The 72,089-nt window shown below is 44.0% G+C and overlaps 1 protein-coding gene across 1 annotated transcript; it reads right to left on the bottom strand.

The window, feature by feature from the left end:
- Nucleotides 1-11,442: 11,442 nt before the first annotated feature.
- oclnb (occludin b) lies at nucleotides 11,443-71,374 on the bottom strand. Its single transcript, XM_070885883.1, has 9 exons — nucleotides 71,317-71,374; nucleotides 70,983-71,112; nucleotides 63,669-64,356; nucleotides 60,820-60,981; nucleotides 20,991-21,127; nucleotides 17,112-17,324; nucleotides 16,833-17,001; nucleotides 13,990-14,031; nucleotides 11,443-12,757 (listed from the first exon to the last, which is right to left on the bottom strand). The coding sequence occupies exons 2-9, from the start codon at nucleotides 71,036-71,038 to the stop codon at nucleotides 12,656-12,658; spliced, it is 1,569 nt and encodes a 522-aa protein (XP_070741984.1). The 5' UTR covers nucleotides 71,039-71,112; nucleotides 71,317-71,374; the 3' UTR covers nucleotides 11,443-12,655.
- Nucleotides 71,375-72,089: the final 715 nt, after the last annotated feature.

Below are 72,089 nucleotides of genomic sequence, written 5' to 3'. Positions count from 1 at the left end.
TGCTTTTTCAAAATGGATTGAATGCGAACTAATGTCGGGAAGCACCGCCACCGCCACCATTGAAAGCTTGAGGGCCATGTTTGCCACCCACGGCCTGCTGACATACTGGTCAGTGACAACGGGCCATGTTTCACCAGGGCCGAATTTAAAGAATTCATGACCCGCAATGGGATCAAACATGTCACCTCGGCCCCGTTTAAACCAGCCTCCAATGGACAGGCAGAGCGGGCAGTACAAACAATCAAACAGAGCCTTAAACAAGTCACAGAAGGCTCACTCCAAACCCGCCTGTCCCTACCGCACGAGACCCCACTCGCTCACAGGGGTGCCCCCGGCTGAGCTACTTATGAAAAGGACACTTAAAACCAGACTCTCGCTGGTTCACCCCAAACTGCATGATCAGGTAGAGAACAGGCGGCAGCAACAAAATGTAAACGATGGTCACGCCACTATGTCACGGGAAATTGATCTGAATGACCCTGTGTGTGTACTAAACTATGGACATGGTCCCAAGTGGATCGCGGGCACGGTGATAGCTAAAGAAGGGAATAGGGTGTTTGCAGTCAAACTGGACAATGGACAAATTTGCAGAAAGCACCTGAACCAAATAAACTGCCCTGAACAACCCACAGCAGACACCAACTTTTTCGAGCCCACAACACACACCCAAAGGATCAACAACACCACGCCGGACCAGGAAATCGAACCCATCACGCCCAACAGCCCAGCAAAGCCAGGCTCACCTAGCAGCCCTGCAGGGCCAACAACACGTCAGCCCAGCGAGGGCACAGCCAACACACCAGAACAGACATTTGTATCGAGACGGTCCACCAGGGAAAGAAAGGCTCCCGACCGCCTCACCTTGTAAATAGTTTTCACTTTGACTTTGACGGGATCCAAGGGATCCCAGCATCCCTTGGGAGCACTGTATATAAGCCGGCCCCTAAGGCCTGTTCCTCACTCTAGAGTGTCTTATTAAAGACTGAGGTCACTGTTCTTTAACCTCCCTGTGTGCAGCCTCATCTGTGTTAGGGACACAATAGTAGCGTTACTGGTTAAAGAGGAGATTAACGCAATAGTAAGGAAGGACATTAGCGTGAATGATATGGAATCTATATGGGTAGAGCTGCGAAACACCAAAGGGCAGAAAACGTTCGTGGGAGTTGTGTTCAGACCACCAAACAGTAGTAGGGAGGTTGGGGATGGCATCAAACAGGAAATTAGGGACACGTGCTAAAAGGGTACAGCAGTTATCATGGGTGACTTTAATCTATGTATTGATTGGGCTAACCAAACTGGTAGCAATACTGTGGAGGAGGAGTTCCTGGAGTGTATAAGGGATGGTTTTCTAGACCAATATGTCGAGGAACCAACTAGAGAGCAGGCCATCCTAGACTGGGTCTCGTGTCACGAGAAAAGATTAATTAGCAATCTGGTCGTGCGAGGCTCCTTGGGGAAGAGTGACCATAATATGGTAGAATTCCTCATTAAGATTGGAGAGTGACACAGTTAATTCAGAGACTAGGGTCCTGAACTTAAAGAAAGGCAACTTCGATGGTATGAGACGTGAATTGGCTAGGATAGACTGGCGAATGATACTTAAAGGGTTGACGGTGGATAGGCAATGGCAGACATTTAAAGATCACATGGATGAACTACAACAATTGTACGTCCCTGTGTGGCGTAAAAATAAAAAAGGAAAGGTGGCTCAACCGTGGCTAACAAGGGAAATCAAGGAAAGTGTTAAATCCAAGGAAGAGGCATATAAATTGGCCAGAAAAAGCAGCAAACTGAGGACTGGGAGACATTTAGAATTCAACAGAGGAGGACTAAGGGTTTAATTAGGAGGGGGAAAATAGAGTATGAGAGTAAGCTTGCAGGGAACATAAAAACTGCAAAAGCTTCTATCGATATGTGAAGAGAAAAAGATTAGTGAAGGGTAATGTAGGTCCCTTGCAGTCAGAATCAGGTGAATTCATAATGGGGAACAAGGAAATGGCAGACCAATTGAACAAATACTTTGGTTCTGTCTTCACTAAGGAAGATACGATTAACCTCCCGAAAATACAAGGGGACCAAGGGTCTAGCGAGAAGGGGGAACTGAGGGAAATCCTTATTAGTCAGGAAATGATGTTAGTGAAATTGAAGGGACTGAAGGCTGATAAATCCCCAGGGCTTGATAGATATTGTGCTTCCCAGAGTACTTAAGCAAGTGGCCCTAGAAATAATAGATGCATTGGTGGTCATTTTCCAACGTTCTACGGATTCTGGATCAGTTCCTATGGATTGGAGGGTAGCTAATGTAACCCCACTTTTTAAAAAAGGAGAGAGAAAATAGGGAATTATAGACCGGTTAGCCTGACATCAGTGATGGGGAAAATACTGGAGTCAATTATTAAAGATGTAGTGGCAGCGCCTTTGGAAAGCAGTCACAGGATCGGTCTAAGTCAGCATGGATTTATGAAACATAGAAACATAGAAAATAGGTGCAGGAGTAGGCCATTCGGCCCTTTGAGCCTGTACCGCCATTCAATGAGTTCATGGCTGAACATGCAACTTCAGTACCCGATTCCTGCTTTCTCGCCATACCCCTTGATCCCCCTAGTAGTAAGGACTACATATAACTCCTTTTTGAATATATTTAGCGAATTGGCCTCAACAACTTTCTGTGGTAGAGAATTCCACAGGTTCACCACTCTCTGGGTGAAGAAGTTTCTCCTCATCTCGGTCCTAAATGACTTACCCCTTATCCTTAGACTGTGACCCTGGTTCTGGACTTCCCCAACATTGGGAACATTCTTCCTGCGCCTAACCTGTCTAAACCCGTCAGAATTTTAAACGTTTCTATGAGATCCCCTCTCATTCTTCTGAACTCCAGTGAATACAAGCCCAGTTGATCCAGTCTTTCTTGATATGTCAGTCCCGCCATCCCGGGAATCAGTCTGGTGAACCTTCGCTGCACTCCCTCAATAGCAAGAATGTCCTTCCTCAAGTTAGGAGATCAAAACTGTACACAATACTCCAGGTGTGGCCTCACCAAGGCCCTGTACAACTGTAGTAACACCTCCCTGTCCCTGTACTCAAATCCCCTCACTATGAAGGCTAACATGCCATTTGCTTTCTTAACCACCTGCTGTACCTGCATGCCAACCTTCAATGACTGATGTACCATGACACCCAGGTCTCGTTGCACCTCCCCTTTTCCTAATCTGTCACCATTCAGATAATAGTCTGTTTCTCTGTTTTTACCACCAAAGTGGATAACCTCACATTTATCCACATTATACTTCATCTGCCATGCATTTGCCCACTCACCTAACCTATCCAAGTCACTCTGCAGCCTCATAGCATCCTCCTCGCAGCTCACACTGCCACCCAACTTAGTGTCATCCGCAAATTTGGAGATACTACTTTTAATCCCCTCGTCTAAATCATTAATGTACAATGTAAACAGCTGGGGCCCCAGCACAGAACCTTGCGGTACCCCACTAGTCACTGCCTGCCATTCTGAAAAGTACCCATTTACTCCTACTCTTTGCTTCCTGTCTGCCAACCAGTTCTCAATCCACGTCAGCACACTACCCCCAATCCCATGTGCTTTAACTTTGCACATTAATCTCTTGTGTGCGACCTTGTCGAAAGCCTTCTGAAAGTCCAAATACACCACATCAATTGCTTCTCCCTTGTCCACTCTACTGGAAACATCCTCAAAAAATTCCAGAAAATTTGTCAAGCATGATTTCCCTTTCACAATTCCATGCTGACTTGGACCTATCATGTCACCTCTTTCCAAATGCGCTGCTATGACATCCTTAATAATTGATTCCATCATTTTACCCACTACCGATGTCAGGCTGACCGGTCTATAATTCCCTGTTTTCTCTCTCCCTCCTTTTTTAAAAAGTGGGGTTACATTGGCAACCCTCCACTCGATAGGAACTGATCCAGAGTCTATGGAATGTTGGAAAATGACTGTCAATGCATCCACTATTTCCAAGGCCACCTCCTTAAGTACTCTGGGATGCAGTCCATCAGGCCCTGGGGATTTATCGACCTTCAATCCCATCAATTTCCCCAACACAATTTCCCGACTAATAAGGATTTCCCTCAGTTCCTCCTTCTTACTAGACCCTCTGGCCCCTTTTATATCCGGAAGGTTGTTTGTGTCCTCCTTAGTGAATACCGAACCAAAGTACTTGTTCAATTGGTCTGCCATTTCTTTGTTCCCTGTTATGACTTCCCCTGATTCTGACTGCAGGGGACCTACGTTTGTCTTTACTAACCTTTTTCTCTTTACATATCTGTAGAAGCTTTTGCAGTCCATCTTAATGTTCCCTGCAAGCTTCCTCTCGTACTCTATTTCCCCTGTCCTAATCAAACCCTTTGTCCTCCTCTGCTGAGTTCTAAATTTCTCCCAGTCCCCGGGTTCGCTGCTATTTCTGGCCAATTTGTATGCCACTTCCTTGGCTTTAATACTATCCCTGATTTCCCTTGATAGCCACGGTTGAGCCACCTTCCCTTTTTTATTTTTACGCCAGACAGGGATGTGCAATTGTAGTTCATCCATGCGGTCTCTAAATGTCTGCCATTGCCCATCCACAGTCAACCCCTTAAGTATCATTCGCCAATCTATCCTAGCCAATTCACGCCTCATACCTTCAAAGTTACCCTTCTTTAAGTTCTGGACCATGGTCTTTGAATTAACTGTTTCATTCTCCATCCTAATGTAGAATTCCACCATATTATGGGCACTCTTCCCTAAGGGGCCTCACACAACGAGATTGCTAATTAATCCTCTCTCATTACACAACACCCAGTCTAAGATGGCCTCCCCCCTAGTTGGTTCCTGAAAGGGAAATCATGCTTGACAAATCTTCGAGAATTTTTTGAGGATATAACTAGTAGAGTGGACAAGGGAGAACCAGTGGATGTGGTGTATTTGGACTTTCAAAAGGCTTTTGACAAGGTCCCACACAAGAGATTAGTGTGCAAAATTAAGGCATATGGTATTGGGGGTAATGTATTGACGTGGATAGAGAAATGGTTGGCAGACAGGAAGCAAAGACTGGGAATAAACGGGTCCTTTTCAGAATGGCAGGCAGTGACTAGTGGAATGCCACAGTGTTCAGTGCTGGGTCCCCAGCTATTTACAATATACATTAATGATTTAGATGAAGGAATTGAATGTAATATCTTCAAGTTTGCAGATGACACTAAACTGGGTGGCAGTGCGAGCTGCGAGGAGGATGCTAAGAGGCTGCAAGGTGACTTGGACAGGTAAGGTGAATGGGCAAATGCAGGGCAGATGCAGTATAATGTGGATAAATGTGAGGTTATCCACTTTGGTGGCAAAACAGGAAGGCAGATTATTATCTGAATGGTGACAGATTAGTAAAAGGGGAGGTGCAACGAGACCTGGGTGTCATGGTACATCAGTCATTGAAAGTATGCATGCAGATACAGCAGGCAGTAAAGAAAGCAAATGGCATGCTGGCCTTCATAGCGAGGGGATTGGAGTATAGGAGCAGGGAGGTCTTGCTGCAGTTGTACAGGGCCTTGGTGAGACCACACCTTGAGTATTGTGTGCAGTTTTGGTCTCCTAATCTGAGGAAGGATGTGCTTGCTATTGAGGGAGTGCAGCAAAGGTTTACCAGACTGATTCCCGGGATGGCAGGACTGACATATGAGGAAAGACTGGATCGGCTAGGCTTATACTCACTGGAATTTAGAAGACTAAGAGGGAATTTCGTAGAAACGTATAAAATTCTGACGGGACTGGACAGGTTAGATGCAGGAAGAATGTTCCCAATGTTGGGGAAGTCCAGAACCAGGGGTCACAGTCTAAGGATAAGGGGTAAGCCATATAGGACCGAGATGAGGAGAAACCTTTTTACTCAGAGAGTGGTGAATCTGTGGAATTCTCTGCCACAGAAAGTTGTTGAGTCCAGTTCTTTGGACATATTCAAAAGGGAGTTAGATGTGGCCCTTACGGCTAAAGGGATCAGGGGGTATGGAGAGAAGGCTGGGGTGTGGTACTGAAGTTGAATGATCAGCCATGATCATATTGAATGGCAGTGCAGGCTAGAAGGGCCGAATGGCCTGCTCCTGCACCTATTTTCTATGTTTCTATAAGGGAGTCTTATGACTTATGTACAGCCATCCTTTCCAGTACCTCATCTTTATCAATTATTATCCCATCCAGTATCTCTACCTCCTCCTTTACTATGTCTATGGCAGCATTTTCTTCCTTGGTGAAGACAGATGCAAAGTATTCATTTAGTATCTTAACCAAAACCTCTGCCTCCATGCATAGGTCTACTTTTTGGTCCCTAATTGGCCCCACCCCTCCTATTACTAACCATTTACTATTTATATGCTTATAGAATACTTTTGGATTACCTTTTATGTTAGCTGCCATTCTATTCTCATACCCTCTTTGCCCCACTTATTTTCTTTTTCACTTCTCTGAACTTTCTATATTTAGCCTGATTCTCAGATGTATAGCTTGATGTATAGATGGTTTAAGTGATGAGGCTGTAATATTTTTTTTAAAATGTAATGTGAGTTACTCAATGGATTACTGAGATTAACCTTTAACACTTCATTGGCTGTAAAGCGCTTTGAGATGTCCGATGGTCATGAAAGGCACTATATAAATCTAAGTCTTTCGTTCTTTAACATGAACTAATACAGCAGCCGTATAACAAACAGAGTACGAAATGGCACCAGGAGGATGTGAGCAACCTCAATAAAGACCAGAAAAAGAACCAGTCAGCAGGTGATACTTAGTAGATACAAATGGATAAAAATAGCAGACCACTTCACTTAAATTACTTCAACTTACTGCAGATCGATCAAGGAGATTAATATTTTAAGTTTAGTCTTTTGATTTTTGTCTACATTCAAGTGCCACAGAAATGGTGTGATTTTTTTGGGGGGGAGGTGGGGAGGAGGGGTGGTTGAGGATGATATCCATTGCATTTGGGCAGTTGAACTTTTATTAGTTTTAACTTTTGCACTGCAGTCCCGGAGATCTTCACCATCTCATAACTTACAATCATAATCAACCGTTGCCACAGCTTGATTGCTCCAAAGAGGCTTCAGATACTGCTTTAACAGTCTTATGTTTTCACTTAACAGATTTTCTCCTTCCTTTTGCTGTTAATTTAACATGGAACTGCATCATTGATCGGCATCAAGCTTCAATTTGCTTATGACTTCAGTTGCAAAAGCAAGGTAATCAGTGGTCATGCTATTTGTTGTGAGTCCACCCTATCACCAGTCAGACCCAGTTAGAGTCTGTAGTTGGCAATATCCTTCTTGTAGCTTACTACCTTGGTCTCATTGGTGGTAAAACAGAGACTCAAGAGTCACTCCAACTTGAGAGTAACCCAGTATCAAGGTCAGCATCTTGTTGGTGACAGCTAAATAAAGTAACTGGCCAATGGTCCACGGTTTCCTAGCAACATTGAACAATGCAATTGGAAAGCAAAGGATGCAGCAAGCTCACAACTATTTGATCAATTGCTGTGCCACTCTGGACCCCAATGCCAATGAAATATGATGAACCTCAGCATCATGCAGCTTGTGAGGAATATACACAAACCCCACAAGCCAAAGCCTCGGCTCCTTAAAATGTATCTTTAATTAGAAAATGTTAGCCAACTACATCCTTATTTCCATTGCAGTTAGCTCCAGTCAGTGGTCATAGCCACATCCCATACCCCACCTGTATCTGGCTCCATTGGCTCTTCAATGACTTGGTAACTATGGAACTTAAGGCGACGGTCCCTATATGAAAAACATGTTCAGAAAAGTCAGTTGTCAGACTTCTAATCACTTATGAAGTTGTCAAAAGAGGTCAGAAATTTGAGGAGAATCCTTATGCTTCTGTGACGGAGTGATTCGTGAGGCAAGCCGAGGGTGTTAGCCAGACTGTTGCAAAAATAAATAAGCGGAACGAGCAAGCGGTTCCATCCTTGATTTCAAATGGAATCTTTCACGGTCCTTGTGCTACATGATGTTCATGCCTCTCGAGAATACTACTCTACCTCTGGAACTTCCTATATATAAATAAGGTCCTTCACCTTGGGTCCAGTCTCACCCACATCGGTACTGATGAGAAAACCTACCATTGCTCTCCAGGCCATTTTCCCAAGAGCTCACCCAATCAAACAATTTTTGCAGTCCACCTGCTCTCCACTCTATCTAGGCCCCTCATCATTTTATACACCTTAATTAGGTCTTCCATCAGCCTCCTCTGTTCCATCGGATGATAACTATTGAAAGCTTTCCATTACTTCATTCACAGACTGATTCATTTGTCGGTTAGACCATTTTCCTTAAGGCGAGGGAGTACCATGGTTCGGAGGTGCTGCCTCTGATTCATGTATATAGAACATAATATTCATCCAAGATGCAAGGTTTGGTTCCCAAGGAGCTCCATCTTATAGAATCATAGAAATGTACAGCACAGGAGGCCGCCATTCAGCCCATCGTGTCCGTGCCGGCCGACAAAGAGCTATCCAGCCAAATCCCACTTTCCACCTCTTGGTCCGTAGCCTTGTAGGTTACAGCACTTCAGGTGCACATCCAAAGAAGTTTTAAATGCTATGAGGGTTTCTGCCTCTACCACCCTTTCAGGCAGTGAGTTCCAGACCCCCACCATTCTCTGGGTGAAAAACTTCTCCTCAAATCCCCTCTAAACCTCCTACCACTTACTTTAAAGCTTTGCCCCCAAATTATTGACCCCCCTGCTAAGGGAAATAAGTCCTTCCTATCCACTCTATCCAGGCCCCTCATCATTTTATACACCTTAATTTGGTCTTCCCTCAGCCTCCTCTGTTCCAAAGAAAACAACCCCAGCCTATTCAATCTTTCCTTATAGCTAACATTCTCCAGTCCAGGCAACATCCTCGTCAATCTCCTCTGTACACCCTCTAGTGCAATCACATCTTTTGTATAATGTGGTGATCAGAACTGCATGCAGTACTCTAGCTGTGGCCTAACTAGTCTTTTATACAGTTCAAGCATAACCTCCCTGCTCTTATATTCTGTGCTTCAGTTAATAAAGGCAAGTATCCCATATGCCTTCTTAACCATTTTATCTACCTGTCCTACCTTCAGAGATCTGTGAACATGCACTCCAAGGTCCCTCAGTTCCTCCACACCCCTGTGTCCTTCCATTTATTGTGTATTCTCTTGCCTTGTTAGCCCTCCTCAAATGCTCACACTTCTCCAGATTGAATTCCATTTGCCGCTCTTCTGCCCACATGACCAGTTCATTGATATCTTCCTGCAGTCTACAGCTTTCTTCTTTATCAACTACAAGGCCAAATTGTGTATCATCTGCAAACTTCTTCATCATACCCCTTACATTCAAGTCCAAATCATTGATTTATATACCACAAAAAGCAAGGGACCTAGTACTGAGCCCTGCAGAACTGCACTGTAAACAGCCTTCCAGTCACAAACACACCCATCGACCATTACCCTTTGCTTCCTGCCTCAGCCAAATTTGGATCCAACTTGCCACTTTGCCTTGGATCCCATGGGCTTTTACTTTTGTGACCAGTCTGCCATACGGGACCTCATCAAAAGCCTTGCTAAAATCCATATACACTACATCAAATGCACTATCCTCATCGACCCTCCTGGTTATCTCCTCAAAAAATGCAATCAAATTCATCAGACATACCCTTCCCTTAATAAATCCATGCTGACTGTCCTTGATTAATCCATGTCTTTCTAAATGAAGATTTAATCTGTGTCTCAGAATTTTCTCCAATAATTTTCCCATCCCGAGGTTAGGTTGACTGGTAATTATTTGGTCAATCCAATTCTCCCTTTTTAAACAATGGTACGTTAGCAGTCCTCCAGTACCACACCTGTAGCCAGAGAGGTTTGGAAAATGATGGTCAGAGCATCTGCTATTTCCTCTGTTGCTTCTCTTAACAGCCTGGGTTACATTTCATCTGGGCCTGGGGAGCTATCCACTTTCAAAAATGTTAAACCCCTTAATACTTCCTCTCTCACTATGTTTATTTAATCTAATATTTCACACTCCTCCTCCCTGATTGCAATGTCTGCATCATCCCTCTCTTTTGTGAAAGCAGACACAAAGTATTCATTAAGAACCATACTCACATCTTCTGCCTCCAGACACAGGTTACCTTTATGGTCCTTAATAGGCCCTACTTGTTCTTTAGTTATCCTCTCATTCTTGATGTATTTATAAAACATGGGTTTTCCTTGATTTTACTTACCAATATTTTTTCATGCCCTCTTGTTGTTTTCCTAATTTCCTTTTTAATTTCACCCTTGCACTCTCTATACTCCTCTAGGGTTTCTGCAGTATTGATTCCTCGGTATCTGTCATAAGCTTACAGGGTAGGATAAAGAAAAAAGAAATATGTCTCTTGACATCCAGGAGGCTCTAGATTGGTTAGTCCCACCCTTTTTCTTTAAGGGAATATACTTGCTCTGACCCTCACTATCTCCTCCTTGAATGCCTCCCACTGCTCGGACACTGATTTACCTTTTAGTAGTTGTTTCCAGTCCACTTTGGCTAAATCACATCTCCGCTAAATTAGCTTTTCCCCAATTGAGAACTTTCATATCTGGTCTATCTTTGTCCTTTTCCATAACTACCCTACATCTAACTGAATTATCATCACAACCACCAAAATGCTCTTCCACCTATACCTCTTTCATCTGCCCAGCTTATTTCCCTAAAACTAAGTCCAGAATTGCCCCCTCTCTTGTTGGGCTTGCTACGCACTGGCTAAAAAAGTTCTCCTGAAAGCATTTTAAGAATTCTGCTCCCTCCATACCTTTCACACTAATTCTATCCCAGTTAATATTAGGTGGTTGAAATCCCCTATTACTGCCCTATTGTTTTTGCACTTCTCAGAAATTTGCCTACATATTTGCTCTTCTATCTCCCTCTGACTGTTTGTGGGTCTACAGTACACTGACAGCCATGATCGTCCGTTTTTTGTTCTTCAGTTCAACCCATATGACCTCATTTGATGATCCTTCTAACATATCATCCCTCCTCACAGCTGTAATTATTACTTTAATCAATCTCTTTATAGAAACTGCTGTTTACTTGTAATGTTGGGAGATACCCAAACCATAACTGCAGTTTTAGTCAAATGGTGGGAACTTTTTCCAATCAAATCAAAATTGGATTTGAATATCAAGAGGATTATCATATCACAAACTGCCCTGTGCAGGCCCTTCCATCTCTCTAAAGGTGAAAGTTCATCACATATATGGAAACTCAGACTTTGAACAACAGCTGTGAATTATCTTGGACATTTACTAAATTAAAAAGATACTATATAAATGCAAACTGTTGTGTAATAAAGATATTTCATTAAGCAATTGCACAAGTGTTTAAAAAAACAGAAAGCATTAATGAGTTAGTATAAATCTTTGGAGCATTTATTTAATGGTTACACAATTTTAAAAATACAGATTAAAAATTGCATTCTGACACCAAGTTTTATCAACAGCTAAAACATTCTTGATTTCAGAATTCATACTGGCATATGTAAACAGAGTAGGTAGCTAAACAAGTAATTTAAATGCTTTTTATAGTCAGAGATTTCACTTTAAGACATTCTGTAAGTTTATCTAAGAGTATCTTGAAAATATAGCAAAACACCCATGTAATGGGAACATTAAAAACATGAAAGATATGAAATTATAGAAACAAAATATTGCATTTGTCCAATAAAAAAAATTAGTGCCCAAGTTTCAGCTATATTTGCTTATCCTGGAGGTGGTAGGTAGGCTGTTTCCCAAAAAACTACCAGTGCTGATAAATCAGTACCCCTCCTATTTATGTGGCAAAAAATATATCATCCCTGATTAGTTATCCAGTATTAATTACAACATATTTGAAGCATTTTTACATAACTGAACATCTACATTACCTTGAACTTTAAAAATGTATACTACACCATTATTGTACTTCAACTTTCATTGACTCATATCAACAGCTTGGTTGTCTGAATTGATTATGTTTATCTGATACGTCATCAGTAACAGTATGGTACAGTCATTTTTTCCTATTTCAATATTTGCAGAATAAGATTTTTAAAAACAGTATTAAATCTATTCAATGGGACTGAATAGTATCACAAGCTTGGTTAGGGAATAAGTCCAAAATAATTTGGGCAAATCCCTCATAATTTGAGAAATAATCATTGTACATTACAAAATGAATAATATATATCTACATATAACTTGTTCTATTTAAGCTGATGTACAGAGCTTTAGTAAAACTAAGTACCAATATCTATTTCAAGTACCTTAAAACACAAGGCCCTTGTATGCAAAAGTAGATCTTTAGTTCCTATTTACAAATGTAGAACACATTAAAAATGTTTTCCATCCAAAACAAATCAAATTACAGCAAAAGCTTATCAAATTCTAACTGTTTTTAAAAATGATCACACCATGCCTCACTCATAAGAGGCGAAAAATATTTGAAACTTTTTTTTTGTCAGAATACTGTATAGGAAAGCATCTGACACCATGCAATTATGTTTCTTTTTGGCCTATAAAAACTCCTGGTATTACATTAAATGGCCACTGCAGCTTGAATTTTCCGTGAAAATCTGACAGCAGACAGCAGTTTTGGCATTCAGGATCTCTGGTTGTCATAGTTACCGACCATCTGCTTGATGTGAGACAATTTCATCTTAAGCTGTTTGCAATACTTCTTCTTCTCCCGATAATCAGCAGACTAAAAATAGAAAAGAAAATTGAGAGTCCATGAAAATGTAGTGTGATTTAACTGAAGATGACCAATATTTACCAAAAATTCCTATGAAAAAGATACCAGAGACCATTCAAATAATCAAGTGACAAATTGTGAGTGAACTGGATGCTTGAAAGCTTAGTGAATCATTGGTTAGAAAACTGCCTAGCACAGTTTCAACTGATTTAAACTGACTCTTCATTGGTTGTAAAGATCTCCAGGAAATGAGTTTGGTCACTCAATTCAGTTGCTATGTGAGTATATAACTCCAAATTGCCTATGCTACCACTAAATTGATAATCTCACTTTAAAAGACTAGAGGATAGCTTTCGATTAAGGTAATTTGTTAGGGGAAAGAGGAACACCATCGTATATCTAACCTATACTTTAAGTACTTTTTGTTCACAGGTAAAATATAGAGGAATTAAACTTATTAAAAGCACCGACATACTTCACTTCAAGAAGCAAGAATATTCATAGGTTTCCTATGGGTGTCATCAGAATTAAATTTTCAACATATAACAATATTTCTACTAGAAAAGTTCCTGCTTTTTCTTGGAAAGCTCATCAATGTTTGGCTATTGCTCACTTTTCCAATCCTATGTGAAAATCACTACAGTAACACACAAATACTGCTTTTGGAAGGTCTGAAGTAAGGGACCTCAGCTTCAGTTGGTGGCAGAAAGGTGTATTTTTACCCACGTTGATCTGCTAATCTTAGCTGCAGGAAAACATTTACCACAGGAGAGGCACACATACAAATAGCAGCTCTCCAGTCAACTTGAATGGATACATATCTATTGCATCCCACAGTATTTTGCACATTGGATAAATGCTAGGTGTAAAGGAAGTGCTGAAGAAATTATTCCTAAGTGGAGCAAAAGGATTCCGAAAGCTCCAGAAGAGCAACTTGAAAATTCCTTGCCACGAGTATTTCCCAAAGTGTTTTACAAATTCTGAGACAAATGCTCGACAGAGTTGGAGTGGGGGAGGTGGTAAGCTCCGAAAGCATTATCTGTTGACTAGCTGTTTGATGAAAGAATTACAAGGAAAGTAGCTGATTACATGGATACTGCTTCATGATATAAAACAAAAAGAAAAATGCAGACATTTCTTGCTAGGAATATGTGAATAGCCCACGTCAATAGTAAAAGTTGACCCAATATGATTTAAGTATTTATCAAGTGATTACTAAATTTAAATTTTAGACTACTCACATTCTTCATGTCTTTTAGTCTATTATATTCAGCGGCAACAACCTGGAGATAGAGGTAGAAAAGAAACATTAAAACAAAGTAATGTTTTCTGGGCTTCATGAACATTTTCATGTTGTTGTTTGGCTAATTGAATTATATTAAGATTCACAAACTACCATGCAAATATACCATACCATAAAAACTCTCCCACCAAAAGGCTATGGATGCTGAGTCAACTGAAATTTTCAAGACCGAGATAGATAGAGCTTTGTCAGATAAGGGTATCAAGGGATATGAATCAAAGGTAGGTAAATGGAATTGAAGTACAGATCAGTCATGATCTGACTGAATGGCGGAATGGTCTGTGGGGTTAAATGGCATACTCCTGTTCCTATGCTACTCTAAGGAGGGGATAATGAATTTATTACATTATTGTGCTGTGCCATTGAGTGACAAAATGTGAGCTTACACCCATGATTTCCACATGCTGAGCTCCTGATCATAACTGAGCTCAGGGGAAATTGTTCCATTTATAAGAATGCTTGGGGTCCCCTAATGGCTTAGTTGACAAGGACAGTACTTAACAGAGCAAGAAGGTCCCAGGTTTGATCCACAATTTTTGGTGAGATAGCGGATCTCAGTTGGTGCAGCAATAGGGGTGGTATAATTGGCTCCAGCACCTCAGGTTTGCAAAGGAGTGAGGAGAAAATCAGTCAGGCTCGCACCAATGTTCCCCATAATTTGTTGTGACCTAGTGCAGTCCCTATAAGGGGCTGCGTGGGCCATTCAAAATACCCCACCTGCACGATTTTTACATTCCCACTCCCGATTGCTATCCAACAACCTCGCCAGGAAAGTGCGCACGGAAGTCAGGTGAGGACTAGATTTGGCTTGACTGTGATGCTTCCCCTCCCATATCTATCAACAGTTGCCATCAAACTTTACAGATGGCCACGTGAACACCCAGTCTTCATGGAACTCTACTCCAAGCAAATAGAAATTTACAAAATTGGTGGTCACTGGAAGATCTATATTTGTACTTCAATTTCCTTAATGCTGTTCCTCCTGTCAGTATTTTGAGATAAATCACAAGAACAGCAAATAGAGTTATATTTTCCTCTGGCCTCAAATTTGATTGAATAAGTCAACGCAAGTATAAAACACATAACCCCATTTTCATACTCGCACCAGCGTTTTTGCCCACATTATATATATGATGATGATATACCCCAGAGAGTTTCCCTCTTGCAAGGACCGGAATATTTGAATAGGAGGAGGAAAAGCAAGCAGTCTCCTGCCAGTGTAAATCATCACATCTCCAACACTTAACTCCAAAAGTAAAAAAAAACTAAAACCACGCAAGCAGCGCTTGTTTTTCTTGAGAGTTGTGTAAAGCATGTGGTTTTCCATAAAGTGATGCTTCTAGAGTGAGCCCAATAAGCCTTTTCCTCAAGTGTCTTGATTTAAAAGTTGCTCATGCAGTTTTCAGATTGTGGTACACAGCACAAACCTGTTCTCAAGCACAACTGGAATTAACAAGAACATATATGATACGAGAAGAGGTATTATAACAGCAGATATTCTTCTGTGGTTATAAAGACTGAGACACAAAGTCACAACCTAGGTCATCGTAGAATTTTGTAATGACTGAATAGGTTGGACACCAGTTCCTCAACCAGGTAATGGAGTGTGGTCAGAGGAAATGTCAAGTTGGATCCAAAATTGGCTCAGTGGCAGAAAGTAAAGGGTAATGGACTATGGTTGTTTTTGTGACTAGAAGGCTGTTTCCAGTACGGTTCCGCAGGGCTTAGTACTAGATCCTTTGCTTTTTGTGGTATACATCAATGATTTAGACTTCAGTGTGGGGGGGGGTGGGGGACAGGATTAAGAAGTTTGCAAATGATACAAAAATTGGCCTTGTGGTTGATAGTGAGGAAGAAAGCTGTAGACTGCAGGAAGCTATCAATGGACTGGTCAGGTGGGGAGAAAAGTGGCAAATGGAATTCAATCCAGGGAAGAGTGAGGTAATGCATTTGGGGAGAGCTAACAAGGCAAGGGAATATACAATAGATGGTAGGATACTGAGAAGTTTAGAGGAACAGAGGGACCTTGGAGTGCATGTCCACAGATCCCTGAAGGTAGCAGGACAGGTAAACAAGGTGGTTAGGGAGGCATACGAGATACATTCCTTTATTAGCCGAGGCATAGAATATAAAAGGAGGGAGGTTATGCTGGAACTGTACAAAAGACTAGTTAGGCCACTGCTGGAGTACTGCATGCAGTTCTGGTCACCACATTACAGAAAAGATGTGATTGCACTAGAGAGGGTACAGAGGAGATTTACAATGATGCTGCCAGGACTGGAGAATTTTAGTTACGAGGAAAGATTGGATAGGCTGGATTTGTTTTGTATGGAACAGAGGAGGCTGAGGGGAGATTTAATTGAGGTATATAAAATTGAGGGCCTAGATAGAGTGAATAGTAAAGACCTATTTCCCTTAGCAGAGGGGCAGAGTAATTGGTAGAAGGATTAGAGGGGTGTTGGAAGAGAAAAATGTTCACCCAGAGGGTGGTGGAGCTCTAGAACACACTGCCTGAAAGTGTGATAGAGGCAGAAACCTCATCGCATTTAAAAAACACTTGGATATGCACTTGAAGGATACGGACCAAGAACTGTAAAGTGGGATTAGGCTGAATAGCTCTTTTTCAGCTGGCACAGACATGGCCTCCTTCTGTGCCATAAATGTATATGATTTTATGACACGGACAATTCTGGCAGTACCACACAAGCTTTTGAAAGAGAATTTCTTGTAAGCATTCCTTTGGATTCTTTTGCAATGCCCTATCACAGATTCAGGACATACCTGGTACTGCTCATTGTCCTCAGTCTCGTCAATCTGCTTGTCCAACTGGGAAAACTGTTTATTGATTTCATCCAGTTCAGCCTGTAGACGCTTGTATTGCTGCAGATCATTGTCAAACTCCCTCTTGTAATCTTGTCTCTGTTGGTCTGAAGCGATTGGTGGGTATTGACTGCAAATGAAGTTCAATTCTGATTAACACAACAATGTCACAAAAAGCTGGAAGAAAGTTACATGCTTTATTAGTTGGCAAAATTAACTTGAGAACAAGTTTCTCAGTACCTTTCCAGGTCTTCATCATCCAGTTCATCACAGGATTCTGCACCAGTTGTATAATCTGTTTCATAGTTCTCATTCTCTGGTCTTTTTGTTCTACCAGGTCTCCTCTTCCTAGGTGGCCTCCTCTGTGTGGCTGGTTTGCTTTCATCAGACTCTCTGCTGGATGAATGTTGAGGTGGCTGCTCGCGCATTAGTGGAACTGAAACTTCAGGAACGCTACAACGAAAAATTTTACACAGAAAAATTAAATACTTTATACCAGCCAATGTATTCGCCCTTTAACAGATTAGATTGATATTTGGGATCTGTGGAGATTAATGCCAAAGTAACCTCAGTGTACAACTTTCCTGATTTGCCTTCAGGAAAATAATTGACTCACAATGGGGTATAATTCTATACACATAAGCAGGTTTGCAGCACCTCATTAGTTAAGGAGTGGAAGATGCCTATGCGCGAGTTCTTTTACCGTGGGGTGGTCATTGCACACCGGCTACCACAAAGGCTTAGCCGAGAAAGGTCTTGGTCTAGTGGCAAGAGGGTCCAAGACGACTGGAGACCAGGCACTACTGTGCCTCATTAGTACTATAGTACTCCAATATGGGTCACTATGTTCAGGAGAGCATGAGAGAGAAAAAACAAATGCTCGAATGACGGCTTTTATGCAACTCAAAGGGCCCAAGTTTCCACATGATTTGCACCTGATTTTTAGGAGTAACTGGTGGAGAACGGACTATCTTAGAAATCGCAATTCTCCACATTTTTTTTTCTGCAGTTCTAGTCAGGTAGAACAGTTCTACTTTGGAACAGAATTTTTTCTGCAAAAGGGGGCGTGTCCAGCCACTGACGCCTGATTTCAAAGTTTCCACAGTGAAAAAGTACTCCAAACTAAAGTAGAATGGAGCAAGTGAAGATTTTTGTAGAACTGAAAAAACCTGTTCTACACATTAAAAAATCAGGCGCAGGTTACAAATTAGGCGTCCAGAACGAGGTGGGGGGGGGGGAAGTCATTAAATTCTACAATAAATCCTTATTTATACTTATACAAGTATTATACAAATAAATCCAACCTGAATAAACATTTATAAGCAAAGAAAAGATTAAATAAACCATCTTCCTACCTGTGTGAAAGTGCTTTAGCCAGGAAGAATGCTGCAGCAAGCCTCACAAAACGAGACAGCCGTTCCCGAAGGCAGGCGGGCGGGAGGGAGGGAGGGAACCGACCCGACTGAACGCGGGGGGAGGAAGCCGTTCCGAGCGGGGGGAGGGGGGAGTGCGGGCCCGACCGACCGAACACAGCAGGGGGGGGGAGTGCGGGCCCGACCGACCGAACGCAGCAGGGGGGGGGGGGGGCAGGGGGGGGGGAGTGCGGGCCCGACTGACCAAACGCAGCGGAGGGAGGGCAGGGGGGGGAGGAAGCCGTTCCGAGCGGGGGGAGGGGGGAGTGCGGGCCCGACCGACCGAACGCAGGGGGGGGCAGGAAGCCGTTCTGAGCAGGGGGGGGGGGGGGGGGGGTAGTGCGGGCCCGACCGACCGAACACAGCAGCGGGGGGGGGGGGGGGGGAGGAAGCCGTTCCAGACTGTGGGAGGGAGGGAGGGAGGGAAGGACAGAAAGCTGCAGGAAGCCTCAGAAATTGAGGAGCCATTTCCCGACAGCAAAAGGGGGAGGTCGTCAGGAAACGGCTGCCTCAACTTTGAGGCTTCCTGCACTCTTCTCACTGCTACAAGAAGCCTCAGTGCTGATGGCAATGTGCTTTTATTAAAAAATGTTCAAAAACTAAACACCTACAAAGAACTACAAAAATGGCTGAGTGCCAATGTTTTTTTCGCACTGCGCGTGCGCGAACGCTCCAACGCACACGCGCAGCATTGCTGGCAGGAAAAAAACTAATTTAAATAGTACCCGCCCCCTCCCACTTACAAAATCGGCACGAGTGTAGGCTCTGCCTCCCTGGGCGCCGTGCCAAACAGACAAGGAGCTGCAGAACGCTCCAGAATTGTGATTTTTTTTTCTGGCGCCGTTTTACGCGCGAAAAACGGGCGCCCAGCTCGGAGGGGCGCCCGTTTTTTATCGTGTGGAAACTTGGGCCCAAAGGAACGGTTTATATAAGAATATAAGAATTAGGAACAGGAGTAGGCCATCTAGCCCCTCGAGCCTGCTCCGCCATTCAACAAGATCATGGCTGATCTGGCCGTGGACTCAGCTCCACTTACCCGCCTGCTCCCCGTAACCCTTAATTCCCTTATTGTTTAAAAATCTATCTATCTGTGACTTGAATACATTCAATGAGCTAGCCTCAACTGCTTCCTTGGGCAGAGAATTCCACAGATTCACAACCCTCTGGGAGAAGAAATTCCTTCTCAACTCGGTTTTAAATTGGCTCCCCCGTATTTTGAGGCTGTGCCCCCTAGTTCTAGTCTCCCCGACCAGTGGAAACAACCTCTCTGCCTCTATCTTGTCTATCCCTTTCATTATTTTAAATGTTTCTGTAAGATCACCCCTCATCCTTCTGAACTCCAACGAGTAAAGACCCAGTCTACTCAATCTATCATCATAATGTAACCCCCCTCATCTCTGGAATCAGCCTAGTGAATCATCTCTGTACCCCCTCCAAAGCTAGTATATCCTTCCTTAAGTAAGGTGACCAAAACTGCATGCAGTACTCCAGGTGCGGCCTCACCAATACCTTATACAGTTGCAGCAGGACCTCCCTGCTTTTGTACTCCATCCCTCTCGCAATGAAGGCCAACATTCCATTCGCCTTCCTGATTACCTGCTGCACCTGCAAACTAACCTTTTGGGATTCATGCACAAGGACCCCCAGGTCCCTCTGCACCTCAGCATGTTGTAATTTCTCCCCATTCAAATAATATTCCCTTTTACTGTTTTTTTTCCCCCCAAGGTGGATGACCTCACAATTTCCGACATTGTATTCCATCTGCCAAACCTTAGCCCATTCGCTTAACCTATCTAAATCCCTTTGCAGCCTCTCTGTGTCCTCTACACAACCCACTTTCCCACTAATTTTTGTGTCATCTGCAAATTTTGTTACACTACACTCTGTCCCCCTTTTCCAGGTCATCTATGTATATTGTAAACAGTTATGGTCCCAGCACCGATCCCTGTGAGATGTGTTGCCAGAGTATGTAAATAATTAGCAACCCTAGACCTCAAGAGAGCAGAAGTGGATGAGATCATCTTGTCTATATTTGTGAGCAAGTGAGCACTTAAAGTTACAAAACAAGCCAGTAAGAATTATGGGCAGTCCCTCGAACGAGGATGACTTGCTTCCACGAGTTCACAGATGTTTCGATGAAGGACCCGATGTTCCAGTCCTGAACTCCAATTGAGGGGCTGGAAGATGCCTGTGCATGAATTTTTTTAACGTGTGGTGACCGTTGCACACCAACTACCACACGGGCTTGACAGAGCTAGGTCTTGGTCTAGTGGCAAGGCTGCACAGACCTAGCGCTCACATATCACAGTGTGGGCTGGCCCGTGCTGCCCCTGGGCCCTCGGCTCTTCTGGGCCCTGTACCCTCATCTGTCGCACCTCCGCCACAATCTCTTGCCGCTCGTCCGCCATAAACATTCACCGCATCTCACCACAAACACTCGCCGCTCATCCGACCCGGCTTTCCCACTCCTCTATACCTGGGGTCTGCCGATGTTCCTGCCCACACTCCAAAACGGCGACCAGAGTTTTGATGACGTCAATGGCGCTTGATGGCGCTGAAGGTTGAAGTGGTATGCCGCTCCAGCTCTTTTGTAGCCCGACCTGCGGAGCTGTTCTCTCGCCAGTAAGAATAACACATAAAAGAATGGACTGAAACTACAGGAAGAAGAAATTATACTAATCAAGAAGTTGAAACAACGTATACTTACCGAGTTGGTTGGACATCATAAGACCGCATTCTGTCTTCTCTATTGGGCTCGTAGTCAGAGTCATTCAGGGAACCATTAGGTTTGTAAGGATAGCCATCTGCTACTAGTTCATCAGGAACCCCGGACACATTATTCACCTTGAACGGGCAAGAAAATATTGTAAAAGTACTAGATTATTTAAATAGTAATACTTTTGACAGTATTTATAGAACATTTTGTGCTCATTCTTAACTATTTAATATTTCCTTTTTGACAAGTTTGGTCAACTTCACCTTGGCACCTCTGCTTGTGAGCAGCTGGGCAGAAATCCTGACCCCAGTAGCCAGCCATTAGCAACTGCCTAGAAGTGACCAACACTACAGTTTCCACAGTCAGCAACTCCCCAGATGACTCAGCAAAGATTGAGAAATAAGCAGAATGGGGATTGCACATCGTCACGCGTTTACTCCAACATAGCATTATCCAGTATGTAGATATATATTCTCCACTTTTGCAAACTAGTTTTACAGCTCACTGGATCACTACCAAAATAAGATAAATTTTACAATTTATCATCTCAAAAATGTCTCCTGGCACTTTATATAGATTAATACCTTGCAGTTAAGAAAAGGTTCACTAGGTTGATTCTGGGGATGAAGGGGTTGACTTATGAGGAAAGGTTGAGTAGGTTGGGCCTCTACTCATTGGAATTCAGAGGAATGAGAGGTGATCTTATCGAAACGTTTAAGATTATGAGGGGGCTTGACAAGGTGGATGCAGAGAGGATGTTTCCGCTGATGAGGGAGACTAGAACTAGAGGGCATGATCTTAGAATAAGGGGCCGCCCATTTAAAACAAGAGATGAGGAGAAATTCTCTCAGAGGGTTGTAAATCTGTGGAATTCGCTGCCTCAGAGAGCTGTGGAAGCTGGGACATTGAATAAATTTAAGGGAGAAATAGACAGTTTCTTAAACAATAAGGGGTTAAGGGAAGCGGGCATGGGGATGGAGCTGAATCCATGATCAGATCAACTATGATCTTATTGAATGGCGGAGCAGGCTCGAGGGGCCGTATGGCCTATTCCTATTTCTTATGTTCTTATGTATATAGTGCCTTTAACATAGTAAAATGTTCCAAGACGCTGCACAGGAGCATTACCAAACAAAATTTGACTCCAAGCCACGAGATATTAGGACAAATGAGCGATACGATTTAAGGAATGTCTTAAAGGAGGAGAAGTAGAGGGGTTGAGGGAGGGAATTAGAGATTAGGGACTTGGCAGCTGAAGGCACGGCGACTGCAGCCAGGCACATCTGCCAATGGTGGAACAACAACTTTTATTTATATAGCGCCTTTAACGTAGTAAAACGTCCCAAGGCATTTCACAGCAGTGTTATAAGGCAAAACAGATAAATTTGACACAGAGCCACATAATAAATGACGGCAGATGACCAAAAGCTTGGATAAAGAGGTAGGTTTTAAGGAGCGTCTTAAAGGAGGATAGAGAGGCAGAGAGGTTTAGGGAGAGAGTTCCAGAGCTTAGGGCCCAAGCAGCAATTAAAATTGGGGATGCACAAGAGGTCAGAATTGGAGACACGCAGAGATCTCGGAGGCTGAAGAAGGATACAGAGATCATCATCATAGGCAGTCCCTCAGAGTCGAGGATGACTTGCTTCCACTCTAAAAGTGAGTTGTCAGGTGACTGAGGAGTTCAATGTGGGACCTACAGTATGTGGGGAAGACAGTGGTTGAAGGAAAGGGTGGGTGGGAAGCCTGGGTTGACGCACGCTCCTTCCACTGTCAACGCTTGGTTTCTGCTTGTTCTCGGCGATGGGACTCGAGGTGCTCAACGCCCTCCCGGATGCTCTTCCTCCATTTTGGGCAGTCTTGGGCCAGGGATTCCCAGGAGTCGGTGAGGATGTTGCACTTTATCAAGGAGGCTTTGGGGGTGCCCTTGAAGCATTTCCTCTGCCCACCTGGCGCTCGCTTGCCGTGTCGAAGCTCCGCGTAGAGCACTTGCTTTGGGTGCCTCGTGTCGGGCATGTGGACGATCGAGCATGGTCAGTGCTTCGATGCTGGGGATATTGGCCTGAGTGAGAACACTGACGTTGGTGCGTCTATCCTGCCAATAGATTTGCAGGATCTTGCGGAGGCAGCGCTGGTGCTCCTTCTCCAGCATTTTGAGATATCTGCTGTATATAATCCACATCTCTGAGCCATATAGGAGGGCGGTTATCACTACTGCTCTGTCGTCATGAGCTTGGTGCCGGATTTGAGGTCCTGGTCTTCAAAAACTCTCTTCCTCAGGCGACCGAAGTCTGCGCTGGCGCACTGAAGGCAGTGTTGGACCTTGTCATCAACGTCTGCTCTTGCTAATAGTAGGCTTCCAGTATGATATTTTTCATACAGAGATAGGGAGGGGTGAAGCCATGGAGAGATTTGAAAATAAGGATGAGAATTTCTAAATTGAGGAGTTGCCAGACCGGGTCAGCGAGAACAGGGGCGATGTGTGAATGGGACTTGGTGAGAGTTAGGGTATGGGCAGCAGAGTTTTGGATGAGCTCAAGTTTATGGAGGGTGGAAGATTGGAGGCCAACTAAGAGTGTGTTGGAATAGTCAAGAGGTAACTAAAGGCATGGATGAAGGTTTCAGCAGCAGATGAGTTGAGGCAGGGGTAGAGTCAGGCAATGTTATGAAGGTAGAAGTAGGTTATCTTGGTGATGGGGCAGATATGTGGTCGGAAGCTCATCTCGGGGTCAAATACGACACCAAGGTTGTGAATAGTCTGGTTCAGCTTCAGACAGCTGCCAGAAAGAGGGATGTAGTCGGTGACTAGGGAATGGAGTTTGTGGCGGGGACCAAAGACAATAGCTTAAATTTCCCAATATTTAGTTGGAGGAAATTTCTGCTCATCCAGTACTGGCTGTCAGGTCAAGCAGTGTGACAAATTAGGCAGTGGAGGGGTCGAGAGAGGTGAAGGCGAGGTAGAGCTGGGTGTAGTCAGCGTACAAGTTCAATCTGATGTTGTGTTTTCAGGTGATGTCGCCGAGGGGCAGCATGTAGATCAGAAATAGGAGATGGCAAGAATAGATCCTTGGGGAACTCTAGAGGTAACGATGTAGGAGCGGGAAGAGAAGCCGTTGCAAGGGATTCTCTGGCTACGATTAGATAGATAAGAATGGAACCATGTGAGTGCAGTGCCACCCAGCTGGATGATAGAGGAAAGTGTGGACTCTCCTAGGATACCATTCTACAGGTCTCACTCAAGTAACTGTTGTTTTGAGCAATCGCGGAGAGTAGACTAGCTATTTGACTGTGAGGGTATCAACAACAAATCCTGTCCAGTGGGAATCACTGGATTGAAATTAGGAGCAAGAACTCTGGGTGTCTTTTCTTCTCCCTAGCCTGAAACACTGATGACAGAGAAAATTTGTTGGATGCAACACGCTGAAGCTGCTCCCTACTTCATAGTCACAAATAAATCCAATAAAGAACTCAGGAGAAACATCTTAACCCAGAGAGTGGTTAGAATGTGGAAATCACTACCACAGGGAGTAGTTGAGGCAAATAGCACAGATGCATCAAGAGGAAGCGGGATAAGTACATGAGGGAGAAAGAAATAGGATATGCTGAAATAGGATGGGAGGAGAATTAACGGCGACTCAGATCGGTTGGGCCAAATGACAGGTTTCTGTGCTGTAAATTCTCGAATTCATGCAATTCAAAAATATTTCCCAATTTTTTCAACTTTAAAAAAATATATATATATTTTAGTTTTATTATCCTTAGTCAATAATATAAGTAGTTGATCTGCTCTGAAGCTTTTGCCAATGCTAATTTATAGCCAGCCAAGAGAGTTGGGAATCACTTGTTGTGAAACCAAGCTAAAGGGCCAGAGTCCATTGTACAGGACACCAAGAAGGTTCAAAGTAGAAGAGGTAATTGAGAACTAGTGATTAGGTGACACCAAGCTGTTTCTCCATAGCAACATGTCAGAGGTTAGTATTTCAGTATGTGAACTGCTGGTATAAATCCTTATGGTACAACATGTTGGATCACCACATTGTTCTAATCTTTGGGTAGAGGCGTAGAAGGTGAGAGTAGTTAGTGTAACAGTCGGTGAGATTATAGTCACTTAAAAAATGTAATTATAATACTTTTAAGGTTACATGATATATTCTGGCTTTCGATTCATGCTCTAGGAGCCAGGTCTCCAGGATCTTATTGCTTTTAATTTTTAATCACAGTTTTTTTTAGCATCTATCCTTATTTCAGGTTTCATTTTGTCTGTATTTTTTCTTAAATGTAATATGCACATTATAGTACTGAAACATCTATCATGAAATGCATACATAAGAACATAAGAAATAGAAGCAGGAGTAGGCCATTTGGTCCTTCGAGCCTGTTCCACCATTCAATAAGATCATGGCTGATCTGATCCTGATCTCAACTCCACTTCTTTGAGAATGTAATGAGCAGGGTGGTTAAGGGGGAACCAGTGGATGTGGTGTATTTGGATTTCCAGAAGGCATTCAATAAGGTGCCACATAAAAGGTTACAGCACAAACGTTCACGAGGTTGGGGGTAATTTATTAGCATGGATAGAGGATTGGCTAACAGAAAACAGAGTGTCAGGATAAATAGGTAATTTTCTGGTTGGCAAACAGTAACTAGTGGGGTGCCGCAGGGATTGGTGCTGGGGCCTCAACTATTTACAATCTGTATTAATGACTTGGATGAAGGGACTGAGTGTAACGTAGCCTAGTTTGCTGATGATACAAAAATGGGTGGGAAAGCAAGTTGTGAGGAGGACACAAAAAATCTGCAAAGGGATATAGACAAGCTGAGTGGGCAAAAATTTGGCAGATGGACTATAATGTGGGAAAATGTGAGGTTATCCACTTTGGCTGAAAAAAATAGAAAAGCAAATTATAATTTAAATGGAGAAAAATTGCAATGTGCTTCAGTACAGAGGGACCTGGGGGTCCTTGTAGAAACACAAAAGTGAGTATGCAGGTACAGCAAGTAATCAGGAAGGCAAATGGAATGTTGGCCTTTATTGCAAGGGGGATAGAGTATAAAAGCAGAGAAGTCCTGCTACAACAGTACAGGGTATTGGTGGTGAGGCCACACCGAGAGTACTGCGTACAGTTTTGGTCTCCGTATTTAAGGAAGGATATACTTGCATTGGAGGCTGTTCAGAGAAGGTTCACTAGATTGATTCCGGAAATGAGGGGGTTGACTTATGAAGATAGATTGAGTAGATTGGGCCTACACTTATTGGAGTTCAGAATGATTAGAGGTGATCTTATCGAAACATAAGATAATGAGGGGGCTCGACAAAGTGGATGCAGAGAGGATATTTCCATTCATAGGGGAAACTAAAACTAGGGGACATAGTCTCAAAATAAGGGGTCACCCATTTAAAACTGAGATGAGGAGGAATTTCTTCTCTGAGAGTTGTAAATCTATGGAATTCTCTGCCCCAGAGAGCTGTGGAGACTGGGTCATTGAATATATTTAATGCGGAGAGAGATTTTTGAGCGATAAGGGAATAAAGGGTTATGCGGAACAGACAGGGAAGTGGAGCTGAGTCCATGATTAGATCAGCCATGATTTTATTAAATGGTGGAGCAGGCTCGAGGCTCAAATGGCCTACGCCTGCTCCTATTTCTTATGTTCTTATGTTCCCCGGCCACTCCCCATAATTCTTATCGTTGATTCCCTTATCTCCCTTATCGTTCAAAAATCTGTCTATCTCCACCTTAAATATCTTCAATGACGAGAGCTCTAATAGTGGGAGATTTCAACTATCCTAATATTAACTGGGAAAAAGATAGTGTGAATGATACAAAAGGTGCGGAATTCCTAAAATGCATTCAGGATAACTTCTTTCGCCAGCGTTAACAAGCCCAACAAGGGACGGGGCAGTTCTGGACTTGGTTTTGGGAAATGAAGCGGGGCGGGTGGAAGAGGTATCAGTGAGAGAGAATTTTGCTGCTAGTGATCATAATTCAGTAAGATTTAGGGTAGTTATGGAAAAGGACAAAGGGGGACCAGGAATAAAAATTCTCAATTGGGGTAACGGCAATTTTGCTGAGCTGAGATGGGATTTGGCCAAGGTGGACTGGAAACAGCTACTTGGTGGTAAATCACTGTCAGAGCAGTGGGAGGCATTCAAACGGGAGATCCTGAGGGTACAGAGCAAGTATGTTCCCTTAAAAAAAAAAGGGAGGAGCTAACAAATCTAGAGCCCCCAAGGGACATACAGGGTAAGATAAAGAAAAAAAGGGAAGCTTATTACAGAAACCAGGAACTCAACACTGCAGAAACTTTAGAGGAGTACAACAAGTGCAGGGGTGCAATTAAAAAAGATATCAGGAAAGCAAAGAGAGAGCATGAAAGAATGTTTGCAAGTAAAATCAGGGAAAACCCCAAAAAATTATGTATTTTATAAATACATTAAGAGCAAGAATATAATTAGAGAAAGAGTGGGATCTATTAGAGACCATAAACGAAGTCTGTGTGTGGAGGCGGAAGACGTGGGTAGGATTCTGAATGAATACTTTGCATCCGTTTTCACAAAAGAGAGGGGCGATGCAGACATTGCAATGAGGGAGGAGGAGTGTGAAATATTAGATGAGATAAACATAGTGAGAGAGAAGGGGCTTAGCAGCTTTGAAAGTGGATAAATCCCCAGGCCCGGATGAAATATATCCCAGGCTGTTAAAGAGAAGCAAAAAAGAGGAAATAGCAGAGGCTCCAACCATCATTTATCAATCCTCTCTGGCTACGGGTGCGGTGCCAGAGGACTGGAGGATTGCTAATGTTGTACCTTTGTTTACGGGAGAAAGGGGTAGACCGATTAATTACAGGCTAATCAGCCTAACCCCGGTGGTGGGAAAATGATTGGAAAAAAATCCTGAGGGATAGGATAAATCTTCATTTGGAAAGACATGGAGTAATCAAGGACAGTCAGCATGGATTTGTCAAGGGAAGGTTGTGTCTGACTAACTTGATTTAATTTTTTGAGGAGGTAGCCAGGAGGATCGATGAGGGCAGTGCACATGATGTAGTGTACATGGATTTTAGCAAAGCTTTTGATAAGGTCCCACATGGCAGACTGGTCACGAAAGTAAAAGCCCATGGGATCCAGGGCAAAGTGGCAAGTTGGATACAAAATTGGCTCAGAGGCAGGAAGCAAAGGGTAATGGTTAATGGGTGTTTTTGTGACTGGAAGGCTGTATCCAGTGGGGTTCTTCAGGGCTCAGTGCTGGGTCCCTTGCTTTTTGTGGTATATATCAATGACTTGGACTTAAATGCTGAGGGTATGATTAAGAAGTTTGCAGATGACACTAAAATAGGCTGTGTGGTTGATAATGAAGAAGAAAGTTGCAGACAGCAGGAAGATATCAATGTACTGGTCAGGTGGACAGAACAGTAGCAAATGGAATTCAATCCGGATAAGTGTGAGGTAATGCATTTGGAGAGGTTTAAAAGGCAAGGGAATACACATTAAGTGGTACGACACTGAAACATGTAGAGGAACAAAGGGACCTTGGAATGCAGGTCCACAGATCTCTGAAGGTAGCAGGCCAGGTAGATAAGTTGGTTAAGAAAGCATATGGAATACTTGCCTTTATTAGTCGAGGCATAGAATACAAGAGTAAGGAGGTTATGCTTGAACTGTATAAAACACTGGTTAGGCTGCAGCTGGAGTACTGTGTGCAGTTCTGGGCACCAGATTACAGGAAGGATGTGATTGCACTGGAAAAGGTGCAGAGGAGTTTTATAAGAATGTTGCCTGGACTGAAGAATTTTGGCTATGAGGAAAGATTGGAGATGCTGGGTCTGTTTTCTTTGGAACAGAGGAGGCTGAGGGGAGACATGATTGAGGTGTATAAAATTATGAGGGTCCTGGATAGAGTGGATAGGAAGGACCTGTATTCCTTGGCAGAGGGGTCAACAACCAGGGGGCATAGATTGAAAGTAATTGGGGGGAGGTTTAGAGGAAATATGGGGGGAAATTTCTTCACCCAGGGGGTAGTGGGGGTCTGGAACTCACTACCTAAAAGGGTGGTAGAGACAGAAAGCCTCACCACATTTAAAAGATACTTGGATGTGCACTTTAAGGGCTCAATTTTCCCCTGTGATTTGTGCCTTTTTTTGGAGCAGGCTGCTTTTTCTGGCCTAACTTAAAAATCCTTAGTTTCCCCAATCAATTTGCACCAACGTAACTCAGTTAGTTAAGTTTTTTTTAAGGTAAGTTTTTTCCTCAAAAGGGGCCGTAATCAGCCACCTACGCCAATTCTGGCCATTTAGGGAACTTTGGCCAGCTGATAGTTACTCCATTTCTGCTTAGGCCAGTGTATGTGGCCTCTCGAGAAAACCCTTGCGCAGAGTTAAAGAAATCGGCGCAGGTAAGGAAATCGGAGGCCATTCGGCCTGGGCTAGAGCGGGAAGTGGAGCGGACCTGGACCGACACTCGGGACCGGAGAGGCTCGGCGGGGAGGGAACAAACTGACCAGCACTCACATGTAGGCCACAGCGGAGCGGACCGGCACTCCTTCTGGCGCACACACACACACAACTTGCTTTTTAAAAATGGCCGAATGCCAATTCGGAGCTCTACGTCACACGTGTGGCCATTTCAGCGACGGAAGGCCCGGCTGCTTTTTCCGACGCAGACCGCAGGCTCCACCCCCCGAGGTGAATGGCCACGCTGCGCTGCTCCAGATTACAGTACAAACATCGGGGAAAGTTCAGGCATATTTTTCTGCTGCATTTCTGGACCTAAATAAGCGGCACAACTCTGGCAATATGTCAGAAAACGAGCTTGGGGAAAATTGAGCCCAAAGTGCTGTAACCTACAGGGTTACAGACCAAGAGCTGGAAAGTGGCATTAGGCTGGATAGCTCTTGGTCGGCCAGCGTGGACACGATGGGCTGAAATGGCCTTCAACCGTGCTGTAAATTTCTATGATTCTATGACCCAGCCGCTACAGCTCTCTGGAGTAAAGAATTCCAAAGATTCACAACCCTCAGAGAAGAAATTCCTCCTCATTTCCATTTTAAATGGGTGACCCCTTATTCTGAAATTATGCCCCTAGTTCTAGATTCCCCCACGAGGGGAAGCATCCTCTCTGCATCTACCCTGTCAAGCCCCCTCAGAATCTTATATGTTTCAATAAGATCACCTCTCAGTCTTCTAAACTCCAATGAGTATAGGCCCAACCTGTCTTCATATGACAACCCCTTCATCTCAGATGATTTTGTAATCTGGAGCAGATACTTACTATAATTCACTGTATTTTTCTCTTTCAGGACTGGTGGGTTGCATCAGTAGAGTTGATTTTTTTCTACATCTCCCCCATTTTCTTACCTTATTCTTTATGTTGGCCTCTCACACTCCTTTGTTCTGTTAATGACTTTCCATTGCCTCATTGAGATGACAGTTTGCTGGTCTCTCAATCAGTTAACTTCTTCGGTTATTGGATTATCAGTAGTTTCTTTACCCACTCCCCTGCTAAAGTATTTACTTATCTTTCACTGACAAAGAGTTATACCCAAAAGAATAACCTGTCTTTTTACAGATGTGAAGGGACCAAATGTGCATTGAGTTTTTTTAAAAAAAAGAAAACTAGAAATTATTTTTCCGCTTTGCACTGTTCACAATCAACCTATAAGTAATCAAATTGAACAATTTCCCCAAGCAACCCTGGTTGCCAGAGGACAGCAACTTAAACCTCTGCTATACAGGTGCTAACTTAGATCACACCAGCACCCAGGAGATAGATCCTGGCCTTTACAATAAAGGCAGACAGACTTGCATTTATATAGCATCTTTCATGATCTCTGGATGTCCCAAAATGCTTTACAGCCAATGAAGTACTTTTGAAGTGTAGTCACTGATGTAATGTAGGAAACACAGCAGCTAATTTGCGAACAGCAAGCTCTCACTAACAGCAATGTGATAATGACCAGATAATCGGTTTTAGTGATGCTAATTGAGGGATAAGTATTGGCCAGGACACCGGGATAAATTTGGCTATTATATCCTGGTGGCAGAATAAAATACCCACATTTTTAAAGGTCTAAGATTCTGTTGCTAAATTACGAGAGCCAGATTTAGTAATGTAAATGCCGGCATGAGTGCACATACACTCGTCCCCTGGAATCGAATCTAAATAATGCCAGTATAAAGATAAAGATGCTTTTACATTGGCCTTGGAGGGGTGCTTTTTCATCAACGTTCCTGATGCGTACACCTGATAGTAACCCTACTGCAAATCTGCCTGATTCATTAAGACCACCAATTGTTACGACAACTGTAATAAAAACTGAAAAAGGACGGTAGGATTAATGTTTCATGTCTATGACCCTTTGTTAGAACCCTGTGTTTTGATGACGTGCCATAGACCTGAAATGTTAACACTACCTTCCTCTCCACTGATACTGCCTGACCTGCTGAGTGTTACTAGCACTTTGCCGGGAAGACTTTTTTATATTTATGAACCCACAGCAGCCTCATGTTCCTTGCAAACACAATTGAGCAAGATGAAGTGCTAATTATTAACTTTTTAAAAACTTTGAAGATACAGACACAGGTGGGGGACACTAGAAATTACAAATTGCTTTTCAATGCAGTGGTTTCAATTTCAAGCATTCGGAAGGCACCCAATAGCCCACAAAACCGGTTTTTCTCGTTTTCCTTTCAAATGCCTAAAATAGCAGCAGTCACCATTTCAGGGTTGTTTGCACAAATGAATTGAGCTGGATAGTTCAAAATGGCTTCAATCAATAAAAATTCCTGGCCCCCCATTGCTAGGAGGAAACAATGACTGAAGCTGCTAAGATCAAACAGTAATTGAAAAGTTCACTTCCAACAAATACTTGAAGTGGATCTTTAATACACACTGCCCTGGGCTACTCACTGAGGCACAATGGGAATTGTCCTTTAAAATATAACTTTCAGAAACTAGTGATGATTTAATTATTTTCACCCTCAAAATTCTTCCCTCTTCTGACTCACATTGGGATCTAGAGCAGAGGGGCAACTGGAGCCAGCAACAGCTTTCAAAATCAGTCCATTTTGCTTTATTAGGTATAATAGGTTTATTATATTACCTCATCAACTAGTGGGCCAACACCTGTGCCAGAGTTCAGTTAATTATACTATTCCCACCCCTCTCCCCCACTGCCCCCCGCTCCCAACCTGAGGAAAATAAATCTATTCCCGTTTTAAAAGGTTAATATTTTAAAAAAAAGGTAGATTGTTCAAAACCAAATACTACCCCAGACAAATTAATACATTGAAATGTAAAAACAAATATTCACAGATCTATTAATTTCTTTAAAATAGGATATCATAACAGCAAATACTGACTCCACTGAAGAAATGAAACAACAACATTGCACTTTTCATTAGGAAAAACATCCCACTGCACTCGAAAGAGGTAAAAATGGAGATTGAGCATGATGGCGGAGGGTTGGAGAGGTGACTAAAGGCATGGAGGTCCTTTACAGACAGAAACAGGAGAATGTGTAATGGGGAACAAGGAAATGGCAGAACAATTAAATAAATACTTCGGTTCTGTCTTCACGGAAGAGGACACAAATAACGTCCCAGAAATGCTAGGGAACCAAGGGTCTAGTGATCAAGAAGAATTAAAGGAAATGATTATTAGTAAGAAAATAGTGCTGGAGAAACTAATGGGACTGAAAGACGATAAATCCCCAGGGCCTGATGATCTGCATACCAGAGTACTAAAAGAGGTAGCCATGGAAATAGTAGATGCATTGGTTGTCATCTTCCAAAATTCTATAGATTATGGAACAGTTCCTGCAGATTGGAGGGTGGCAAATGAAACCCCACTATTTAAAAAAGGAGGGAGAGAAAAAATGGGGAACTGGTTAGCCTGACATTAGTAGTAGGGAAAATGCTGGAGTCTATTATAAAGGATGTGATAACGGCACACTTAGATAATATCAACGGGATTAAACAAAGTCAACATGGATTTATGAAAGGAAAATCATGTTTGACAAACCTACTGGAGTTTTTTTTTTGAGGATGTAACTGATAGAATAGATAAGGGAGAACCAGTGGATGTAGTGTATTTGGATTTTCAGAAGGCCTTTGATAAAGTCCCACATAAGGAGGTTAGTGTGCAAAATTAAAGCACATATCGTCATGTATGCAGATCATGTATACTAACTGTATAGTCACATAAGGTGTGACACCAGAGGGCACTGCGGTGGGAGACCTGAGGGTCACCTGCACAGATGTGCAGGGCTCAGTATAAAAGGCTGCCCACCATGTTTGTGCTTCACTCTGGAGTTACAATAAATGGGACTCAAGTCACAACAGCTCAAGTACAATACTAGACCTCGTGGAGTCATTAATAAGAGTATTAAAGACATAACAACTGGCGACGAAATTATGAACTTTCACGCAAAAATTAGTAATGTTGGTGCATTAGAAAAGTTCTCAGAGTGTGAAGATTGGGAAGCCTTTACGGAGTGGTTCGACCAATATTTCGTAGCAAACGACCTGGTAGGCGATGATCCGGCTACGCTGGCAGATAAGCGCAGAGCTATCCTGTTGACCAGTTGTGGGCCTGTGGTCTACGGACTCGTCAGGGACTTGCTTGTACCAGAGAAAACAACGATCAAGTCATACGAGGAGCTGAAGATGCTAATTCGGGACCAACTCAAACCGAAGGAGAGCATCCTCACGGCCAGGCATCGATTTTATACACACCGCCGCCCCGAGGGCCAGGAAATAGGGAAGTACGCTGCCGACCTCAGGAGGCTGGCAGGACCGTGTGAATTCGGCGCATCCCTCGCTGATGTGTTGTGCGACATCTTCATAATTGGCATCGGTCATGAGGCCCTTCTTCACAGGCTTCTGTCTGCCAAAACCACCATCACTTTGCAGAAGGCCACCAGCATCAGCCAGGCATTCATGACCTCAAGCTGCAGCTCCAAGCAGATGATGACTCACTCTCAGGACTCAAACCCGGCAAGTACTGTAAATAGAATGGCGCCTTTCACAGGCAGAACTGTTGAACGTGTATCTGCCCAGAGCAAAGCGTACAGGCCCCCCCCCCGCCCCAAGTCCTTTAACTCAGAGTCCACCTGGAGTGCAAACGTAAGTCGAGTAGCACCATGCTGGCGTTGCGGAGGTAATCACAGGGCTCATCAGTGTCGGTTCAGAGACTATGTGTGCAAAGGCTGCAGCACAAAGGGCCACCTCTAGCGAATGTGCAAAAGAGCTGTGACTCACCACGTGGAAGAGGAGTCAGCAGATGGCTGTGAATCCAGCGCGGATTACGAGGAGATGACTAGAGAGGCAGCTCAGTCCCAGGATGAAGTGTATGGAGTATATACCTGCACCACAGATTATCCTCCAGTGATAATGGCAGTCGAATTAAATGGCGTTCCAGTCTTCATGGAAGTGGACACGGGGGCGAGTCAGTCAGTAATGAGTCAGGAAACATTTGAGAGGCTATGGAACGATCAAGCTGAATGACCCAAGCTGGTCCCGGTTCAGGCAAAGCAGCACATCTACACCAAGGAACTGATATCAGTTGTTGGTAGTGTGGATGTAAGTGTATCCCATGATGGTGCAGTGCACAATTTACCATTGTGGATTGTTTCAGGTGATGGACCAACGCTATGTGAAAGATGGGAAAGATTCATTGGAACTGGGAAGACTTCATCCCTCCAGCGATCGACATCCCCCATGCTCAGAGGCAGAGCAAGCCCCCACCTTTGGTTGGACCAGGCACAGGAGAGCAGATCCGCGCAGCCCCCGAGGCACAGACTGCTCATCACGACTGCGTGGCGATGATCCGGCCGAGACGACCCGAACGCACCTTCCCGGTTTCAGTGGGAGGACTCCTGGGGAGGAAGATTGGATCCGAGGGCGCCTTCCCAGCTTCAGTGGCAGAATCCCTGGGAAAGAAGATCGCGGCAGTCGACATCATGGACAGGGAAAAGATGGCATCCAAATCACGAGGCGCAGCGTTAATGGAGCAACGACACGTGGTTCCACGCAAGGAAGACGATTGGGGTAAAAGTAGTAAGGCCATTTTAAAGGAGGCCAGCAACCCGCCATTTTTGAATGAACTGCTTGAAATTGGTAACCAATGTAAAAGTCCAGCTGTAACGAGCAAAATGATGTTGAGTGATGTCGGGTGCAAATTGCAATCAACCAATGTAGCGGGCGCACACCTAACAGTCGTATACAGGTCCAACGGGCTATCCAATGCTGTAGCCTGCGTCCCCGGGACCAGAACGATGTATCATAAAGTGTCCCCGCAGCTGACAGAGGTAGACAAGCCGCAGAGTAAATGATCCCTGGAGAGCAGAGGCACCGGTAGCGATACCCTGCCTCAGATCGGTTTAACATTGCAGGCACCCGATGACATGAACCACCACGGGCCAGAAACATTAAACTGCGCCTATGCTCGCAGTCGGCTACCGTCGCCCACCACCCAGGTGGAAAAGGCGCAGCCCACAAACCCACTCGTCACCACAGCAGTGCCCAAGAGCGAAGGGTCACCCGCAACGGCTCCTCCGAACGGGACCTGGACCAGCCAGGATCCCAAACTAGAGAGTGCTCACAATGGTGCCCTCAAGGAAAGCGAGTCAGCAGTCCCCTGCGAACTGCTAGACAAGAAGAGGCAGCCCCACTGTCGCTTAGACGAAATGCTCACTCGCTCAGATCGCATCCCAGGGAGCAGCAGCGACACTGCGGAAACGAAAAGGATAGGGAGGTCATCGACACATCTGCTGTCTTTGTGCCTACCCGACATTAGGAGTAATGGCAAGAGCCCTGAGCTCCAGCAACTTGAGCAAAATGAGCTCACCTCGCCCACAGACCCACTAGCATGGGGCACTGCGCCACCACCAGACGACCCGGATCTCATCCGGCCGTGCTGGAACTAGACTGTCCTTGTGTACCTGTACTGATATATCTGTACTGATCATGTAAATGTACCACACAAAAAGAAAAGTGACTTGACTGTAATCCACCCAACCAATGTACCAAGATGTAAATGTAAAACCCATGTGATGAACTTGAATGCAACTTGCATGTAATGGCCATTAGCCTGATCTCTGTGTGTGTGGGGGGGGGGGGGGGGGGGGGGGGGAGAATGGAGTAGTCATGGACTTGCAACCAGAAATCACTGGGACCTCCACTGGCAACAAATCTCACTACCAACTCACCCAAGCTAGAAGCGATCCTCCAATGGTCAACCAGGAAGACCAAAGCCCAGGTCACCGTCAATGTACAAGTCAATTTGCATTAAAGACTTGCGGGGGTGGGGGGGGGGAAGTGATGTCAGGTATATAGACCATGTATAATAACTGTATAGTCACATAAGGTGTGCCACCAGAGGGCACTGCGGTGGGAGACCCGAGGGTCACCTGCATAGGTGTGCAGGGCCCAGTATAAAAGGCTGCCCACCATGCTTGTGCTTCACTCTGGAGTTACAATAAATGGGACTCAGGTCACAACAGCTCAAGTACAATACTAGACCTCGTGGAGTCATTCACAAGAGTATTAAAGACATGACACGCAGGATTGGGGGTAATGTATTGGCATGGATTGAAAATTGGTTAACTGACAGGAAACAGAGAGTAGTAATAAACGGGTCTTTTTTAGGGTGGCGGGCAGTGATTAGTGGGATACCACAGGGATCAGTGCTTGGGCCCCAGCTATTCATAATATATATATAAATAAATGATTTGGATGAGGGAACCAAATGTAATATTTCCAAGTTTGCTGAAGACACAAAACTAAGTGGGATTATGAGTTGTGAGGAGGAGGCAAAGATGCTGCAAGGCGATTTAGATAGGTTGAGTGAGTGGGCAAACACATGGCAGATGCAGTATAATGTGCATAAATGTGAAGTTATCCACTTTGGTAGGCAAAACATAAGGACAAAGTATTATTTAAATGGTGATGGCTTGGGAAGTGTCGATGTACAGAGGGACCTGGGTGTCCTTGTACACCAGTCATTGAAAGCAAACATGCAGGTGCAGCAAGCAGTTAGGAAGGCCAATGATATGTTGGCCTTCATTGCAAGAGAATTTGAGTAAAGGAGCAAGGATGTCTTACTACAGTTATACAGGGCCTTGGTGAGACCGCACCTGGAACAGTGTGTGCAGTTTTGGTCTCCTAACACAAGAAAGGATATACTTGCCATAGAGGGAGTGCAGCAAAGGTTCACCAGACTGATTCCTGGGATGGCAGGACTGTCGTATGAGGAGAGATTGGGTCGACTAGGCCTGTATTCATGAGTGTTTAGAAGAATGAGAGGGGATCTCATTGAAACATATAAAATTCTGACTGGGTTGGATAGACTGGATGCGGGGAGGATGTTTCCCCTGGCTGGGAAGTCTAGAACAAGGGGTCACAGTCTCAGGATACGGGGTAGGAAATTTAGGACCGAGATGAGGAGAATATTTTTCACTCAGAGGGTGGTGAACCTGTGGAATTCTCTACCACAGAAGGCTGTGGAGGCCAAGTCACTGAATATATTTAAGAGGGAGATAGATAGATTTCTAGACACAAAAGGCATCAAGGGGTATGGGGGAAAAGCTGGAATACAGTGTTGAAATAGAGGATCAGCCATGATCATATTGAATGGTGGTGCAGAATCGAAGGGCCGAATGGCCTACTACTGTTCCTATTTTCTATGTTTCTTTGTAAGAAGACATTTAAAGGAAAGGAGAGAGGACTTAGGCAGGGAGTTCCAGAGAGTACAACAGGCTGCTGAAAGTGGAACAGAGGGAGAGGTCATACACAGGAGAGGAATAAAAATGTGGAACAGTACAGAAGGGTGGCCACAGAGGTAGGGTAGTGAGAAAGATGTTAGCAAAGTCTAAGATTTTGACAAAAGTGCAGATTAGGGTGTCTGTTTCAGTGAGAGCAAGGCAAGAGAGGAGGCGGGTGAAGTTGCGGAGATGGAAGCAAGTCTCGGTAGTGGCCAGGATATGGGATTTGAACCTGGGATCGGGGTGAAACTGACATTCCAGACCATCTGGTGCAGCCCAAGTGAGGGAGGTGGAGTCAGTCACAAGAGTATAGAATTTCTGGCAGAGGGCTAAAATGAGGACTTTATTCTACCCAATGTTGAATCGGAGAAAATTCTGGCTTATCCAGGATAGGTTGTATGATAGCAGAGGTAGGTGTGAACACAAGAACATAAGAAATAGGAGCAGGAGTAGGCCACCTGGCCCCTCGAGCCTGCTCCGCCATTCAATAAGATCATGGCTGATCTGATGATGGACTCAGCTCCACTTCCCTGCCCACTCCCCATATCCCTTTATTCTCTTATCGCTCAAAAATCTGTTTATCTCCGCCTTAAATATATTCAATGACCCAGCCTCCACAACTCTGGGGCAGAGAATTCCACAGATTCACAACCCTCAGGAGAAGAAATTCCTCCTCATCTCAATTTTAAATGGGTGGCCCCTTATTCTGAGACTATGTCCCCTAGTTTTAGTTTCCCCTATGTGGAAATATCCTCTCCGCATCCACCTTGTCGAGCCCCCTCATTATTTTATATGTTTCGATAAGATCACCTCTCATTCTTCTGAACTCTAATATGTATAGGCACAACTTACTCAATCTATCTTCATAAGTCAACCCCTTCATCTCAGGAATCAACCTAGTGAACCTTCTCTGACTAGCCTCCAATGCAAGTATATCCTTCCTTAAATACGGAGACCAAAACTGTACGCAGTACTCCAAGTGTGGCTTCACCAATACCCTGTACAGTTGTAGTAGGACTTCTCTGCTTTTATACTCTATCTCCCTTGCAATAAAGGCCAACATTCCATTTGCCTTCCTGATTACTTGCTGTACCTGCACACTAACTTTGTGTTTCATGCACAAGGACCCCCAGGTCTCTCTGTACTGAAGCACTGCAATTATTCTCCATTTAAATTATAATTTGCTTTTCTATTTTTTCAGCCAAAGTGGATAACCTCACATTTTCCCACATTATATTCATCTGCCAAATTTTTGCCCACTCACTTAGCCTGTCTATATCCCTCTGTAGATTTTTTTGTGCCCTCACAATTTGCTTTCCCACCCATCTTTGTATCATCAGCAAACTTGGCTACATTACACTCGGTCCCTTCATCCAAGTCATTAATATTGATTGTAAATAGTTGAGGTCCCCGCACCGATCCCTACGACATCCCATTAGTTACTGTTTGCCAACTGGAAAATGACCCATTTATCCCGACTCTCTGTTTTCTGTTAGTTAGTCAATCCTCTATCCATGCTAATATATTACTCCCAACCCCATGAACTTTTATCTTGTGCAGTAACCTTTTATGTGGCACCTTATCGAATATCCTCTGGAAATCCAAATACACATCCACTGGTTCTCCCTTATCCACCCTGCTAGTTACATCCTCAAAGAACTCCAGGAAATTTGTCAAACATGATTTCCCTTTCATAAAACCATGCTGACTCTGCTTGATTGAATTATGCTTTTCCAAATGTCCCACTACTGCTTCCTTAATAATGGACTCCAGCATTTTCCCAACGACAGATGTTAGGCTAACTGGTCTACAGTTTTCTGCTTTTTGTCTGCCTCCTTTTTTAAATATGGGCGTTACATTTGCGGTTTTCCAATCCGCTGGGACCACCCTAGAATCCAGGGAATTTTAGTAGATTACAACCAATGCATCCACTATCTCTGCAAGACCCTGGGATCTAAGCCATCAAATCCCAGGGACTCGTCCGCCTTTAGTCCCATTATTTTACTGAGTACTACTTCTTTAGTGATAGTGATTGTATTAAGTTCCTCCCTCCCTATAGCCCTTTGATTATCCACGATTGGGATGTTTTTAGTGTCTTCTACCGTGAAGACCAATACAAAATATTTTTTCAACTACTCTGCCATTTCCCTGTTCTCCATTATTAATTCCCCAGTCTCATCCTCTAGGGGACCAACATTTACTTTCGCCACTCTTTTCCTTTCTATGTACCTGTAGAAACTCTTACTATCTGGAGTGGAGTGCAAGGAAGTGATGAAGTGGTTGAGCTGGTGTATTGTCAGCAGACAGATGTTAACTGACTATGCACACAGATAAAGTCACCAAAGATGAAAATTTAAAATGAGGAAAAGAAGAGAAGATGGACCGTTGGCTCATCATCATAGGCAGTCCCTCGTATCGAGGATGACTTGCTTCCACACCAAAAAGGGATGAGTTCACTGGTGTTTCAATGAAGGGCCTAATATTCCAGGTCCCGAACTACATCCTGAAGGGTGGAAGATGCACGTGCGTAGATTTTATTTTTTAAAAACGTGTGGTGGCCGTTGCATACCAGCTTGACAGAGCTAGGTCTTGGTCCAGTGGCAAGGATTAACCAAAATGACTGGAGATCAGCTCTGCTGCACGGACCAATGTGCACATAATCGTAGTGTGGGCTAGCCTGTGCTGCCCCTGGGCCCACGCCTCTTCTGGCCCCAAACTCACGCTTTTCCTGGGCCCCAATCGCGTCGCTCCAGGATCACTCGCCACTCCTGCGCCCCAACCTCGCCGTTCCTGCTGTACCTGCCCACGCTCCAATCACCGACCTGGACTGTGACATCATCCAATCCAGTCGCCCTCTTGGCTGCCGTCACCCTCCTGCACCAGCTCGCGCTGTAGCTTGCAGTGGTATGCTGCCACGCTGCTCCAGGCCTGCTAGGACAGGGAGATAAACCAGAGGAGAGGTCGTCCAGGTCAATAGCATGATTGACTACATTGAACACCTTGGAGAGACGAGGAAGAATGTTGTAGAAACATAGAAACATAGAAAATAGGTGCAGGAGTAGGCCATTCGGCCCTTCTAGCCTGCACCGCCATTCAATGAGTTCATGCAGTCACAGAGGATATCATTAGTGCAGACTCCGACCAGTGGTGCATGGGCAGAAACTAGACTGACGAGATTCAAACAGAGAGCATTGAGAGAGATAAGCATGGAGTTGGGATGTGACAAAATAAAGAGGGAACTGTAAGAATTCTTGATTCAACAGGGATGTTGCTTTGATGTAAAAAAAAAATCAACCGCTTTGGGTGGTGAAACATGGCCTGAATTAGCTGATTGGCCTTTTCTTGTTCCTATATTCTTGCATTCAGAAGTTGTTATTAAATTGCAAGTCTCACTCAGAAGCCAAAATAAAAGCAGTCATGGGAAGTAAAAGGAAAATTAACCAATGCTCTGGAAGGTTGGATTAGATAAAGGTTGCATTTATATAGCACCTTTCACGGCCACCAGATGTCTCAAAGCACTTTACAGCCAATGAAGTACTTTTTGAAGTTTAGTCACTGTTCTAATGTGAGAAACGCGGCAGCCAATTTGCGCACAGCAAGCTCCAACAAACAGCAATGTGATAATGTCCAGATAATCTGTTTTTTATTATGTTGATTGAAGAATAAATATTGGCCAGGACACCGGGGATAACCCCCCTGCTCTTCTTCGAAATAGTGCCATGGGATCTTTTACATCCGAGAGCGCAAAGGTTTAACGTCTCATCCGAAAGACGGCACCTCCAACAGTGCAGCACTCCCTCAGCACTGCACTGGAGTATCAGCCTAGATTTGTGTGCTCAAGTCCCCAGAGTGGGACTTGAACCCATAAACTTCTGACTCAGGCGAGTGTGCTACCCCGAGCCACAGCTGACATTGTGCTCTAAGGCATTTAACCTGTACTATAGCTGACCCAAGCGTTCCTGATACAAACTTGAAAAGCAGTGGAAAATATTCTGATCCTAGTAATGGCATTATTTACATTAAGAGGGTAAAAAAAAATGTAATTATTACAATCAACTTTTAAATTATAAATGGTCTGTATTCCTGCACAAAAGTTGCACATCCTTTTTGTTAAGCTCATAATAAAGTAATGCAACGGAGTACTGTAGACAATGAGTGTGACCTTAGCTCCTTTATTCAAACTCCAGAGTGCTGGTACAGCATGGGAGGCCTGCTTATATACAGTGCTCCCAAGGGATGCTGGGATCCCTTGGGACTTCAACAGGTAAGCGGTATGATACAGGTTGCCTAGGGTTGCATACATAACACTTTTGTCAACAGAGTGACTCTCAAATTTGAAGTACTTCTCTAGATCTGTATTTAACATAGGAAAATGCCCCAAGGCACATACATGAACGTAATCAGACCAAAATTGACACCGAGCCAAAGAATGAAATATTAGGAGGGATAACTAAGCGCTTGGTCAAAGAGGTTGGTTTCAAGGAGGGTGTTAAAGGAGGTTAAGGCTTAGATATCTGAAGGCATGGCCATCGATAGAGGAGGCATAAGAAGCCAGAGTTGAATGGTGATAGGGCTTGAGGGAGCGGTGAAGCTATGGAGAGATTTGCACACGAGGATGAGAATTTAACATTTGAGGCGCTGGTGGACTGTAAGTCAATGTCAGCAAGCACAATGGTGCTGGGTGAGTGGGATTTGCTGCAAGTTAGGAGACGGGCAGCAGAATTTTGGATGAGCTTAAGTTTATGGAGGGTGGAAGATGGGAGGGCCAGCCAGGAGAGCTTTGGAGTAATTGAGACTGCAGGTAACAAAAGCATGGTTTGGGGTTTCAGCAGCAGATGGGCTGAGGCAGGGGCGGAACCGTCAATGTTAGAGGTGGAAATCGGTGGTCTTTGTGATGGAGAATGTGGGATTGAAAGCTCAACTCAGAATTTACAAGCTGCAAATTTTTGAATCAATTCATCCTTCAGTGGTCTAAAAAATGTAATTCTCAATATAAATCATAGCATGACAGCTTTCACCAAACAAAGTTCAACTTTTGGTCAATGAAATTAACTTGTCCAATTTGTTAATTATTCCTTTTTACACTAGAACTGAAAGTGGTTTGTGACTTTGCAGACAATCATTATTAAAACTAACTTCAGCAGTGGTGCTTGGTTAAATCATAATCCCAGTTAAACTCCACCTCCTATTGTCAAGAAAGAACTGCTCTCATTCCATCTCTGGTTACTTTCTGGACTGAAAGTCAAAGAAAACCTGTTCTGCCTCTGTAATTTAATATCACCTACCACGTGAACAGAGTCAGGTACAAGTGTTAAATGAGATATCGTAGTTCATTTCAACCTGCTCCATATGGAATGCAGTTTTCAATTTAAGACTTAAAGTGACAGGTTAAATGTAAATATTTTAAAAAACATTAAAAAACAAATTTACTGCTTTAAGAGTTTACGTTATATGGGCTCTAATTTCCCATCTGTTGTAGGATAGCCTCATTCCTTTTAGGTACAAGGTGAAACAATGCAAATAAATACTGGTATCATGTTACAAATTCATCATTCAAAACCTGTTTACTGACACACCCAGAAACTGGCTCTCCGAAACCACCATCTCAGACAGTATTGCACAAAATGCATTTCACCAAGCAGTAGGAGTCTGCATTTCAACATTACCACGAAGTAAATTAACATCCATCATTGCACATGCCAATTACTTGTACATACCAATACCAGTTTCAAAATACTTTGAATGATCTACTATTGAAAGAATTATTCAATTAACATTAAATAATTCATATGCTTGCCTTTTTTTGTTCCCCATCTCCATGTTAATTGTGGACCCACAGCTGAGCCCGCTCCTATCCTTATCAAATGTTTATACAAATGCACTCTCAGTAGGAGCCACTGGACAGCAATCAATATCAGGAACCGTGATAATTTTACCGCACTCTGACCCAGGAACAATAAGGCCAGTTCTACAAATCCACCACAGATTTACCAACCAATAACCTTCTATAAGAGCATTAGCCTAATTTCTAGACAACCACATCTTAGAAGTATATACATAAACTTAGCTCATTATATTTCTTCCAAAACAAAATAAATCAAAAGGTCTGTGACAATCCAAAGCAACCTTAAGAACCTGTTTACCACTGAGTTTTTACCTTCACAAAGTTTTTCTTACATTGTAAGATCTGTGGTCATACCTGGTCAAGACTGCAAGCTCAGTACGAATCAGGACTCTGGAAACCCTGTGGTGTGTATGGTGCAGTGCCACACCATGTGGGTATTTAATCAACGAGCCATTAAGTCTATGAAGTGTGTTATGTATGTAACTATGTAATATTTGCCAGTAGAGGGCGCGACTGTTGGAGTCCTAATGGTCACCTACACACATGTGCAGGGCCAGTATAAAAGGTTGGCTGCCATGTTGTTTAGGCACTCTGGAGTTGTAATAAAGAAGACTAAGCTCACACTAAGTTTAGCTCACAGTACTCAGCCTTATGGAGTTCTTCTATACACAACAGTTGGCGACAAATGACAGAATACAAACCTTCACGCAACCATGGCTGCCGTTGGAATATTAGAGAGATTCATAGAGGGTGATGATTGGGAAGCCTTCGTCGAGTGTCTCGACCAGTACTTCGTGGCCAACGAGCTGGAACGAGACACTAACGCGGTCAAGCCCAGGGTGGTTCTCCTCACCGTCTGTGGGCCTAAAATATACGGCCTCATCAAGAATCTGCTCGCACCGACAAAACCAATGAAGAAGGAATATACAGAGTTGTGCACGCTGGTTCGACACCACCTCAAGCCAAAAGAGAGTATCCTCATGGCTAGATATCGTTTTTACACGCACCATCGCTCCGGGGGCCAGGACATGGCAGAATATGTCGCCGACCTGAGATGCCTCGTGGGACCTTGCGATTTTGGAGCCGTGTTGGGAGAAATGCTGCGGGACTTTTTTGTGCTGGGTATCAGCCACGAGATCGTTCTTCAAAAGCTGCTGGCCTGAGCAGGGCCATCGTGATCGCCCAGGCATGCATGGCTACGGACGATAACACCAAACAGATATCTTCTCAACATCGAAGCTCACCGGCAAGTACTGTGCATAAAATTATATCGCTAGCAGGCCGAACTGCATCTGGCAGGGCCTGAACTTCTGCGGCTGCAAGACCTGTGATGACTCAGAGTCCGCCATCGGGGGTGAATGTGAATCAATTAGCACTGTGTTGGCGCTGCGGGGGTAATCACCGGGCCCATCAATGTCGATTCAAGCACTACATGTGCAAAGGCTGCGCAAAAATGGGGCACCGCCAGCGAATGTGCAAACATGCTGCGACACACCACGTGGCAGAGGATGATCGATCCGGCAGCTCAACCCGAGGAAGAAGTGTATGGGATACATACCTTCACCACCAAGAGCCCTCCTATAATGCTGAAAGTGAAATTAAATGGAGTTCCAGTATCCATGGAGTTGGACATGGGGGCGAGTCAGTCAATAATGAGCCAGAAGGCTTTCGAGAAACTGTGGGGCAATAAGGCACAAAGGCCCAAACTGAACCCAATTAATTCAAAGCTGCGTACCTACACCAAAGAGTTCATACCAGTCATTGGAAGTGCAGCAGTGAAGGTATCGTATGATGGAGCTGTGCATGACCTATCATTGTGGATTGTTCCAGGCAATGGCCCAACGCTGTTCGGCAGAAGCTGGCTAGAAAAGATTAGATGGAATTGGAACGACATCAAAGCACTATCTTCAGTGGATGATGCCTCGTGTGCTCAAGTGTTGAGCAAGCTTCCCTCACTATTCGATCCAGGTATCGGCAACTTCACAGGCGCCACGGTACAGATCCATCTAGGCCCCGATGCACGGCCCGTCCATCACAAGGCTCGGGCGGTTCCGCACATCATGAGGGAGAAAGTCGAGATCGAACTGGACAGAATCCAACACGAAGGAATCATATCACCAGTCGAGTTCAATGGGCCAGTCCAATTGTTTCGGTGTTGAAAAGCAATAGACGGTCAGAATCTGCAGAGACTACAAGGTAACGATTAACCGAGTCTCACTACAAGAACAGTACCCGCTGCCCAAGGCGGATGACCTGTTCGCAACGTTAGCGGGGGTGGGGGGAAGTCGTTCACCAAGTTGGACCTAACCTCCGCCTACATGACACAGGAGCTGGCTGAAGCTTCGAAAAGACTGACGTGCATCAAACACACAAAGGGCTGTTTATATACCACAGGTGCCCTTTCGGGATTCGCTCGGCTGCAGCCATTTTCCAGAGAAACATGGAGAGTTTGCTGAAATCTGTTCCGTGCACCTTTGTGTTTCAAGACGACATCCTGATCACCGATTGTGACACCATCGAACACCTACACAACCTGGAAGAGGTTCAAAGTCGCCTAGACAGAGTGAGACACAGGCTGAAACGCTCCAAGTGTTTTTTCCTGGCCCAAGAAGTCGAATTTTTGGAGAGAAAGATTGCGGCAGATGGCATCAGACCCACGGACTCAAAGACAGAGGCCATCAAGAATGCACCCAGACCACAGAATGTGACGGAGCTGCATTCGTTCCTGGGACTCAACTATTTCGGTAACTTTCTACCTGGGTTGAGCATGCTGGTAGAGCCTTTGCACATGTTGCTACATAAGGGTGACGACTGGGTTTGGGGCAAATCTCAAGACACAGCCTTTGAGAAGGCCAGGAACCTGCTATGTTCAAATAAGTTACTTGTACACTATGACCCATGTAAACGTTTAGTGCTACCTTGTGACGTCTCATCGTACGGGGTCAGCTGTGTGTTACAGCAAGCCAATGTATCGGGCAACCTCCAACCGGTTGCATACGCGTCTAGAAGTCTGTCTAAGGCTGAGAGAGCCTATAATATGGTCGAGAAAGAGGCGTTAGCATGTGTATACGGGGTTAAGAAAATGCACCAATACCTATTTGGATTTCGGTTTGAGCTTGAAACTGACCACAAGCCACTTATTTTGCTGTTTTCAGAGAGCAAAGGTATAAACACCAATGCTTCGTCCCGCATTGAAAGATGGGCACTAACATTATCCGCGTATGACTGTTATCCGCCACAGGCCAGACACTGAAAACTGTGCCGATGCTCTCAGTCGGCTACCATTACCTACCACTGGAGTTGAAATGGTGCAGCCCGCAGACTTGGTACTGGTCATGGATGCTTTTGAGAGCGAGCGGTCACCCGTCACAGCTCGCCAGATCAGGACCTGGACCAGCCAGGATCCTGTGCTATCATTAGTAAAGACTTGCGTCCTAAATGGGAACTGGTCGGCTGTTCGAGCGTCGTCGGGAGGCGGAGTGGGGAGATCCAGGAGGCCTACAAGAGGCCCAGCGTCGGAGAGGCCAGCTGGTGCAGCTGCAGCAGAGTGAGAAGGCAAAAAAGAAATAGAAAGAAATCGAACAGCCAAGGGGATAAGTGATTGGTAAGTAGTTTTTCTTTTTCTTTTCTACATCAGTAAGTAACCTTAAGCATTGTTGTTGCCAATTTAAGTTTATCTAGGCGTTAAGTCATGGCAGGACAGCTCGGACATGTGTTATGCTCCTCCTGTACTATGTGGGAAGTCAGGGACGCCTCCGGTGTCCCTGACGACTACATATGCGGGGAGTGCATCCGCCTGCAGGTCCTGACGGACTGCATTGCGGCACTGGAGCTGCGGGTGGATTCACTCTGGAGCATCCACAATGCTGAGAATGACGTGAATAGCATAAGAACATAAGAATTAGGAACAGGAGTAGGCCATCTAGCCCCTCGAGCCTGCTCCGCCATTCAATAAGATCATGGCTGATCTGGTCGTGGACTCAGCTCCACTTACCCGCCCGCTCCCTGTAACCCTTAATTCCCTTATTGCTTAAAAATCTATCTATCTTTGACTTGAAAACATTCAATGAGCCAGCCTCAACTGCTTCCTTGAGCAGAGAATTCCACAGATTCACAACCCTCTGGGAGAAGAAATTCTTTCTCAACTCGGTTTTAAATTGGCTCCTCCGTATTTTGAGGCTGTGCCCCCTAGTTCTAGTCTCCCCCACCAATGGAAACAACCTCTCTGCCTCTATCTTGTCTATCCCTTTCATGATTTTAAATGTTTCTATAAGATCACCCCTCATCCTTCTGAACTCCAAGGAGTAAAGACCCAGTCTACTCAATCTATCATCATAAGGTAACCCCCTCATTTCTCGAATCAGCCTAGTGAATCGTCTCTGTACCCCTTCCAAAGCTAGTATATCCTTCCTTAAGTAAGGTGACCAAAACTGCACGCAGTACTCCAGGTGCGGCCTTACCAATACCTTATACAGTTGCAGCAACACATCCCTGCTTTTGTACTCCATCCCTTTCGCAATGAAGGCCAACATTCCATTTGCCTTCCTGATTACCTGCTGCACCTGCAAACTAACCTTTTGGGATTCATGCACAAGGACCACCAGGTCCCTATGCACCACAGCATGTTGTAATTTCTCCCCATTCAAATAATATTCCCTTTTACTGTTTTTTTTTTCCCCCAAGGTGGATGACCTCACACTTTCCAACATTGTATTCCATCTGCCAAACCTTAGCCCATTCGCTTAACCTATCCAAATCTCCTTGCAGCCTCTCGGAGTCCACTACACAACCCGCTTTCCCACTAATCTTTGTGTCATCTGCAAATTTTGTTGCACTACACTCTGTCCCCTCTTCTAGGTCATCTATATATATTGTAAACAGTTGTGGTCCCAGTACTGATGCCTGTGGCACACCACTAACCACTGATTTCCAACCGGAAAAGGACCCATTTATCCCGACTCTCTGCTTTCTGTTCGCCAGCCAATTCTCTATCATGCTAATACATTTCCTCTGACTCCGCGTACCTTTATCTTCTGCAGTAACCTTTTGTGTGGCACCTTATCGAATGCCTTTTGGAAATCTAAATACACCACATCCATCGGTACACCTCTATCCACCATGCTCGTTATTATCCTCAAAGAATTCCAGTAAGTTAGTTAAACATGATTTCCCCTTCATAATCCATGTTGCGTCTGCTTGATTGCACTATTCCTATCTAGATGTCCCGCTATTTCTTCCTTAATGATAGTTTCAAGCATTTTCCCCACTACAGATGTTAAACTAACCGGCCTATAGTTATCTGCCTTTTGCCTGCCCCCTTTTTTAAACAGAGGCGTTACATTAGCTGCTCTCCAATCCGCTGGTACCTCCCCAGAGTCCAGAGAATTTTGGTAGATTATAACAAATGCATCTGCTATAACTTCCGCCATCTCTTTTAATACCCTGGGATGCATTTCATCAGGACCAGGGGACTTGTCTACCTTCAGTCCCATTAGTCTGTCCAGCACTACCTTCCTAGTGATAGTGATCATCTCAAGGTCCTCCCTTCCCACATTCCTATGACCAGCAATTTTTGGCATGGTTTTTGTGTCTTCCACTGTGAAGACGGAAGCAAAATAATTGTTTAAGGTCTCAGCCATTTCCACATTTCCCATTATTAAATCCCCCTTTTCATCTTCTAAGGGACCAACATTTACTTTAGTCACTCTTTTCCGTTTTATATATCTGTAAAAGCTTTTACTATCTGTTTTTATGTTTTGCGCAAGTTTACCTTCGTAATCTATCTTCCCTTTCTTTATTGCTTTTTTAGTCATTCTTTGCTGTTGCTTAAAATTTTCCCAATCCTCTAGTTTCCCACTAACCTTGGCCACCTTATACGCATTGGTCTTTGATTTGATACTTTCCTTTATTTCCTTGGTTATCCACGGCTGGTTATCTCTTCTCTTGCCGCCCTTCTTTTTCACTGGAATATATTTTTGTTGCGCATTATGAAAGAGCTCCTTAAAAGTCCTCCACTGTTCCTCAATTGTGCCACCGTTTAATCCTTGTTTCCAGTCTACTTTAGCCAACTCTGCCCTCATCCCACTGTAGTCCCCTTTGTTTAAGCATAGTACGCTCGTTTCTGACACAACTTCTTCATCCTCAATCTGTATTACAAATTCAACCATATTGTGATCACTCATTCCGAGAGGATCTTTTACGAGGAGATCGTTTATTTTTCCTGTCTCGTTACACAGGACCAGATCCAAAATGGCTTGCTCCCTTATAGGCTCTGTTACATACTGTTCTAAGAAACAATCCAGTATGCATTCTATGAATTCCTCCTCCAGGCTACCCCCTGCGATTTGATTTGACCAATCGATATGTAGGTTAAAATCCCCCATAACTACTGTCGTTCCTTTTTCACATGCCTCCATTATTCCCTTGATTATTGCCCGCCCCACCATGAAGTTATTATTTGGGGGCCTATAAACTACGCCGACCAGTGACTTTTTCCCCTTACTATCTCTAATCTCCACCCACAATGATTCAACATTTTGTTCATTAGAGCCAATATCATCCCTCACAACTGCCCTGATATCATCCTTTATTAACAGAGCTACCCCACCTCCTTTCCCTTCTTGCCTATCTTTCTGAATCGTCAGATACCCCTGTATGTTTAATTCCCAGTCTTGGCCACCTTGCAACCATGTTTCTGTAATGGCCACCAAATCATACCCATTTGTAATGATTTGTGCCGTCAACTCATTTACTTTATTTCTAATGCTGCGTGCATTTAGGTAGAGTGTTTTCATCCTAGTTTTTAAACCATGATTTTTAGTTTTTACCCCTCCTGCAGCCCTTTTATATTCAGTGGCCCTTTTTGTTTCTTGCCTTTGGTTTCTCTGCCCTCCACTTTTACTCATCTCTTTTCTGTCTTTTGTTTTTGTCTCCTTTTTGTTTCCCTCTGTCTCCCTGTATTGGTTCCCACCCCCCTGCCATATTAGTTTAACTCCTCACCAACAGCACTAGCAAACACTCCCCCTAGGACATTGGTTCCGTTCCTGCCCAAGTGCAGACCGTCCGGTTTGTACTGGTCCCATCTCCCCCAGAACCTGTTCCAATGCCCCACGAATTTGAATCCCTCCCTGCTGCACCACTGCTCAAGCCACGTATTCATTTGTGCTATCCTGCGATTCCTACTCTGACTAGCACGTGGCACTGGTAGCAATCCCGAGATTACTACTTTTGAGGTCCTACTTTTTAATTTAACTCCTAGCTCCTTAAATTCGTCTCGTAGGACCTTATCCCTTTTTTTACCTATGTCGTTGGTACCAATGTGCACCACGACAACTGGCTGTTCTCCCTCCCTTTTCAGAATGTCCTGCACTCGCTCGGAGACATCCTTGACCCTTGCACCAGGGAGGCAACATATCATCCTGGAGTCTCGATTGCGGCCGCAGAAACGCCTATCTATTCCCCTTATGATTGAATCCCCTATCACTATCGCTCTCCCACTCTTTTTTATGCCCTCCTATACAACAGAGCTAACAGCATATTTAGTGAGTTGGTCTTACCGCAGGAAAAGGTTACTCAGGCAGATAGGGAATGGATGACCAACAGGAAGAGCAGTGGGAGGAAGATAGTGCAGCGGTCCCCTGCGGTCGTCCCCCTGCAAAACAGATACACCGCTTTGGGTACAGTTGAGGGGGATGACTCACCAGGGGAGGGCAGCAGCCGCCAAGTTCATGGCACCGTGGGTGGCTCTGCTGCACAGGAGGGCAGGAAAAAGAGTGGGAGAGTTATAGTGATAGGGGATTCGATTGTAAGTGGAATAGATAGGCGTTTCTGCGGCCACAACCGAAACTCCAGGATGGTATGTTGCCTCCCTGGTGCAAGGGTCAAGGATGTCTCGGAGCGAGTGCAGGGCATTCTGAAAAGAGAGGGTGAATAGCCAATTGTCGTGGTGCATATAGGTACCAACGATATCGGTAAAAGAAGGGACGAGGTCCTACAAGGCGAATTTAGGGAGCTAGAAGCTAAATTAAAAAGTAGGACCTCAAAAGTAGTAATCTCAAGATTGCTATCAGTGCCACGTGCTAATCAGAGTAGGAATTCCAGGAAAGCTCAGATGAATACGTGGCTTGAGGAGTGGTGCAACAGGGAGGGATTCAAATTCCTGGGACATTGGAACCGGTTCTGGGGGAGGTGGGACCAGTACAAACCGGACGGTCTGCATCTGGGTAGCACCGGAACCAATGTCCGAGGGGGAGTGTTTGCTAGTGCTGTTGGGGAGGAGTTAAACTAATATGGCAGGGGGATGGGAACCTATGCAGGGCGACAGAGAGAAGTAGAATGGGGGCAGAAGCAAAAGATAGAAAGAGGAAAAGTAAAAGTGGAGGGCAGAGAAACCCAAGGCAAAAAGCAAAAAGGGCCACATTACAGCAAAATTCTAATGGGGCAAAGTGTGTTAGAAAGACAAGCCAGAAGGCTCTGTGCCTCAATGCGAGGAGTATTCGGAATAAGGTGGACGAATTAACTGCGCAGATAGCAGTTAACGGGTATGATGTAATTGGCATCACGGAGACATGGCTCCAGGGTGACCAAGGCTGGGAACTCAACATCCAGGAGTATTCAACATTTAGGAAGGATAGACAGAAAGGAAAAGAAGGTGGGGTGGCATTGCTGGTTAAAGAGGAAATTAATGCAATACACAATAAGGAAGTACATTAGCTTGGATGATGTGGAATCGGTATGGGTGGAGCTACGGAATACCAAAGGGAACAAAATGTTAGTGGGAGTTGTGTACAGACCACAAACAGTAGTAGTGAGGTTGGGGACAGCATCAAACAAGAAATAAGGGATGCGTGCAATAAAGGTACAGCAGTTATCATGGGCGACTTTAATCTACATATTGATTGGGCTAATCAAACTGGTAGCAATGCGGTCAGGAGGAGGATTTCCTGGAGTGTATTATGGATGGTTTTCTAGACCAATATGTCAAGGAACCAACTAGAGGGCTGGCCATCCTAGACTGGGTGATATATAATGAGAAAGGGCTAATTAGCAATCTTGTTGTGCGAGGCCCCTTGGGGAAGAGTGACCATAATATGGTAAAATTCTTTATTAAGATGGAGAGCGACACAGTTAATTCAGAAACGAGGGTCCTGCACTTAAGAAAAGATAACTTCGATGGTTTGAGGCGTGAATTGGCTAGAATAGACTGGCAAATGATACTTAAAGGGTGACGGTGGATAGGCAATGGCAAACATTTAAAGATCATATGGATGAACTTCAGCAATTGTACATCCCTGTCTGGAGTAAAAATAAAACTGGGAAGGTGGCTCAACCGTGGCTAACAAGGGAAATTAAGGATAGTGTTAAATACAAGGAAGAGGCATATAAATTAGCCAGAAAAAGCAGCAACCCTGAGGACTGGGAGAATTTTAGAATTTAGCAGAGGAGGACAAAGGGTTTAATTAAGAGGGGGAAAATAGAGTAGGAGAAGAAACTTGCCGAGAACATAAAAGCTGACTGCAAAAGCTTCTATAGATATGTGAAGAGAAAATGATTAGTGAAGACAAACGTAGGTCCCTTGCAGTTGGATTCAGGTGAATTTATAATGGGGAACAAAGAAATGGCAGACCATTGAACAAATACTTTGGTTTTGTCTTCACTAAGGAAGACTCAAATAATCTTCTGAAAGCACTAGGGGACCGAGGGTCTAGTGAGAAGGAGCAACTGAAGGATATCCTTATTAGGCGGGAAATTGTTTTAGGGAAATTGATGGGATTGAAGGCCGATAAATCCCCAGGGCCTGATAGTCTGCATCCCAGAGTACTTAAGGAAGTGGCCCTAGAAATAGTGGATGCATTGGTGATCATTTTCCAACAGTCTATCGACTCTGGATCAGTTCCTATGGACTGGAGGGTAGCTAATGTAACACCACTTCTTAAAAAAGGAGGGAGAGAGAAAGCGGGTAATTATAGACCAGTTAGCCTGACATCAGTAGTGGGGAAAATGTTGGAATCAATTATTAAGGATGAAATAGCAGTGCATTTGGAAAGCAGTGACAGGATCGGTCCAAGTCAGCATGGATTTATGAAGGGGAAATCATGCTTGAAAATCTTCTGGAATTTTTTGAGGATGTAAGTAGTAGAGTGGACAAGGGAGAACCAGTGGATGTGGTGTATTTGGACTTTCAAAAGGCTTTTGACAAGGTCCCACACAAGAGATTGGTGTGCAAAATCTTAAAGCACATGGTATTGGGGGTAATATACTGACGTGGATAGAGAACTGGTGGGCAGAAAGGAACCAGAGAGTCGGGATAAATGGGTTCTTTTCAGAATGGCAGGCAGTGACTGGTGGAGTGCCGCAGGGCTCAGTGCTGGGACCCCAGCTCTTTACAATATACATCAATGATTTGGATGAAAGAATTGAGTGTAATATCTCCAAGTTTGCAGATGACACTAAACTAGGTGGCGGTGTGAGCTGTGAGGGGGACGCTAAGAGGCTGCAGGGTGACTTAAACAGGTTAGGTGAGTGGGCAAATGCATGGCAGATGCAGCATAATGTGGATAAATGTGAGGTTATCCTTTTTGGGGACAAAAACGCGAAGACAGAATATTATCTGAATGGTGGCAGATTAGGAAAAGGGGAGGTGCAACTAGACCTGGGTGTCATGGTTGGCATACAGGTGCAGCTGGCGGTAAAGAAGGCAAATGGTATGTTGGCCTTCATAACTAGGGGATTTGAGTATAGGAGCAGGGAGGTCTTGCTGCAGTTGTACAGGGCCTTGGTGAGGCCTCACCTGGAATATTGTGTTCAATTTTGGTTTCCTAATCTAAGCAAGGACGTTCTTGCGATTGAGGGAGAGCAGCGAAGGTTCACCAGACTGATTCCTGTGAGGCCGGACCGACATATGAGGAGAGACTGGATCAACTGGGCCTTTATACATTGGAGTTTAGAAGGATGAGAGGGGATCTCCTAGAAACATACAAGATTCTGACGGGACGGGACAGGTTAGATGCGGGTAAAATGTTCCCGATGTTGGGGAAGTCCAGAACCAGGGGACTTAGGATAAGGGGTAGGCCATTTAGGACTGAGATGAGGAGAAACTTCTTCACTCACGAGAGTTGTTAACCTGTGAAATTCCCTGCCGCAGAGTTGTTGATGCCAGTTCATTGGATATATTCAAGAGGGAGTTAGATATGGCCCTTACGGCTAAAGGGATCAAGGAGTATGGAGAGAAAGCAGGAAAGGGGTACTGAGGGAATGATCAGCCATGATCTTATCAAATGGTCTACTCCTGCACCTATTTTCTATGTTCTCAGGGAAATGCAAGATGAAATTAAGCCATTTCATCGATGCAAAGATGAAATGTCCATCCAGTCGGATTGGCTCTTATGGCATAATCACGTGGTTTTGCCAAAAAAAGGCAGGGAAACCTTTATATGCGACCTACACAGTACCCACCCAGGAATTATCATGATGAAAGCAATTGCCAGATCGCATATTTGGTGGCCGGACATTGACTCGGACTTGGAGGCATGCGTGCATCAGTGCAACACTTGCTCGCAACGGAGCAATGCACCAAGGGATGCTCCAGTGAGTCTGTGGTCATGGCCCTCCAAACCGTGGTACAGGATCCACGTAGATTTTGCCAGCCCCTTTCTGGGAAAGATGTTTTTAATAGTAGTGTACGCTTACTCCAAATGCGTAATCATGTCATCCAGCACATCCACAGTCACCATTGAAAGCCTCCGGGCCATGATCGCCACCCATGGTTTGCCCGACGTCTTTGTCAGCAACAATGGACCGTGTTTCACCAGCTCGGAATTTAACAAGTTTATGACCAGTAATGGCATCAAGCATGTCAGGTCTGCTCCGTTTAAGCCTGCGTCTAACAGTCAATGCGTGACGGACGGCTCCCTGCAGACCCGCTTGTCTCGCATTCTGCTCAGTTACCAGACGCGACCCCACTCGCTCACTGGGGTTCCCCTAGCAGAATTGTTAATCAAGAGAGCCCTCAAAACCAGGCTCTCCCTAGTCCACCCAGATCTTAATGGTCACGTGAAAACCCAGCAACACCGGCAGAACATGTACCACGATCGCACGGCTGTTTCACGTGACATTGATGTTAACGACTCTGTGTTTGTCCTGAATTACGGTCATGGTCCCAAGTGGGTTGCAGGCACTGTTTTGGCCAAGGAAGGGAATAGGGTGTTAATAATCAAACTGTTAAATGGCCAAACGTGCAGAAAGCATTTAGATCAGACCAAAGTGCAATTTACTGACAACCAGTAACGACTTGGAGAACATCACCATCGACGATCCACCAACACACACCAACCAGCAATCGACCTCGCTGTCAATCACAAGGATGAACCCACCATTGCTGACAGTCCGGTCAGACCAGCCGCGGTGCAGTGCAGCAATAGTCCGACAAACTCACATGCTACATTCACACATGAACTTAGACAATCAACCAAGGAGCGAAGGGCACTGGATCGCCTCAACTTGTAAATAACTTGTACCGAAGACTTGCGGGGGGGGACGGGGAGGGGGGTCTGGGGGGTGGGGGAGAGTGATGTTATGTAAGTAACTGTGCAATACTTTCCACCGGAGGGCGCGACTGTTGGAGTCCTGATGATCACCTGCACACACGTGCAGGGCCAGTATAAAAGGTTGGCTGCCAGGTTGTTTCGGCAATCTGGAGTTGTAATAAAGACGACTACGGTCACACTAAATTTAGCTCACAGTACTCAGCCTTGTGGAGTTCTTCTATACACAACAAAGTGAAGTCTGATTAAGGAGAATACATCTTTAAAACTAAAAACCTAAGTTATCTACTATCCTTAATCAGACCTCATCTGATTTTATAACTGAGCACCACACCCGCTACTCTTTTTAAAAAAATGTTGACAGCAGCTTTTATTCCGCATTTGAATTTTTAAATTTACATTGAGCCTCATAACCTTCTGAGATATCCGCATTCCTCTAATTCTGGCCTCTTGAGCATCCCTTATTTTAATCGCTCAACCATTGGTGGCCGTGCCTTCTCACACAAAGGCCCTAAGTTCTGGAATTCCCTCCCTAAACTTCTTCGCCTCTCTTTCCTCCTTTAAGACGATCCTTAAACCTACTCTTTGACCAAGTCTGCTTTAATAGCTTCTTATGTGGCTCGGTGTCAAATTTTGTTTTACAATGCTCCTGTGGGATGTTTTACTACATTAAAGGTGCTGTATAAATACAAGTTGTTATTGTACAGTCTTTTACCGAATAATATCTATTTGGAATCAAACTCAAATTTGGTCAAACAAGAGGGATGAATGATGAAAATAATGCAGCAAACAACTTTTATTTATCTCCTCCAGCCACACAACGCTCCGAGATATCTGTGTTCCTCTAATTCTGCCCTCTTAAGCATCCCTGATTTTAATTGTTCAACCATTGGTGACCATGCCTTCTACTGCCAAGGCCCTAAGCTCTGGAATTTCTTCCCTGAAACCTCTCTACCTCTTTTAAATAAAGAACCAAACAACTTCTATTTATATAGTGCCTTTAACACAGAAAAACATCCCGAGGCGCTTAACAGAAGTGCCAAAAATTGTGCCAAGCAAAAGAAGGAGATATTAGAAATGGTGACTAAAAGTTGGTTTTAAGGAGAGTCTTAAAGGAGATGGAGAGATTTATTGAGGAAATTCCAGAATGGAGGGCCTATACTGTTGAACACACGCTACCAATGATAGGGCACAGGGTGTGGGGGTTGCAGAAGTCAGAGCTGAAGGAACACCGAGTTCTCGGGGGGCTTTAGAACTGGAGGTTACATCGATAGGGAGGGGCTGGGCCATGATGGGATTTAAACGCAAGGATGATAAAATCTTGACAAATTAAGAATCACTGCAGCTATCCCATCCTCACCAGCCATCACACCTATAGATTTTAGCAGCGTTTACTAGATTTATTGATCAGAATACCTTGGTGAACTTTTCCCTTCACTATTCTGGGGTTACTCAACTCAAGCAGCCCAGCTAACCAAGAATCAAACTCAAAATCGTCGATCTATATGCCATTCAGCCCACCTTAGCTCATTTATCCAGAAAGACCCTATAGTCTCTTTCTCTCTCCACCAACATTACAGATTCCAGGGTTTTGTCCCACTACTTTAATCAGAAGTCTATTCTTTGCAAAGAACTGTCAGACATTCAGTCGCCTTTCAAATAGTTTCATTCTGCATTCCCTTTGCCCTACTGTCATAGTTCAATTTGAAATAGTGTTTTTCTGTACCATTTACTACATACTTCTAGGTCACTTCTTGGTCATTTTTCAGGGCCAAAGAACCCAAGCTGCTTCAGTCTTCCCTCAACTCCGTCCTCGAATAGAAGGGATCACTCTCACAGCTCTTACCTGTAATTTCTTCCTTTAGATGTGGTCTGATCAGACCCAACATATTTTGAATGAGACTTTCTCCACATGTACGCAACTGTTCTGGCTATAAACCGATACAATGTATTTGCCCACTGAGCTTTCAAAATAGCGATGTTGCACTTAAAATTTTTATAAACATGAAGAATCTCAAACGTTTAGTGTGAAAACCATGAATGAACTCAAGTAGAAGAGGTTCAGCAGCCACAGGTCACACACTACTGTTTACATTTTTCTTCTCAATACTTGACTTTCGGTCATAATCTATGTTATGGTACAATTCAACCTCTTGCCCAAAGGGTCATTATTTAATGTGTCACTGACACCTGGGAGTCCCTGACCAAAGACCGCCCTAAGTGGAGGAAGTGCATCCGGGAGGGCGCTGAGCACCTCGAGTCTCATCGCCGAGAACATGCAGAAATCAAGCGCAGGCAGCGGAAAGAGCGTGCGGCAAATCTGTCCCACCCTCCCTTACCCTCAACGACTATCTGTCCCACCTGTGACAGGTCTGTGGCTCTCGTTTTGGACTGTTCAGCCACCTAAGGACTCATCTTAAGAGTGGAAGCAAGTCTCAATTCCAAGGTACTGCCTATGATGATGATGATGATTGACCTGAAATGGTAACTCTTATTTCTCTCTCCACAACTGCTGTCTGACCTGCTGAGTATTTCCAGCTTTTCCTCTCATTATTTTCTCATACCTGTCCTCAACAGGTTTTCCCACGCACAAACTTCCAGCATGGATGGTCAGATATCAATAAGCATCGAGAATGCCAACTGATTTTCTTTCTCCCTAACTGAGGGCAATGGGACCAACTGTACCATCCCCATGGTTGCCCTGATTGAGATTGGCTAACCCACCAAAGACCAGGCTCAAGCTAATGTACATGGCTCAATTCAGTGAGTCATGGTATTTATGTATTCTATACAAACTTCATCAATGTAAATTGGTGCAAGAATTCTGCATGCTAAGGAACCAATATGTAACCATAGAAACTTTCAACATAACCATAAATGTACAAAAGATCTTACAAATAAACCACTGTAAACGAACAAGCACGGTGCACCATGTTTGATATCAACAAGTATGACCTCAAGCATTACTTCATCATCCCTATTTGATGTGAAGTTTAACAATGTGTACTAGTACTAACTTTAAAGATAAGAATCCCTTAATGCAATATCTACAAAAAATTTATAAACGAAGCTCTAATGCTGAACATTAAAGTTTCATTTATCGTGCTCAGAGTAAACGATGACATTCCAGTTTTGATTATTGTTGAAATTTCACTGTAGTTCTTAGTTAAAACAACATGGAAATGTTTTCAACTCGATGTCAGTGCCACTGGAGGCACCAAGACTCCCACTGGGAGGATTTACCCGAGATAAATATATGCAGCTGTTGACACTTGGATTGGGTCTTCTATTTTGTTCTGACTGCTACCAGGCTGACTTCTCAGTCTGTCCATACAGGGCAGCAATACTTATTCAGTGTTATAACCTGTACAGACTTCCATCCCTCCACCACGTTCCCTGCCGAACCCTGGAGAAGGCCCGAGAGTGTCAGAGTTGTGACTTTACACTAACTGACCATACAGATAGCACCAGTTCTTGCTGAATCCACTCTCAAATCATAAAACAGGCCAGGTTCAGCGTAAGGAGGGTGGGGAAGGAGATGACATAGGAAGCACTGTGAAAGTTGTATTTTCCCAAAAAATTGAATACTCTCTTTGTTGGCTCTCTGCTTCCACCCCATGCAATCAACTCCACAGAATGCCACAGCTATATCCTCACCCACACAAAAGCCACCATCACCCACATGCTTGACATGCATCACTGACTTAGCATTTAAGATCCTTGTTCCAACCTTCAAATCCATGAATGGCCTCACCCCAACTTACCTTAGTGATCTCCTCCAACTGCATGTCCCGACACAGCAATCATTCCTCTAACATTGGCCTACTTCTTATTTCTTGTTCTATCATTGGCAGCTCCTCCTTCAGCCACTATGCTCCTGTCCTCTGTATCCCTCAACTTCCCTCCCCACTTCCCAAAGCCTCTAAAGCACCCTTATCTTTGATCATGCTTTCCCTTTATCTTTTTCCTTTATTCTTCCTTCTCAGTCTCCACTTGTGCCCACTGTCCTGTAGAATGCACCAAGATGTTTCACTCTATGCAAGAGGCTCTGTAGTTTGCAAAGTTGTTATACTGCCACACTGGCCATCTGAAACCCACTTACAAATTGGGAGGAATAAGTCTTCCTCTATGTATTTATATATTTTTTTAAGTGGTGCATTCAATCATAACAAGGAATCACTATGATATTACAGCACCAAATAAAAAAATATTGACAATTACTGGTTCTACATGAATTTGGTAGCAAATGTAATATGGTATGTATGTTCCTGAAACAGGAAAGTGGAATATAATTATACAAGGAAACAGTTTAATCCAGTTAGCAGAACTTTTCGCATATCTACTGTAGTGCAATTTATCTAAATATGTGGAGACGTGATTTGTGAAATCCTGTATTCATAACATTTACAGAGACTGTTCCTTTCTAGCCTGCTAATAGTGTGGAACCATTCCAGTGGATAGACTAATGACTGCTGTAAGGTAGCTCTTCACATTTTCTTCCAAAAACATTTAAATGGGAAAACTTGTTATGTCTCAACCATTTAAATATTTTGAAATACTAGCAAGGTTTTATTGAAACTAGAAAAACAAGGAATTTTGCTGCACCAAAAGATAAAATTTCCCACAATCAACTTCCATTTGCAACATGTTTGACCAAATACAGAGGAAAAACTTACCCATTCTTCAACATTAGGAACTGTCTCATCCTGCATGCGAATCTTATCCCACAGGATGTTTTCTTTACCATATCTTGTGATCTTGCTTCGAGTTTTATATGCAAAGAAGATGATTAGACCTAAAGCTATTATAATCGTGAATCCCATCACAATGGCAAGGGCCTTGAGGGAGATCAGAAAAAAAGTTAAACGGCCACCAGGACAACATCGGCACACTCATACTGTCTGGCACTGCTATAACTTAAAACATAAATGGAAATGTCAGGCTATTTATTAATTGCTTCATTATTTTAGGAAAATTATCAATACTTATTATAAAAAGTTCAATTTTAAACATTTTAATTATTTAAACCACATTTTCTGTAGGAAATATTAGTGTAAACAATTCTGCATAATTTTGCATGTAAATATTTTTGTTGGAGAAGTCACTAACTAATTTTAAAATAATCCCTATCTGAATAGCCAAATAATGCTATAGATATGTGAAGAGAAAAATATTAGTGAAAACAAACGTAGGTCCCTTGCAGTCAGATTCAGGTGAATTTATAATGGAAAACAAAGAAATGGCGGACCAGTTAAACAAATACTTTGGTTCTGTCTTCACGAAGGAAGACACAAATAACCTTCCAGAAATACTAGGGGACCGAGGGTCTAGTGAGAAGGAGGAACTGAAGGAAATCCTTATTAGGTGGGAAATTGTGTTAGGGAAATTGATGGGATTGAAGGCCGATAAATCCCCGGGGCCTGACAGTCTGCATCCCAGAATACTTAAGGAAGTAGCCCGAGAAATAGTGGATGCATTGGTGATCATTTTCCAACAGTCTACCGACTCTGGATCAGTTCCTATGGATTGGAGGGTAGCTAATATAACACCACTTTTTAAGAAAGGAGGAGAGAGAAAACGGGTAATTATAGATCATTTAGCCTGACATCAGTAGTGGGGAAAATGTTGGAATCAATTATTAAAGATGAAATAGCAGCGCATTTGGAAAGCAGTGACGGGATCGGTCCAAGTCAGCATGGATTTATGAAAGGGAAATCCTGCTTGACAAATCTTCTAGAATTTTTTGAGGATGTAACTGGTAGAATGGACAGGGGAGAACCAGCGGATGTGGTTTATTTGGACTTTCAAAAGGCTTTTGACAAGGTCCCACACAAGAGATTGTTGTGCAAAATCAAAGCACATGGTATTGGGGGTAATGTACTGATGTGGGTAGAGAACTGGTTGGCAGACAGGAAGCAGAGAGTCAGGATAAATGGGTCCTTTTCAGAATGGCAGTCAATGACTAGTGGGGTGCCGCAGGGCTCAGTGCTGGGACCCTAGCTATTTACAATATGCATTAATGATTTAGATGAAAGAATTGAGTGTAATATCTCCAAGTTTGCAGATGACACTAAGCTGGGTGGCGGTGTGAGCTGTGAGGAGGACGCTAAAAGGCTGCAGGGTGACTTGGACAGGTTAGATGAGTGGGCAAACGCATGGCAGATGCAGTATAATGTGGATAAATGCAAGGTTATCCACTTTGGGGGCAAAAACACGAAGGCAGAATATTATCTGAAAGACGGCAGATTAGGAAAAGGGGGGGTGCAACGAGACCTGGGTGTCATGGTACATCAGTCATTGAAAGTTGCATGCAGGTACAGCAGGCGGTGAAGAAGGCAAATGGTATGTTGGCCTTCATAGCTAGAGGATTTGAGTACAGGAGTAGGGAGGTCTTACTGCAGTTGTACATGGCCTTAGTGAGGCCTCACCTGGAATATTGTGTTCAGTTTTGGTCTCCGAACCTTAGGAAGGACGTTCTTGCTATTGAGGGAATGCAGCGAAGGTTCACCAGACTGATTCCCGGGATGGCAGGACTGACATATGAGGAGAGACTGGATCGACTGGGCCTGCATTCACAGGAGTTTAGAAGGATGAGAGGGGATCTCATAGAAACATATAAAATTCAGACGGGACTGGACAGGTTAGATGCAGGAAGAATGTTCCTGATGTTGGGGAAGTCCAGAACCGGGGACATAGTCTAAGGATAAGGGGTAAGCCATTTAGGACTGAGATGAGGAGAAACTTCTTCATTCAGAGAATTGTTAACCTGTGGATTTGCCTACCACAGAGAGTTGTTGATGCCAATTCATTGGATATATTCAAGAGGGAGTTAGATATGGCCCTTACGGCTAAAGGGATCAAGGGGTATGGAGAGAAAGCAGGAAAGGGGTACTGAGGTGAATGTCAGCCATGATCTTATTGAATGGCGGTGCAAGCTCGAAGGGCCGAATGACCTACTCCTGCACCTATTTTCTATGTTTCTATGCTCAGCACACACAGGGGATACATGTACACATATACTGGTGTCAGTATAAATCTAGCAGTCTTCAAAACTGATGGTAAGGGTTTGGCTAGGAATGGTTGTCTAGAGATGGCAATTTTGTGGAGAATATTCTGGCTATGAATTTTCCCTTTAACATAAAATCTTTTTTAATATGAGACAGAGCTGATAAATACACTATTAGAACATAACTGATTGCTGCTGGAGTATGCGGGGGTTGCAATTCTTTTACCCGTTTAGGGAACTGCAGGTCACTATAAAAAAAAAATTCATTCGCAATGGTTTTAGTGCAAAAATTATTTACCTCAAATGCTTAAAATAAAGGAACCTTTTAGCACAGTGCTGGGATGCCATCACCACTTACTATTTTACTTCACTACGTATAAAGAAAATAATTCTATGCATTTAGATCCTAAATGTACTATAGTGCAAAGACAATAACTGAGAAATAAAATTGAAATACATAAAACAAGTCTACTTGAGGATATTTACTAGTTGCATATGAAAGACATGTCAAATACTTACCTCTTGTGGTTCTACCACACAGTAGTGATAGAGGTATTGATTTGTGAAGACACCAGATGTGGATGGGATATAGAACTGGTTGCAGAGAGTCAGTAGCTGATTGTAGAATACTGATCCTGCAGCCTGTGCTGTTGGGTTGACTCCCATGATGTAGACGATTGTAGCCACAAACATTACAAAGCCAATGACTGCACACACAATGATCAGAATTAAATAAAACTTCCTTGTTCTTGAAAGCCTGGCCCTAGAAACGAGTACGATAAAGACAACCAAAAGTCCTATAAAGCTGACACCAGCTAGTGCAATCATGAAACCTTTAGCAGCTCGTGGATCAGTGTAGCCGCCTCCATATCCATACGCTCCAACTCCAGCACCATATCCATAGCCTGTACCAGATCCAAATCCTGTACCAGTTCCCCCATAGCCTCCATATCCTCCATATCCCATGCCATTCCCTACCCCCATCCCTCCTCCATAATAGTCCATGTCCCAGGGTAAAGTTGATGCCACACATGCAAAGATTCCAACGCTCATCACAATGATAATGACTGCTAAAATTTTGATAATTCCCGGAGGGGAAGACCATTTGTAAAAGTGCTGTGTTTCATCTGGATAATAGGAACCAGCAGGCTGAGATCGCATCTCTCCATCATATAGATCCTTGCTTGGCGCATAGACTGAACCATGGCTATAATGTTAGAGGGGAAAAAAATTAATACAATGCAGCTTATACATATTCACAACAACATGGGCATTATTCTATACAAAAATGCTCTCAGGATTATTTCATCAGAACACAAACTTTATAGTATTCCAAGGACCACCAATGAGGATGAATGGTTTCGCAGGTTCACCATTTAAAAATGGACCATTCAAGTCTGTTCAGCTGCTGTTCATCATAAAGATATTTGCAATGAAACTGGAAACACTTGGGAACTTTAACCATCTTAAAAAAAAAGGTATTGGCCAAATAACTCAGCCACTGTATTTAAAAAAAAATCATACTGCATACTGATCAAATTGGGAAATAAAAAATATATATTCTACAGAAATACATTACACTTTTTATCTGCTCCTAGACACAGATGTACTATGTCCACATAACCCAGGAAGGTCATGGGTTCAATCCCTGGCCTGTGCTGAATTAGCTGGCTCCAGCTGTAGAGATGCCAAGATTGGCCTCAGTGCCCTGTGGTTGAAGGAGAAATCCACCTTGGTTCGCATTCATAACTGCTATCCTGATGCAGAGCAACTGGAGTAGAAATTAGCATGTTTACCTTTCATCTTATAACCTTCATTATTTTCTACATTACATTCCAAAATGTACTTTAGTGGCTGTAAAGCACTTTGAGACGACCAGTGGTCGTGAAAGGGGCTTTTTAAATGCAAGTCTTATTTCTTTCAAGAAACTATAGCATGTCATAAATAGTATGCAACACTAATGTGAGAGAGGGCAATTTGAACGTTTTTCATACTTTACTGTGCTGTAAACAAAGAAGTAAAAAGAAATCGAAGTGTGACGTCACAGCCAAGCAGGTAAGTGATTGGCTGGTGGATTGGTGAATATTTAATCTTTTTCTTTTTAGTTCCTTAGCAGTAAGAAACCTTGTCATTGTTGCCAAATTAAGTTAAGGGTTACGTCATGGAAGGAGAGCCCAGACCCATGTCATGCTCCTCCTGTGCTATGTGGGAAGTCAGGGACTCTTCCAGTATCCCTGACTACTATGTGTGTAGGAAGTGTGTCCAGCTGCAGCTCCTGACAGACCACATTGCAGCACTGGAGCTGCGCATGGACTCACTCTGGAGCATCCGCGTTGCTGAGGATATCGTGAATAGCACGTTTAGTGAGTTGGTCACACCGCAGGTAAAGGTTACTCAGACAGATAGGGAATTGGTGACCATCAGGCAGAACAGTGGAAGGAAGGTAGTGCAGGGGTCCTCTGCGGTCATCTCCCTCCAAAACAGATACACCGTTTTGGGTACTGTTGGGGGAGATGACTCATCAGGGGAAGGCAGCAGCAGCCAAGTTCATGGCACCATTGGTGGCTCTGCTGCACAGGAGAGCAGGAAAAAGAGTGGGAAAGCTATAGTGGTATGGCATTCTATTGTAAGGGGAATAGATAGGTGTTTCTGCAGCCGCAATCGAGACTTCAGGATGGTATGTTGCCTCCCTGGTGCAAGGGTCAAGGATGTCTTGGAGCGGTTGCCGGGCATTTTAGAGGTGGAGGGTGAACAGCCAGTTGGCATGGTGCATATAGGTACCAACGATGTAGGTAAAAAAACGGGATGAGGTCCTACAAGCTGAATTTAGAGACCTAGGAGTTAAATTAAAAAGTAGGACCGCAAAGGGAGTAATCTCAGGATTGCTACCAGTGCCATGTGCTAGTCAGAATAGGAATAGCAGGATAGTACAGATGAATATGTGGCTTGAGGAATGGTGCAAGGGAAGGGGGATTCAAATTCCTGGCACGTTGGAACCGGTTCTGGGGGAGGTGGGACCAGTACAACCGGACGGTCTGCACCTGGGCAGGACCGGAACCAATGTCCTAGGGGGAGTGCTTGCTAGTGCTATTGGGGAGGGTTTAAACTAATATGGCAGGGGGATGGGAATCTATGCAGGGAGACAGATGGAAGTAAAATGGGGGCAGAAGCAAAAGGTAGAAAGGAGATAAGGAAAGGTGGAGGGCAGAGAAATCAAAAGGCAAAAATCAAAAAGGGCCACATTACAACATAATTCTAAAAGGACAAAGAGTTTAAAGAAACAAGCCTTAAGGCTCTGTGTCTCAATGCGAGGAGCATTCGTAATAAGTTGGATGAATTAACTGCGCAGATAGCCGTTAACGAATATGATGTAATTGGGATTACGGAGACATGGCTCCAGGGTGACTAAGGCTGGGAACTCAACATCCAGGGGTATTCAATATTCAGGAAGGATAGACAGAAAGGAAAAGGGGAAAAGGAGGTGGGGTAGCGTTGCTGGTTAAAGAGGAGATTAACGCAATAGTAAGGAAGGACATTAGCTTGGATAATGTGGAATCTGTATGGGTAGAGCTGCGGAACACCAAAGGGCAGAAAAGGCTCGGCGGAGTTGTGTACAGACCACCAAACAGTGGTAGTGAGGTTGGGGATGGAATCAAACAAGAAATTAGGGATGCGTGCAATAAAGGTACAGCAGTTATCATGGGTGACTTTAATCTACATATAGATTGGGCTAACCAAACTGGTAGCAACACGGTGGAAGAGGATTTCCTAGACTAATATGTCGAGGAACCAACCAGAGAGCAGGCCATCCTAGACTGTGTAATAAGAGAGAATTAGCAATCTTGTTGTGCGAGGCCCCTTGGGGAAGAGTCACCATAATATGGTAGAATTCTTCATTAAGATGGAGAGTGACACAGTTAATTTAGAGACTAGGGTCCTGAACTTAAAGAAAGGTAACTTTGATGGTATGAGACATGAATTGGCTAGGATAGACTGGCAAATGATACTTAAGGGGTTGACAGTGGATGGGCAATGGCAGACATTTAGAGACCACATGGATGAACTACAACAATTGTACATCCCTGTGTGGCATAAAAATAAAACGGGGAAGGTGGCTTAACTGTGGCTAACAAGGGAAATTAGGGATAGTGGTCAATCCAAGGAAGAGGCATATAAATTGGCCAGAAAAAGCAGCAAACCTGAAGACTGGGAGAAATTTAGAATTCAGCAGAGGAGGACAAAGTGTTTAATTAGGAGGGGAAAAATAGAGTATGAGAGTAAGCTTGCAGGGAACATAAAAACTGACTGCAAAAGCTTCCATAGATATGTGAAGAGAAAACGGTTAGTGAAGACAAATATAGGTCCCTTGCAGTCAGAATCAGGTGAATTTATAATGGGGAACAAAGAAATGGCAGACCAATTGAACAAATACTCTGGTTCTGTCTTCACTAAGGAAGACACAAATAACTTTCCGGAAATACTAAGGGACCGAAGGTCTAGCGAAAAGGAGGAACTGAAGGAAATCCTTATTAGTCAGGAAATTGTGTTAGGAAAATTGATGGGATTGAAGGCCGATAAATCCCCAGGGCCTGATAGTCTGCATCCCAGAGTACTTAAGGAAGTGGCCCTAGAAATAGTGGTTGCATTGGTGGTCATTTTCCAGCGTATTTGGAAAGCAGTGACAGGATCGGTCCAAGTCAGCATGGATTTATGAAAGGGAAATCATGCTTGACAAATCTTCCAGAATTTTTTTGAGGATGTAACTAGTAGAGTGGACAAGGGAGAACCAGTGGATGTGGTGTATTTGGACTTTCAAAAGGCTTTTGACAAGGTCCCACACGAGAGATTGGTGTGCAAAATTAAAGCACATGATATGGGGGGGTAATGTACTGACGTGGATAGAGAACTGGTTGGCAGACAGGAAGCAGAGAGTCGGGATAAACGGGTCCTTTTCAGAATGGCAGGCAGTGACTAGTGGTGTACGGCAAGGTTCAGTTCTGGGACCCCAGCTATTTACAATATACATTAATGATTAAGACGAAGGAATTAAATGTAATATCTCCAAGTTTGCAGATGACATTAAGCTGGGTGGCAGTGTGAGCTGTGAGGAGGATGCTAAGAGGCTCTAGGGTGACTTGGACAGATTAGGTGAATGGGCAAATGCATGGAAAATGCAGTATAATATAGATAAATGCGAGGTTATCCACTTTGGGGGCAAAAACAGGGAGGCAGAATATTATCTGAATGGTCCCCTTTTATCTGATTAGGAAAAGGGGAGGTGCAACGAGCCCTGGGTGTTATGGTACATTAGTCATTGAAAGTTGGCATGCAGGTACAGCAGGCTGTGAAGAAGGCGAATGGCATGTTGGCCTTCATAGCTAGGGGATTTGAGTATAGGAGCAGGGAGGTCTTGCTGCAGTTGTACAGGGCCTTGGTGAGGCCACATCTTGAATATTATGTGCAGTTTTGTTCTCCTAATCTGAGGAAGGACATTCTTGCTATTGAGGGAATGCAGCGAAGGTTCACCAGACTGATTCCTGGGATCGCAGGACTGACATATGAAGAAAGACTGGATCAACTAGACTTATATTCACTGGAATTTAGAAGAATGAAAGGGGATCTCATAGAAACATATAAAATTCTGATGGGATTGGACAGGTTAGATGCAGAAAGAATGTTCCCGATGTTGGGGGAAGTCCAGAACCAGGGGTCATAGTCTAAGGATAAGGGATAAGCCATTTAGGACCGAGATGAGGAGAAACTTCCTCACTCAGAGAATTGTGAACCTGTGGAATTCTCTACCACAGAAAGTTGTTGAGGGCAGTTCGTTAGATATATTCAAAAGGGAGTTAGATGTGGCCCTTACAGCTAAAGGAATCAAGGGGTATGGAGAGAAAGCAGGAATGGGGTACTGAAGTTGCATGATCAGCCATGATCATATTGAATGGTGGTGCAGGCTCGAAAGGCCGAATGGCCTACTCCTGCACCTATTTTCTATGTTTCTGTTTCTATGTTGTGTACATTAAATAAAGTCACATCAAAAACAATCATTTTCAAAAACAATCCATTACAAAAAATGCATAAGTCTACATATATGGATTAAAATAAAAGCCTTTTACCATCCCTATTTTAATTTTTGTGGCAGCTCAGTAGGTAAATGTACTACATTGTGTGACACTGAGCCATACAGACCAACGGGGTCCCAGTTTCAATCCCTGTTCTATGCAGTTAGCTCGGTCGGCAAGTGTAGTACCTGTACTACAATAGGCCTACCCTTGGGTGTGGAATTAGAGAACATGTACAGATTGTCGCTTGGTGTATCGTAGGGTTACCAACCCTACTGTATTACTTGGGAGTCTCCCGGAATGGGGCATGACGCTCCTGGGCACTACTGCAAGCAGCCCGGGAAAACTTTGCGATTTTGGTTTTCCGCCACAGCTGCGCCTACCCCACCCCACCTCGCCCACTCACCCCGTAACATCACCAGTTACCACTGCAGGGAAGCCTCCAGCTTGGTGATATCACATCCCCTCCTCCGCCACTGCCACAGAGAGCTGGCCCTTGTTTGGGTGTGACTGTAAATCGGACAGGCTGGTTGTCAGGAATCTGTTAGGCAGAGAGACGCCGTGTGGAGAGGTGTGGGGCTAGGGTGAACAGAGACTAGGGACAGGAGATTGGGGCTTGGGGAGAGAATGACAGAAAACTAGGAGTTGGGGGGGGAAGAGGGAGACAGGGGTCAAGAGATGGCAGAGTCAAGAGGAAGAATAGGGAATGGAGGGCAGGAGATTGGGGCTCGGGAAAGAGGTATACTGGGGAGTGAGCATGGGGCCCAGCATTTCCTGCCGAGCCAGGAGTAGCAACTTGGCAAGCGGGAGCAGCACGTAGAGAGCAGCAGCCAGTAAAGAGATGCATGAATCCCAAAGACTTCGCTGTGGGTAAATAGTGAAATATCGTTTCAACTGGTAGTCAAATGGAAAGCAAAGGGATGGAGACCGAGCAGTCACACTGGAAGAACCAATAGGAAAGGGGAAATCTTTTGAACCAGCACCCCAAGTGGTTACTGAGGCAGAGACTTGAACATTATTTAAAAGGGAATGGAGTAAGTATCTGAAAAGGAGGAATATAAAAGATCTGTGGAGAATGGGGTCACAGGAGAGAGCACGAGCACCGGCATAGGTACCGGGGCAAAAGGCCTCCTCGTGCTGTAATTTGTATAATTCCATGTCCGAGCCAGGAAGTGTCAAAGTTCTTCCCACCTCTTCATCCTGCTCTTGTAAAATACTCTGTGCCTCCCCCAATGGCTCAGCTGATTAAGACAACAACAAACTGCATTTATGTGGCAGTGAATCGCTGAGCCACACACACCAGGAAAATCCCAGACTGAATCCCCATTTGGTATCAAGTGAATTGATCTCACAGGGATGGTGCTAAAAATTAATTAAAGCGTTCCTGGGCTGAGAGGGAACCTTGGCTGAGAGGGACTTAGCCAAGGTTTCTATGCTTGATCGCTAACTGCAGGTACATAGACGTCAGCTGAAAACAGGGAGGTAGATCAGTCATGGTGGTTGATGCATTCACCAACTGAATAACCTCCTCACACTTGAGGCATGGCCCCTTGGGTCAGCCAGCAGTCAGTACCTGGGATCTGTGGGATCTCTACCCCAGCGGCTTCAGGAAAGTGAGAAGAGGAAAGACAATTGGAATCGGTTTTTAAGAAGTTTGTATTACACTAGCTCAGAGTAGAAGTATCACTTTTCAGATTAAAATAAGAAGTTACGCAGAAGAGGAACAAATCTCAAAGAAAAGCGAGGTTGTGTAACTGGGAATACTCACTGGTACTCGCTCCCGGAGTGGTAGGGAGGAGGGCTGTCGAACGTTCGCCCCGACATTTTCACCCTGTCAAGGGAAATCCTGTGATCGAGTGGGGATTTATTTTCTCTCCAAAGCCGAATTCCGTTCAAACCTTAACAAGCATCAAACAAACAGCATCAGAATAAAAGCAACGAAACTCCCTCCCGCGCACACAAAAAATACCTGGCCTCAATTTCCAGCCAGCAGATATTGGTAACAATTTCATTTTTTAAAGTTGGATATAAAACCATTTCAGTTTAGTTCTGCGACATGCAAAAAAAAAAAATTTACAACTGCGGGAAAAGACAATTAAAACCTTTCCAACGTCTGTGCCTCTCAGAAAGTTGCGTTGTCTCAGCACTGGTTCCTGTTGCTGTTTATCCAGCACACACCCTGCTGCGGCCAGCCCGCTCTGGGCTCAGCCTCACCTCCGCCTCCTATTGGCTGCAAACCAACTGCTCCGTTCTACCTCACCACACTGTTCAACAATGTGATCCCACCTGATGGGCAGCTAACAGCACTGAGAGAAGCAGCCAGCCAGCAGTCAAAAAAGCTCATCGCCCTGTAACGTTAACTCTTGTTTCTCTCTCCACAGATGCTGTTTGACCTGCTGAGTATTTCCAGCATTTTCTGTTTTTATTTCAGATTCCAGCATCCGCAGTATTTTGCTTTTGAATCAAAAAGCAGGATTCATTTATTGCACTTCCTTTAAAAAACCCCGATCTAAACACTGAATCAATTTGTTTTTATAGTTTTTATAATTTTGGTCAAGACTAATACGCAAACAAAATATCCAATCCTATTATGTGTTTACTGATGTTTTCTTGACTTTTTTTGTATTGTCTGTGATCTTTCTCTTTCGGTCACATTAATTATTTCGCAAGTTTTTAGTTGCTCCAGAACAGGTAATTCCCCTGGCAAGAGAGAGACCATGTGTAATGCAAATGACTCAATGGTTTGGAGAGGTATTGGTAAACAGAAACTGAGAAGCTCTGAAATGCACCTGATCAGATCCGCGATGCACTCCCTGTAGAAAGTTACAATCCAGCATTATAAAGGGTGTGCTGTTGTTGTTGAGCGAATAGAGCT

This window comes from Pristiophorus japonicus, chromosome 1 (genome assembly GCF_044704955.1).
Source record: "Pristiophorus japonicus isolate sPriJap1 chromosome 1, sPriJap1.hap1, whole genome shotgun sequence".
Lineage (NCBI taxonomy): Eukaryota > Metazoa > Chordata > Chondrichthyes > Pristiophoridae > Pristiophorus > Pristiophorus japonicus.
Note: the sequence above shows the minus strand (reverse complement) of the source record. Positions and strands in the feature narration are given on the sequence as shown.

What these genes read in the sequence shown, in the direction of transcription:
- oclnb (XM_070885883.1), bottom strand. Translation starts at nt 71,038, where the DNA reads ATGTCGGGGCGAACGTTCGACAGCCCTCCTCCCTACCACTCCGGGAGC. An exon ending in CACTCCGGGAGCGAGTACCA is followed by an intron (nt 64,357 to 70,982) that starts GTGAGTATTCCC and finishes CTAACATTATAG; the next exon opens with CCATGGTTCAGTCTATGCGC. An exon ending in GATGATGAAGACCTGGAAAG is followed by an intron (nt 17,002 to 17,111) that starts GTACTGAGAAAC and finishes CTTCATTTGCAG; the next exon opens with TCAATACCCACCAATCGCTT.